Source organism: Triticum urartu, chromosome 4A (genome assembly GCF_056163025.1).
Source record: "Triticum urartu cultivar PI428250 chromosome 4A, HENAU_Tu73, whole genome shotgun sequence".
NCBI classification, from domain to species: Eukaryota; Viridiplantae; Streptophyta; class Magnoliopsida; order Poales; family Poaceae; genus Triticum; species Triticum urartu.
In genome coordinates, this window is record NC_141876.1 from 396441129 (window position 1) to 396513217 (window position 72089).

At 46.2% G+C, this 72089-nt stretch overlaps 2 protein-coding genes and 5 non-coding genes across 7 annotated transcripts; all 7 read right to left on the bottom strand.

Moving 5' to 3' along the window:
* Positions 1 to 30150: 30150 nt before the first annotated feature.
* PSB27 (photosystem II family protein) lies at positions 30151 to 30973 on the bottom strand. The gene has a single exon (XM_048715187.2). The coding sequence runs from the start codon at positions 30872 to 30874 to the stop codon at positions 30356 to 30358; it is 519 nt and encodes a 172-aa protein (XP_048571144.1). The 5' UTR covers positions 30875 to 30973; the 3' UTR covers positions 30151 to 30355.
* A 255-nt stretch (positions 30974 to 31228) lies between these two features.
* Positions 31229 to 35987, bottom strand: LOC125551819 (eukaryotic translation initiation factor 2 subunit beta). Its single transcript, XM_048715186.2, has 10 exons — positions 35851 to 35987; positions 35662 to 35764; positions 34758 to 34863; positions 34624 to 34679; positions 34295 to 34346; positions 34118 to 34218; positions 33600 to 33745; positions 33309 to 33451; positions 32643 to 32728; positions 31229 to 31511 (listed from the first exon to the last, which is right to left on the bottom strand). The coding sequence occupies exons 2-10, from the start codon at positions 35707 to 35709 to the stop codon at positions 31434 to 31436; spliced, it is 816 nt and encodes a 271-aa protein (XP_048571143.1). The 5' UTR covers positions 35710 to 35764; positions 35851 to 35987; the 3' UTR covers positions 31229 to 31433.
* On the bottom strand, positions 31569 to 31638 carry LOC125555081 (small nucleolar RNA SNORD34). Its single transcript, XR_015602348.1, has one exon. It is a non-coding gene; the product is annotated as a small nucleolar RNA SNORD34 (small nucleolar RNA).
* On the bottom strand, positions 31703 to 31782 carry LOC125555079 (small nucleolar RNA SNORD34). Its single transcript, XR_007304529.1, has one exon. It is a non-coding gene; the product is annotated as a small nucleolar RNA SNORD34 (small nucleolar RNA).
* On the bottom strand, positions 31972 to 32055 carry LOC125555077 (small nucleolar RNA SNORD34). Its single transcript, XR_007304527.1, has one exon. It is a non-coding gene; the product is annotated as a small nucleolar RNA SNORD34 (small nucleolar RNA).
* Positions 32134 to 32215, bottom strand: LOC125555075 (small nucleolar RNA SNORD34). Its single transcript, XR_007304525.1, has one exon. It is a non-coding gene; the product is annotated as a small nucleolar RNA SNORD34 (small nucleolar RNA).
* LOC125555073 (small nucleolar RNA SNORD34) lies at positions 32482 to 32563 on the bottom strand. Its single transcript, XR_007304523.1, has one exon. It is a non-coding gene; the product is annotated as a small nucleolar RNA SNORD34 (small nucleolar RNA).
* Positions 35988 to 72089: the final 36102 nt, after the last annotated feature.

Genomic DNA, 72089 nt, shown 5'->3' on the forward strand with positions numbered 1-72089 from the left:
TGCCCGGGCCAAGGAGCAAGCGAGAGTGAGCAATGCAGCCGCTGATAAAGCGGTTGCAGATTTGAAGGCCGAACAGGCCACCCGGCGCCAGGTCGAGGAGCGGGTATCTGTAGTAGAGCAAGAGCTCAAGGACGTTGCCCGCAAGTGCAAGTCCCTTGAGGAGGAGAATAAAGCCAAAGCAACCGAGCTCACCAAGGCCCTTGAGGAGGCCAAAGAGGCGCGGACCGAATCTAGGGCGGCTTGCAAGGAGGTCCGGCAGGCCGGACATATAGCGGCTGGTAAGCCCTTTCTTTTACAGACTAAGTTTGGCAATCAGAGATATGCCTTGCTTAATCGACTGTGGAGTTCTCCAGACGCTTTTTGCGGATCTTCCGAAGAGTGTCGCCGATGCCGCGCAATTCTTCCAGGCTCAGGAGGGGCATGTGACGAAAAAGTTGTTTTGGTCACAGTTCGCGGCGCGGGAGTGCCCGGCGCTGCTGAACGACCAAATGGCGCAATGGGCCGAGTTGCATAAGATGTTTGGAGCGGCCATGAAGGACGTCATAGTTCAGCTATGGCCAGCCGAACCCATTCCGAGCAGCTATTTCGGCCTGGCGCGGCGACTTGTCAATGCAGTGCCCCGAATTGACGCAATCAAGCGGTCGGTGTGCATAGAAGGTGCACGGATGGCCTTCGCCCGCGTCAAGATGCACTGGGCAAAGATGAAGGCTGCCGAAGTGGCTATCGAGGGCCCTCCCGGAGGCAAGAACCACCGCACGCCGGAGCGCTACTTATAGGACGTTCTAGAGGGTGCCCGCTTGATAGAGGGTCAATGCTCAAAGGACATTATGTTCGAATAAATGTACCCGAATTGTCCGGACGTTTTTATTATATATCAAGGCTTTGTAATATATTTGTGCCTCTGTCTGAAAGTTCTTCCCTCCTGTGTGGTCGTTTTTGTATTCCTGAGAGTTTTCTAGTCGTCGGCTTCGGCCCCCACGTAGATACTACGGGGGTGTTCGGAATAGCACATGATCACACTTGACCCAACGTCTTGGTCCGTGAAGGAGGTGTTAGTGCAGCGAACCAGGCAATCAGACTATGTGGCTTTATCACTCTCACTTAGCCATAGGAGCTTGATGGTGGGGCTAGAGGATAGCCCCTGGTATGTACGCGGCTATCCAGATGTAGATGCCTTACATATGTGACCGGAAAATGGTCCTTCTTATAATACGGAAACAATAGCTGACTAGCTCTCGCCGCATCATAACAGTCAGTTTTTGGCTTTCTCTACTGAGGTGCTTGACCGGACGAACCAGAAATACGATCGCAGTAGCTCTCCCTTTACTACTCTAGCCGAACAAACGGAATGTAAGGTAGCAAACACAGGAGCCGGGGAACCCAACTATTGACCAAAGATATGATTCGGAACCGATGCATATAATGCCAAGCTCGGGACGCCGAATTGTTCTATAAAACTATTCGGGCTTTTGTTTGGCTACACATGTGTGGCTATATAGAGCCCCTGTCAATTTGTGCCGAGGTGTGTGATGAGACAACTGAGGAGACGGCATATAGGCTATGAATAAAGGTGATACCAAATAAAAATTGTTTTCACTGGAATCTGATTGATACGTCAAAACGTGATCTTACAGAGGGCACCATAATCACCAAGGCCATTTTATAAGCCAGGGGTCTAAGAAGAAGGGGAAAAGCTCTACACAAGTTCTTGAATAAAGTTTTGGTCTACTAAATCCTTTGGACCTCCTGCGGCACGTATGTGCCGCTTTCGCCTTGGAGAGAGAGATTCCTTGAGAGGAATGGTCTTCGGCTATTTGTACGAAACCGGGCTGGAAAAGAGTCCTTGTAAGTCCGTAGGATGAATAGGTTTTAATTCACCTATGGTAAAAGATAAAAAATAATTAAGGAAAAGGGGAAGGCCATATAGGGTCGAACCGTACTATGGGCCTGTCCGTATTGTGCCTGCGCTGATGCCCAAGGTATTTTGAGTGCATAATTATGCACGCGCGGTATGAATTTCGGGGATGTGTGTGGCGATCAACGGAGGCTAAACTGCTAGTCCAGCTCTGGAATTACCGAGATGTCAGCATGCGGAACTGACCGGTCTTGTTTAATAAAGTCTGACGGCTTGATGGCTGATGAGGTGTGCGGCTTGAGAGGGCCGCTCTGTACTTCGGCCATGATGGTCGCGGTATGCTCCTTAGTACGAAGGGAGCGTTCCGTGTTTCCATTGATTGTAATGATGCCACGTGGACCGGGCATCTTGAGCTTTAGATAAGCGTAGTGCAGGACCGTATTAAAACGGGCGAAAGCGGTTCGTCCGAGCAGTGCGTGATATCCACTGCGGAAGGGGACGATATCGAAGATCAAGTCTTCCCTTCGGAAGTTGTCTGGCGAACCGAAGATGACTTCCAATGTTATTGAGCCCGTGCAGCGGGCCTCTACACCAGGTATTACTCCTTTAAAGGTAGTTCTAGTGGGCTTGAATCTTGACGGATCAATGCCCATTTTGCGGACAGTTTCCTGATAAAGCAGGTTGAGACTGCTGCCGCCGTCCATGAGGACTCGTGTAAGGTGGAATCCATCGATGATTGGATCGAGGACCAGAGCTGCCAAACCTCCATGACGGATACTGGTTGGGTGGTCCTTTCGATCGAAGGTGATCGGACAAGCCGACCATGGGTTGAATTTTGGGGCGACCGGCTCGACGGTGTAAACGTCCCTTAAAGCGTGATTGCGCTCCCACTTGGGGATATGTGTGACATATATCATATTCACCATTTTTACCTTGGGGGGGGGGGATTTCTTCTGTCCCCCCGTGTTCGGTGGGCGAGGCTCTTCGTCGTCGTACTCGTCGGGTGGCCCTTTCCCTTTATGTTTGGCGTTAAGCTTGCCGGCTTGTTTAAAGACCCAATAGTTTCTGTTGGTATGATTGGCAGGCTTATCGGCAGTGCCATGAATCTGGCAAGGTCGATCAAGTATTATGTCCAAACTAGATGGACCATCTCTGTTTCCTTTGAATGGCTTCTTCCATTGACCGGATTTAGAGCCGCTGAATCCAGTGTTGACCGTTGTGTCTTTGGTACTTTTGTTATTGATTCGACGCTTGTGCTTGTTGTGTCGTGGTTTGCCATTGCCGTCCCTGTCTTCAGAGGTGCCGGGGTCGCTGGTGCTATTGCTTCTGCGGGCTAGCCAGCTGTCTTCTCCCACGCAAAAGCGGGTCATTAGTGCGGTAAGGCTGCCATGGACTTAGGCTTTTCTTGACCGAGGTGTCGGGCGAGCCATTCGTTGCGGACGCTGTGTTTAAAGGCCGCGAGGGCTTCGGTGTCTGGACAGTCAACAATTTGGTTATTTTTAATTAAGAACCTTGTCCAGAGTTTCCGCGCTGACTCTCCGGGTTGCTGGACTATGTGACTGAGGTCATCGTCGTCGGGGGGCCGTACATAGGTACCTTGGAAGTTGTCTCTAAAGGCATCTTCCAAATCTTCCCAGCTGCCAATAGAATTTTCTAGGAGGCTGTTTAACCAGTGTCGTGTCGGTCCCTTAAGTTTCAAGGGGAGGTATTTGATGGCATGTAGGTCATCACCGCGAGCCATGTGTATGTGGAGAAGAAAATCTTCAATCCAGACTGCGGGGTCCGTCGTGCCGTCGTATGAGTCGATGTTCACGGGTTTAAATCCTTCCGGGAACTGGTGCTCCATTACCTCATCGGTGAAGCATAGGGGGTGTGCGGCGCCCCTATATCGGGCAATGTTGCGACGCAGTTCAGATGAAGTCCATATGCGATTTTCGGGCCGAGTGAGGTTGTGCTTGTTGCGCCAAGCCTGACAGCCATCCTCTCGTGCTGGGGCACGTCCCCTTAATCCATAGATTGATCTGGTTTGACCGGATCTATTGTCCAGGTCATGTCAGAGGTCGTATGTGTATTATGGAGTCGTCGTTCCCCTGCTTTTATGGCGAGGTGGTGCGGGCTGGTGCTCGGTTTTAGTTGCCGCTCTGTCCCGGCCACGCGGTGGTCGGTTAGGTCTGTCAGCAGCGTGATGCGTTGGCGGTATGGGCTCCAGTGCCTCGTCGTTGAATTGGGGTAGCAGCTCACGCTTCGGGTAGCTGTTTGTTGGGCGTTCGAGGCCGTATTCCTCGGCTACCAAGACGTTAGTCCATCTGTCATTGAGTAAGTCCTGATCAGCTTGAAGTTGTTGCTGCTTCTTTTTCAGGCTTCTTGCAGCGGCGATTAGCCGGCGCTTAAAGCACTCCTATTCAAGGGGTTCCTCCGGCACGATGAAATCTTTGTCACCAAGGCTCACATCTTCTTCGGAGATCGGTAAGTAGTTACTATCCTCCGAGCCCTCGTTCTCGACAGGATCGTCGGGGTTTACCTGCCCATCCTCCCAATCATCCTGCTCGGATGTTGGCTCTACAGGGGCTTCAGGGTCTTTGGCATTCTCCGGAGTATTATTGTCTTCGGTGTCGGTATTGTCGTCTTTGTCGGACGCGATTTTGAGCGGGGCCGCTGACGTCGACGCTTCGGAGGGGCTTCGGCAGGCTTTTCCTCAATCGGATCCTCCTTGCCATCATCGCCATCCTCTTTGGGTGTGTCCACCATGTACACGTCGTATGTGGAGGTGGTCGTCCATCGTCCGGTAAACGGAGGGTTTTGGCCTTGTTCGTCTCCGGCATCATCGTCTATACCGTTGATGTCTTAGGAGGCGTAGTCCAGCATGTCAGTTAGATCTTCGACAGTGGCTATGAAGTGGATGGTGGGTGGGACGTAAAATTCCCCGCTCTTAGCTCCTAGTCTGGGTTGGGCATAATTCGTAAGCGATCCTTCCGTATTGGCGAGTGATCGCATTAAGTCCAAAGCCTCGTTTAAAGGCAAGGGTTGGACAGAGAAACGAGAGTCCATGGGGCTGTCCGGAGTTGGAGCCTCCTGGCGGCACCCGCTTGACACGGACCTCGAGACTTCGGACTTAGAGTCAGGCGGGATGTCCAGCGCTTCAGTGGTAAGGAGGGTTCGGTTTGTCTTTGGGTTTGCCGATGACGCCATCTCCTTCGGATCTCCGGTAGCAAGCTCCATAATTGTAGAGAGTCCTGCCGGATCTAAACTCCCGTCTTCGGACCTGACGGTCTGCTCTGGATTTAAGGCCAGAGCGGCAATTGGGGCCACAAACCCTTCAAAGATCAAATATCCTTGGATACCGACGACATAGTTTAGTTTCCTGAAATTGATCTGATGACCCGGGGCATACCTGTCGATTTGCCCGAGGTGGCCAATCGAGTTGGCACGCAGCATGAAGCCACCGAATACGAAAATTTGGGTTCAAGAGATCACAATGCCTCCGGAAGAAATGAGAGGATGGAATGGAATGAACGGAGGAGTAAACAATATCTTCTACCCCAAATGAGCTTGAAAGCAGCTTTAGGAGAAGGGTCGAACGTAGTTGTTGGAAAACCAACAATGAAAAGGGTAAGCTTGTTGTGGGCTTATGGAAGACATCTCAAAATTATGAGGTGAAATTCTGCCACAAACGGAAACAATGGATTGGATTGATATCAACAAGGAGACGGGAAACTTGTTCACCGGAAGGATAAAAGAAGAACTTGGGTCCTTTAAGAGCACCATAAATAGCAACAATCCTTACGGAAGGCTTTAGGTGAAACATGACACAAGATAACTCCGATGAAGAGATTGATGGGTTTAATTATCTCATTCCCGACAACTTTTTGAATCATGAAACATGAATGGAAATTTTCAACAATGACATAACACCACCTCAAAATATAAGCGTGAAAGAATTGCACTCCGGATTGCAAGATGAAGAATGCTTGAGCTCCTCTGAAAAGAATCTTGATGAACACTTTGAGAAGGAATTAAATCCTTGGTGAACCATCATGTAGAGCCTTTGTGAGAACTCCGGTAATAAAAGGATGATTGAAAGAAAGAGAAGTTGAAAACAAAAGGTGAAGCCTTGCAATGATTTAGATGGATCTTCATGGCGATATAATTTAGAGATCTTGGAACTCCGGGAAAGGAAAGATGAATAATTGAGATCAAGAATTTTGATGAACCTCTGGAATAAGGAATTGAATTTACTCGATGAAACAAGAATAAGAATTACATTATGCTTATCCTTCATCAATTTAGATTAATGATAAGTAACGGATTTGGCATACTACTTATTCTCGTAGAAAGGATTAAGATAGATATAGCGCAAACTTGAGAAGGTCTTCAATGATCCACCGGTAGGCTTGGAAAGAACGAATGAATTGATATGATAACGAATGAAGAGAATCTTGGAAGAACCACCGTAAGAATTGAAAAATGAAAGTGGCAAGGACACAAATCACCGGAAAGAATTGGAAAACGAAAGATGATACTTGAGGGGATTTGATACATGAGGACGAATAGATCTCGAACTTATTAGAGAATATTTGAGTGATGCACTGGTAAGATTTGGAGAACGAGAGCTGAAGGATGAGAATGAATAAGTCTTCTGAAAAGATGTGCTCCGGAGAATCAAATTGAAAAGAATCTTGAATTGCTCCGGATAGGTGAAAATAATTCTCACAATCAATAACAATTATGAGAGGATGGCAACAAGCTAGAATGACGAATCTTTGAGAGAAAAGATAAGATTTGGAGGAAAACTCTTCTTCGGTCTTCAAATGTTGATAATGATGATGAGAAGCACCACCAAGAATTGTTGAAATACTCTGGGATTAAAATTGGAAAGGTTGAACCAACGATGAAAAGAATTTTACCGATCTTGTACGAAGACATATGACTGATGATAATTCATTCTTACGCCAAACTTGGAGAAGAATTTAAGAGTAACTCCGGGAAAATAGAAGAGTCTGGTAAGATCCTGGGAAAAGACCTGTGGGTTAAGGCCCATTCAAAAGAAACACCGTTGAAAAGATTTAAAAGAGATATTGCGCCGGTCTCATTAAATGGCTTGAATGAGATAGCAATCTCGAAATAGGTTGAACGAATGCAGAGTGGAAACACGAATCTTCAAGATATCTTCAACACTCCAGAACAATTGAATAGTGAGAAATGAATGAATATGAGGAGCACCGGCATGAGAAGGTATTAGAAACGAGGAAAAAGGATATGATCAACAAAGCTTGAATTGAAACCACCGGAGAAGGGAAGAAACAAAGAATGATAACTTGAAGCTCTGTTAGGATCTTCAAGAGAATCACCGGATAAGAATATTGACGGAAAAGGATGGAGAGACTTCACAAGAATAAAAGGATACTTGATTAAGACATCGGATTCCTTGAAGAAAAGGGGTGGGTGGGCGGGAAAAACAAAGGCAACTTGGAGATGGATGAAACAAACAACATTGAGAAGACTTGAGTTGATCTTGCGGATGTTGAAAATGAACGGATCCGCTTGACGAGAGACACACCGATTGAAAAGGATTGACATGACAATCTCGATTATCATGAAGGATTGGTATTCACATAGGAACATGAGAACACCTGTAACACCCTCGATGCGGCTATATCTCCCACGTGTCGAAGCATGACTTAGAGGCATAACCGCATTGAAAGCAATGTCGCAAGTGAGGTAATCTTCACACAACCCATGTAATACATAAGGGAAAAGAATACATAGTTGGCTTACAATCGCCACTTCACACAATACATGAATAAATCATTACATCATCCAAATACAATCAAGGTCCGACTACGGAACCAAAATAAAAGAAGAACCCCAAATGGGACAAGGTCCCCGATCAACCCCAACTGGGCTCCACTACTGATCAACTAGAACGAAACAACACAAAGGACAAGATCTTCATCGAGCTCCTCCTTGAGCTTGGTAGCGTCACCTGCTCGGTAACATCGGTACCTGCAAACTGGTTTTGGAAGTATCTGTGAGTCACAGGGACTCAGCAATCTCACACCCTCGCAATCAAGACTATTTAAGCTTATGGGTAAGGTAAAGGTATGATGTGGAGCTGCAGCAAGTGACTAGCATATATGGTGGCTAACATACGCAAATGAGAGCGAGAAGAGAAGGCAAAGCACGGTCGAGAAACTATGATCAAGAAGTGATCCTAGAACAATCTACGTCAAACATAACTCCAACACCGTGTTCACTTCCAGGACTCCGCCGAAAAGAGACCATCACGGTAACACACACGGTTGATGTATTTTAATTAAGGTCAACTTCAGGTTTTCTACAACCGGACATTAACAAATTCCCATCTGCCCATAACCGTGGGCACGGCTTTTGAAAGGTCAAATCCCTGCAGGGGTGTCCCAACTTAGCCCATCACAAGCTCTCACGGTCAACGAAGGATATTCCTTCTAGCGGGAAGACCCGATCAGACTCGGAATCCCGGTTACAAGACATTTCGACAATGGTAAAACAAGACCAGCAAAGCCACCCGAATGTGCCGACAAATCCTGATAGGAGCTGCACATATCTCATTCTCAGGGCACACCGGATTGTCCAAACTTCCGGTAGGCCAGCCCAGAGTTGCCCCTGGTGGCCACCGGCGGCTGACAAGGTGGACCAACACTCAGAGGAGCACTGGCCCGGGGGGGTTAAAATAATGATGACCCTCGAGAGCGTGACTCCCAAGGGAAAAGAAAAGGCTAGGTGGCGAATGGTAAAACCAAGGTTGGGCCTTGCTGGAGGAGTTTTATTCAAAGCGAACTGTCAAGGGGTTCCCATTATAACCCAACCACGTAAGGAACGCAAAATCCGGGAACATGACACCGATATGACGGAAACTAGGGCGGCAAGAGTGGAACAAAACACCAGGCATAAGGCCGAGCCTTCCACCCTTTACCAAGTATATAGATGCATTACTTAAATAAGAGATATTATGATATCCCAACAAGTAAACATGTTCCACCAAGGAACAACATCTTCATGTTCCAACAAGGAACAAACTTCAATCTTCACCTACAACTAACAACACTATAAGAGAGGCTGAGCAAAGCGGTAACATAGCCAAACAACAGTTTGCTAGGACAAGGTGGGTTAGAGGCTTGGTCAACAATATGGGAGGCATGATAAGCAAGTGGTAGGTATCGCAGCATAGGCATAGCAAAAGAGCGAGCAACTAGCAAGCAAAGATAGAAGTGATTTCGAGGGTATGGTCATCTTGCCTGAAATCCCGCAAGGAAGAATAACGAGTCCATGAAGAAGACAAACGGACATAGTCGAACGGTTCCTCACAACGCGGCGTTAACGGAACCAACCCAAAGAAGCAACACCGGAAAGAAGCAAACAACATAGTAAACAATCAACACATCAACATGGCATGATGCACAATCGAGTATGATGCATGTCCGGTTTAATGAAGCATGGCATGGCAAAGTGCACAAACAATCCTACAAATTAAGTGGAGCTCATTATGCAACGGAGTTGCATATTGAAGAAAACACCACATGACTTATTTAGTTCTCTCTCGTTTATGTACCCAACAAGATTAAATGTTGTTAGCATGGCAAGAGATGAAGCATAAAGAAACTATCTATCTAGGCAAGTTTAAATGAGGCCGGAAATAACAAACAACAATTTCGGAAAAAACCTCATGTGCATATTTTATGGTTTGGTACTATTCTGCCCTAATCACAATTTTAGAGTTGTTAAACATGCAAAGTGAATGCACCATGTTAAACTAGGCATTTTTCTACCCCAAATACATATAAAGATTATTAAATTTGGAGCTACAGTTAAATAGTTATGAATTAAAGCATTTTAACATGACATAGGAGCAAATTTAATCAAACAACATTTTAAATATGGATGAAAGTTGTTATGAAAACACACGACCTACTGCATAGAGGAGCAGAGTGCTGACCAATGCGCTGCTACTGTATGTTTGTGAAAAACAAGGGCGTGGCTCGACTTGAACAAAACCAGAGGCCAGACCTTCTTCTTCCTGGGTAACAGAGGAACTCGGTGATGACGCCGGCGAGCAAGACTGCGACCTTCGCGACCACAGGCCAGCGGCGGGGGTGCGGAAATAGGTGAGCGTGCGCGTGTTCATGAAGGGAGCGGAGGAAGGACGCCGGAGCTCGAGCTTCGAGCTGGGACTCGTCTCGGCTGCGGCGCACAATCAGGCGAGGCGGGAGCTACAACGGCAGGTGAAGGAGGGCAACGGGGCTCGCGAGCGAGAGATGGCGTGTGCTGCGAGCGTGGGCGTGCGCGAGTACAGGAGCTTGCGCCAGGCCGAGCCTGGCTTGGCCATGGCTACAGCCATGGCTGCTGGCTGGAATAGAGGTGTGCGGGACTCGTGCGCGTGCTGTGGATGCAGTAAGCGAGCGGCGGCAGGTGCGTGAGGCGAGGCGACGCGGACGTGCGCGGAGGTGTGGCAGCGAAGGTGCAGCAATGGGGCGGCCTGTGTGCAGAGGACGCAGAAACAGAGGTTCGGCTTGGTTCAAAATGGCTATGGTACGTCGGGAGTGGAGCTTTTGCTCATGTGGATGACACCTAGGGGAAATGAATGATGGGAGAAAGGCATGGGGAGGAGCATAGCATCACCTTGGGGGTGCTGCTGGAGTCATTCAAGATCAAGTGGCCATGGACGGCGGGAAGGCGCCCTGATCGTGGCGAGGGTGCTCGGGTCCATGAAGCAGGGGAAGAAGACGTCGAGGAGGAGCTCGATCCGGGCTCGAATGGACGCTTGCAAGGTCGAGGAAGAAGAGGGAGACGCGGGCATCGCTCCCCGAGGAAGAAGATGACGGCGTCGAGCTTGATCGCGCCGGAGTAGAGCTCGGGCATGACGTTGGTGACGGCTATGGCGTGGAGTGGCTTACCTTGCGGCGGCTAGACGAGGAGGAGGGAGGAATGGAAAGAGAAGAGACCCTAGGGTACCGGGGAAAGATTTATAGGAGGTAGGGAGGCTGTCCCGGTCGTCAAATCAAGCCGGCTGCCGACGTGGATGTCCTGGATGCGCTGCCGTACACGAGAGAAGAAGATGAACAGGGCGCTGGTGCTGGTGGGCTGAAAGCGAACAGGTAAGTGGCTTCGGTGGGCTGCGGGATCTGCTACTGGGCTGCTCTTCCTTTCTCTCCTCATTTCTTTTCCTTAATCCTTTAGACAGAAATAACAAGAGCAGAAATGCACAGGGACATGAGGAAGGAAGTAGGCTGATAAAGAAATATATATATATATATATATATAAGATCCTGGATTTTTGCACAGTTTGAATAAAATGGTTTGGACATTTTTAAGGATATAAAAATAATTCAAGTTTGAATTAAATTCAAACTTGAGCCATTTTTTTAACCCAACCAAAACAATTCCAAAGGATCTGAAATTTGGCAGAGAGGGTGTAGGCATCATTTAGGATTTATAGGGATAGGTTTGTACATTTTTTTGAATAGGGAAAATGCCACAAGAAAAATAAATGGAATAAAGAAGAATGGAGATGTTTGGATGGGATAGAAACTTGGGTGAATCCACGTTGAAGTTGAGCAAATAGTAAAAGAGAAAGGATCAAGGACAAGAAGAAGGAGTTGTAATGCACATGAACAAGTAAAAGTAAACAAGCACAACAATCATATGGAGACGAATGCATGATGCATAATAATAATAATAATAATAATAATAATAATAATAATAATAATAATAATAATAATAAAACATCACAAGCAAGCAAGCAATCATATGCATGAAGATGGAAAGCACAAGGTGAGAATAAAAGATAACACAAGCATGATGATGCAACAATTTATTATGACAATCATGGCAAGATGCAACACGCAAGCAAATGACAAGACAGCAACAACGAATAACTGGAGGACACCTGGCACAACGGTCTCGGGGCGTTACAACACTCCACCACTATGAGAGGATCTCGTCCCGAGATCTAGAATGGTACCGGAGGGAAGGAAGAGAAAGAGAAGAGGTAAAACTAAGTTGCTTCTTTGACCAATGAGTGAAATCAAGAACCTTGAAAAGGTTAAACCATTTTGAGGAAAAAAATACAACGGAGATGAACGAAGTGAAAACACTCCGTTAGAAAAGAGGAACAAGGAAGAACCCATTCGGCAGCACTCCGGTTAAAAGAAAAGGAATTGAATAAGAACTTGATAAGATGAGAAGAAGTTGAGCAGAGGACACAACACTCCGGTTAAGAGGATAAGCATGAAAGAACAATGTCCTGACAAGAACAAGAAGAAAGGTTGAAGAGAGCAACAACACAATTCCTCCGGAAGAAAGAAATAGAAGATAGATCATTGAGATAAAAAGAATGTAGAAGAAAATGCCAACTTCTGCTACAAAAGAGCTTGAAAAGGTATCCTTAGGAGAAGGGTCAAATGGAGTTGTTGGAAAACCAACAACGAAAAGGATAAGCTTGATATGGTCTTATGGAATACATCTCAAATTATGAGGTGACAACCTGCCACTCACGGGAAAAAGAATTGGATTGGTATGAACAAGGAGACAAGAAACTTATTTCACCGGGAGGATAGCTGAAGAACTTGCGTCATTTATAAGCACCATAAATAGCAACAAACCTTAGGGAAGGCTTTAGGTGAAATATAACCCAAGATACTCCAATGAAGAGATTGATGGATTTAAGATACCTCATTCTTGACAACATGTGAATCATGAAACATGAACTCAAGTTATGAAGAATGACATAGCACCACCTCAAATGATACGGTAGAAGGAATTACACTTCGGGATGCAAGATGAAGAATGCTTGAGCTCCTTTGAAAAGAATCTTGATGAACACTTCTAGAAGGAATTAAATCTTTGATGAACCATCATGTAGAACCTCCATGAAGAACTTCGGTAAACGAAAGAATGACAAAAGAAAGAGAAGTTGAGAATATAAGGTGAAGCCTTGCGATGATATAGATGGAGCTTCGCGACGATATAATGCAGAAAAACTTGGAACTCCGGAAAAGAAAAGATGAAACAACTGAAATCAAGAATTTTGATGAACCTCCGGAATAAGGAATTAAATCACTTGGATGAAACAATAATAAGAATTACATTATGCTTATCCTTCACCAATTCAAATTGATGACAAGCAATGGATTTTGGCATACTACTTATTCTCGTAGAAAGGATTAAGATAGATATAGCACAAACTTGGGAAGATCTTCAACGAACCACCGTAAGAATTGAGACAACGAATAAATTGAGATGATAAATGAAGAAGAAGAATCTTGAACGAACCACCGTAAGAATTGAAAAAGAACGAATAAAAGATAACGAATCACCAGGAAGAATTTGCAAATGAACAAAGATGCTCGAGAGAAACTAGATACATGAGAACGAAGGGATCACGAACTGATTAGAGATCACTTGAACGAAGCACCGGTAAGATTTGGAGAACCATAGCTGAAAGCTGAGAATGAATAAACCTGAAATGATGGACTCCGGATAATCAAACCAAGAAGACTCTTGAATTGCTTCCGATAGGTGAAAAGAATTTTGACAATCAAAAAAAATTATCAGAGGATGGGCTCGAACTAGAATCACGAATCTCTGAGAGAACGGATAAGATATGGAGGTAAAACTCTTCTTCGTTCTTCAAAATATGAGAATGACGACGAGAAACACCACCAATAATTGTAGAGGTACTCCGGGATGATAAATGGAAAGGTTGAGCCAACGATGAAAAGAATTTTGAAAAATCTTGGAGAAAGACATTTGACTGATGACAATTCATTCTTACGTCAAACTTCGAAAAATTTAAGAATAACTCCGGTAAAATTAGAAGAGTCAGGTAAGATCCTGGGAAAAGACCTGTGGGTTAGGGCCCACTCAAAAGAAAACATCGTTGAACGATTTAAAAGATAGATTGCGCCGATTTTAATTGAATGGCTTGAATGAGATAGCAATCTCGAAATAGCTTGAACGGATTGAGAATGGAAACGCGAATCTTTGAGATATCTTCAACACTCCGGAACAATTGAATAGCGAGAAGTAGATGATTAAGAGGTGCACCGGCATGAGAAAGCATTTGAAATAAGGAAAAGAATATGATCAAACACCGAAAGCTTGATTTGAATCCACCAGAGAAGAAAACGAGTGAAGAGTGACGAACTTGAAGCTTCGTTGGCATCTTCCTCAGAATCAACGGATAAGAACATTGACGGAAAAGAATGGAGAGGCTTCTCATCAATAACAAGATAGTTGATTAAGAAATCTGAGTCCTTGAAGAAACAAGGGTGGGAGGGTGGGAAAAACAAAGGCAACTTGGAGACGGATGAAACAAACACCGTTGAGAAGAAGTGATAATTGATCTTGCAGAAGTTGAAATGATCGGATCCACTTGAAGAGAAACACGCCGGTTTAAAAGAAATTGGCATGACAATCTCGATTATCATGAAGTATTAGTATTCACATAGAAATATGAGAACACCATTTAGGAAAGGTATGGAATCAACATTTGACTTTGAAGCAACTCGAATACCACAACTCAAAACAAAACAAAGTTTTGGCTTGCAGAATAAGCCGGAACAAACATATGATAGAGATTTCGTCTGAAGTTTTCGTGGTGGGGTCTACACGGGCTCGATCGTACAGCACCATCATGTACAAGGCAGTGCACATGACATACGAAGCGTCCCCGAGTCGGCATAGCCAAGGACTCTTTAAGACACAATGAGACCACTGTAAAACCAACCGTGGATAGGCGGACCACTAGACGTCGAACCCCAATTTCATATCATACATCTGTTGGAAAGATATCCTAAGAGCTACTTGAATTCCCACTTATAAACTCCCGAAACTTTCCGGTTATGCAATCAGGTGTTGGGGATACAGGGGAAGCATAATATCTCACCCAAAACTAGCAAATCCTACATCCAGCTGTATCCATCCTTCAACACATAACCAAGAAACCTTCGGAAATCGTCTACCTCAACCTTCGAAAAGCATCCGTTATACGAGTTATGGCAATACTCCCGAACTCCTGCCCTAGTACTGGGTGGCGTCGAGGTTATCTCACCAACAACTGCATAAAAGAGATTTTCGATGTCGGCGAAACTAATCTCAGGTATTCCAGAAATGCAACGATAAAATTGTGACGACAACACCTCGGAGCTCAACTCCCCGGGACACTGCCACAACCCCTAAATGTCAGGAGGCACCAAGAACAATGTTCTCGTCACAAAACCATCGGAACGATTCCAAGATACCCGCATGATCCTAAAAAAAATTAGTGAAATTTGAGAAGAGAAGAGTCAAAACTCTACGTCAGGATGTCTCACCAGAGCGACAAAAGGACTCGGGAGTAAAAAGAATTCCTAACTCTCCGATATATATAATCCTAAATGACTCAAAACATTTTTTCTAGACTCAACAACGCCAGCTATTCGATCAAGCAGGGGGCTCCTAAGGTCGGGGAAAGCTCTGATACCAACTTGTAACGCCCTCCATGCGGCTATATCTCCCACGTGTCGAAGCACGACTTAGAGGCATAACCGCATTGAAAGCAATGTCGCAAGTGAGGTAATCTTCACATAACCCATGTAATACATAAGGGAAAAGAATACATAGTTGGCTTGCAATCATCACTTCACACAATACATGAATAAATCATTACATCATCCAAATACAATCAAGGTCCGACTACGGAACCAAAATAAAAGAAGAACCCCAAATGCGACAAGGTCCCCGATCAACCCCAACTGGGCTCCACTACTGATCAACTAGAACGAAACAACACAAAGGACAAGATCTTCATCGAGCTCCTCCTTAAGCTTGGTAGCGTCACCTGCTCGGTAACATCGGTACCTGCAAACTGGTTTTGGAAGTATCTGTGAGTCACGGGGACTCAGCAATCTCACACCCTCGCGATCAAGACTATTTAAGCTTATGGGTAAGGTAAAGGTATGATGTGCAGCTGCAGCAAGCGACTAGCATATATGGTGGCTAACATACGCAAATGAGAGCGAGAAGAGAAGGCAAAGCACGGTCGAGAAACTATGATCAAGAAGTGATCCTAGAACAATCTACGTCAAACATAACTCCAATACCGTGTTCACTTCCCGGACTCCGCCGGAAAGAGACCATCACGGTAACACACACGGTTGATGTATTTTAATTAAGGTCAACTTCAGGTTTTCTACAACCGGACATTAACAAATTCGCATCTGCCCATAACCGCGGGCACGGCTTTCGAAAGTTCAAATCCCCGCAGGGGTGTCCCAACTTAGCCCATCACAAGCTCTCACGGTCAACGAAGGATATTCCTTCTAGCGGGAAGACCTGATCAGACTCGGAATCCCGGTTACAAGACATTTCGACAATGGTAAAACAAGACCAGCAAAGCCACCCAGATGTGCCGACAAATCCCGATAGGAGCTGCACATATCTCTTTCTCAGGGCACACCGGATGAGCCAGACGTCGGGTGGGCCAGCCCAGAGTTGCCCCTGGTGGCCACCGGCGGCTGACAAGGTGGACCAACACTCAGAGGAGCACTGGCCCGGGGGGTAAAATAATGATGACCCTCGAGAGCGCGACTCCCAAGGGAAAAGAAAAGGCTAGGTGGCGAATGGTAAAACCAAGGTTGGGCCTTGCTGGAGTAGTTTTATTCAAAGCGAACTGTCAAGGGGTTCCCATTATAACCCAACCGCGTAAGGAACGCAAAATCCGGGAACATAACACCGATATGACGGAAACTAGGGCGGCAAGAGTGGAACAAAACACCAGGCATAAGGCCGAGCCTTCCACCCTTTACCAAGTATATAGATGCATTACTTAAATAAGAGATATTATGATATCCCAACAAGTAAACATGTTCCACCAAGGAACAACATCTTCATGTTCCAACAAGAAACAAACTTCAATCTTCACCTGCAACTAACAACGCTATAAGAGGGGCTGAGCAAAGCGGTAACATAGCCAAGCAACGGTTTGCTAGGACAAGGTGGGTTAGAGGCTTGGTTCAACAATATGGGAGGCATGATAAGCAAGTGGTAGGTATCGCAGCATAGGAATAGCAAAAGAGCGAGCAACTAGCAAGCAACGATAGAAGTGATTTCGAGGGTATGGTCATCTTGCCTGAAATCCCGCAAGGAAGAATAACGAGTCCATGAAGAAGACAAACGGACATAGTCGAACGGTTCCTCACAACGCGGCGTTAACGGAACCAACCCAAAGAAGCAACACCGGAAAGAAGCAAACAACATAGTAAACAACCAACACATCAACATGGCATGATGCACAATCGAGTATGATGCATGTCCGGTTTAATGAAGCATGGCATGGCAAAGTGCACAAACAATCCTACAAATTAAGTGGAGCTCATTATGCAACGGAGTTGCATATTGAAGAAAACACCACATGACTTATTTAGTTCTCTCTCGTTTATGTACCCAACAAGATTAAATATTGTTAGCATGGCAAGAGATGAAGCATAAAGAAACTATCTATCTAGGCAAGTTTAAATGAGGCCGGAAATAACAAACAACAATTCCGGAAAAACCTCATGTGCATATTTTACGGTTTGGTACTGTTCTGCCCTAATCACAATTTTAGAGTTGTTAAACATGCAAAGTGAATGCACCATGTTAAACTAGGCATTTTTCTACCCCAAATACATATAAAGATTATTAAATTTGGAGCTACGGTTAAATAGTTATGAATTAAAGCATTTTAACATGACATAGGAGCAAATTTAATCAAACAACATTTTAAATGTGGATGAAAGTTGCATATTATGAAAATACACGAAATTCTAAGCATGGTGCATATATGACATATTTTTATTTGGATGTATTTAATTGTTTATAATTCAAAATGATGGCATTACTGAAAATATGAATGCACTGGAAAAAGCTAAAATACCCAGACTGGAAAAAAATGCACGGGCCGGATTGCAGCAATCTACAGCGGCCCAGGAGGACTTGGCCTGAAAGCGCTGAGTGTGCAAAATAACAAGGAAATAGTGCAAGAAAAAAAGAGGGCGGCTGGGACTCGAACACACGACCTACTGCATAGAGGAGCAGAGTGCTGAACAATGCGCTGCTGCTGTATGTTTGTGAAAAACAAGGGCGTGGCTCGACTTGAACAAAACCAGAGGCCAGACCTTCTTCTTCCTGGGTAACAGAGGAACTCGGTGACGACGCCGCCGAGCAAGACAGCGACCTTCGCAACCACAGGCCAACAGCGGGGGTGCGGAAATAGGTGAGGGTGCGCGTGTTCATGAAGGGAGCGGAGGAAGGACGCCGGAGCTCGAGCTTCAAGCTGGGACTTGTCTCAGCTGCGGCGCACAATCAGGCGAGGCGGGAGCTACAACGGTAGGTGAAGGAGGGCAACGGGGCTCGCGAGCGAGAGATGGCGTGTGCTGCGAGCGTGGGCGTGCGTGAGTACAGGAGCTTGCGCCAGGCCGAGCCTGGCTTGGCCATGGCTACAGCCATGGCTGCCGGCTGGAATAGAGGTGTGCGGGACTCGTGCGTGTGCTGTGGATGCAGTAAGCGAGCGGCGGCAGGTGCGTGAGGCGAGGCGATGCGGACGTGCACGGAGGTGTGGCAGCGAAGGTGCAGCAATGGGGCGGCCTGTGTGCAGAGGACGCAGAAACAGAGGTTCGGCTTGGTTCAAAATGGCTATGGTACGTCGGGAGTGGAGCTTTTGCTTGTGTGGATGACACCTAGGGGAAACGAATGATGGGAGAAAGGCATGAGGAGGAGCAGAGCGTCACCTTGGGGGTGCTGCTGGAGTCATTCAAGATCAAGTGGCCATGGACGGCGGGAAGGCGCCCTGATCGTGGCGAGGGTGCTCGGGTCCATGAAGCAGGGGAAGAAGACGTCGAGGAGGAGCTCGATCCGGGCTCGAATGGACGCTTGCGAGGTCGAGGAAGAAGAGGGAGACGCGGGCGTCGCTCCCCGAGGAAGAAGACGACGGTGTCGAGCTTGATCGCGCCGGAGTAGAGCTCGGGCATGACGTTGGCGACGGCTATGGCGTGGAGTGGCTTACCTTGCGGCGGCTAGACGAGGAGGAGGGAGGAATGGAAAGAGAAGAGACCATAGGGTACCGGGGAAAGATTTATAGGAGGTAGGGAGGCTGTCCCGGTCGTCAAATCAAGCCGGCTGCCGACGTGGATGTCCTGGATGCGCTGCCGTACACGAGAGAAGAAGATGAACAGGGCGCTGGTGCTGGTGGGCTGAAAGCGAACAGGTAAGTGGCTTCGGTGGGCTGCGGGATCTGCTGCTGGGCCGGCTCTACTGGGCTGCTCTTCCTTTCTCTCCTCATTTCTTTTCCTTAATCCTTTAGACAGAAATAACAAGAGCAGAAATGCACAGGGACATGAGGAAGGAAGTAGGCTGATAAAGAAATATATATATATATATATATATATATATATATATATAAGATCCTGGATTTTTGCACAGTTTGAATAAAATGGTTTGGAAATTTTTAAGGATATAAAAATAATTCAAGTTTGAATTAAATTCAAACTTGAGCCATATTTTTAACCCAACCAAAACAATTCCAAAGGATCTGAAATTTGGCAGAGAGGGTGTAGGCATCATTTAGGATTTATAGGGATAGGTTTGTACATTTTTTCGAATAGGGAAAATGCCACAAGAAAAATAAATGGAATAAAGAAGAATGGAGATGTTTGGATGGGATAGAAACTTGGGTGAATCCACGTTGAAGTTGAGCAAATAGTAAAAGAGAAAGGATCAAGGACAAGAAGAAGGAGTTGTAATGCACATGAACAAGTAAAAGTAAACAAGCACAACAATCATATGGAGACGAATGCATGATGCATAATAATAATAATAATAATAATAATAATAATAATAATAATAATAATAATAATAATAATAATAATAAAACAAACATCACAAGCAAGCAAGCAATCATATGCATGAAGATGGAAAGCACAAGGTGAGAATAAAAGATAACACAAGCATGATGATGCAACAATTTATTATGACAATCATGGCAAGATGCAACACGCAAGCAAATGACAAGACAACAACAACGAATAACTGGAAGACACCTGGCGCAACGGTCTCGGGGCGTTACAACACCGCTTAGGAAAAATGTATGGAATCACACTTGACTTCGAGGCAACTCGAATACCACAACTCAAAACAAAACAAAAGGATTGGCTTGCAGAATAAACCTGAACAAACATATGATAGAGATTTCGTCCGAAGTTTTCGTAGTGGGGCCTACACGGGCTCGATCGTACAGCACCATCATGTACAAGGCAGTGCACATGACATACGAAGCGTCCCCGAGTCGGCATAGCCAAGGACTCTTTAAGACACAACGAGAACACTGTAAAACCAACCGTGGATAGGCGGACCACTAGACGTCGAACCCCAATTTCATATCATACATCTGTCGGAAAGATATCCTAGGACCTACTTGAATTCCCACTTATAAACTCCTGAAACTTTCCGGTTATGCAATCAGGTGTTGGGGATACAGGGGAAGCATAATATTTCACCCAAATCTAGTAAATCCTACATCCAGCTGTATCCATCCTTCAACACATAACCAAGAAACCTTCGGAAATCGTTTACCTCAACCTTCGAAAAGCATCTGTTATACGAGTTATGGCAATACTCCCGAACTCCCACCCCAGTACTGGGTGGCATCGAGGTTATCTCACCAACAACTGCATAAAAGAGATTTTCGATGTTGGCAAACTCAGGTATTCCAGAACTGTAACGATAAAATTGTGACAACAACACCTCAGAGCTCAACTACCCGGGACACTGCCACAACCCCTAAATGTCAGGAGGCACCAAGAACAATGTTCTCGTCACAAAACCATCGGAACGATTCCAAGATACCCGCGTGATCCTAAAAAAAATTTAGTGAAATTTGAGAAGAGAAGAGTCAAAACTCTACGTCAGGATGTCTCACCAGAGCGACGAAGGGACTGAGGAGTAAAAAGAATTCCTAACTCTCCGATATATATAATCCTAAATGACTCAAAACATTTTTCTAGACTCAACAACGCAAACGATTTGATCAAGCAGGGGGGCTCCTAAGGTCGGGGAAGGCTCTGATTACCAACTTGTAACGCCCTCGATGCGGCTATATCTCCCACGTGTCGAAGCACGACTTAGAGGCATAACCGCATTGAAAGCAAATGTCGCAAGTGAGGTAATCTTCACACAACCCATGTAATACATAAGGGAAAGAGATACATAGTTGGCTTACAATCGCCACTTCACACAATTACATGAATAAAGCATTACATCATCCAGATACACACAAGGTCCGACTACGGAACCAAAATAAAAGAAGACTACCCCAAATGCTACACAGATCCCCGATCGTCCCGACTGGGCTCCACTACTGATCAACTAGAACGAAACAACACAAAGGACAAGATCTTCATCGAGCTCCTCCTTGAGCTTGGTTGCGTCACCTGCTCGGTAACATCGGCACCTGCAAGCTGGTTTTGGAAGTATCTGTGAGTCATGGGGACTCAGCAATCTCGCACCCTCGCGATCAAGACTATTTAAGCTTATAGGTAAGGGTAAAAGGTATGAGGAGGAGCTGCAGCAAGCGACTAGCATGTGTGGTGGCTAACCTATTCACAAAAGAGAGTGAGAAGAGAAGGCAAAGCACGGTCGAGAAATCTATGATCAAGAAGTGATCCTAGAACAACCTACGTCAAGCATAACTCCAACACCGTGTTCACTTCCCGGACTCCGCCAAGAAGAGACCATCACGGTTACACACGCGGTTGATGTATTTTAATTAAGATCAACTTCAGGTTTTCTACAACCGGACATTAACAAATTCGCATCTGCCCATAACCGCGGGCACGGCTTTCGAAAGTTCAAATCCCTGCAGGGGTGTCCCAACTTAGCCCATCACAAGCTCTCACGGTCAACGAAGGATATTCCTTCTAGCGGGAAGACCTGATCAGACTCGGAATCCCGGTTACAAGACATTTCGACAATGGTAAAACAAGACCAGCAAAGCCACCCAGATGTGCCGACAAATCCCGATAGGAGCTGCACATATCTCGTTCTCAGGGCACACCGGATGAGCCAGACGTCGGGTGGGCCAGCCCAGAGTTGCCCCTGGTAGCTCCGGACATCGCTCAGGTTGGACCAACATTCAGAGGAGCACTGGCCCAGGGGTTTAAAATAAAGATGACCCTTGAGTCTGCAGAACCCAAGGGAAAGAAAATGCTAGGTGGAGAATGGTAAAACCAATGTTGGGCCATGCTGGAGGAGTTTTATTCAAGGCGAACTATCAAGGGGATCCCATTATAACCCAACCGCGTAAGGAACACAAAATCCGGGAACATAACACCGATATGACGGAAACTAGGGCGGCAAGAGTGGAACAAAACACCAGGCATAAGGCCGAGCCTTCCACCCTTTACCAAGTATATAGATGCATTAATTAAATAAGAGATATTGTGATATCCCAACAAAATAACCATGTTCCAAACATGGAACAAGCTCCAATCTTCACTTGCAACTAACAACGCTATAAGAGGGGCTGAGCAAAGCTGTAACATAGCCAAACAACGGTTTGCTAGGACAAGGTGGGTTAGAGGCTTGGTTCAACAATATGGGAGGCATGATAAGCAAGTGGTAGGTATCGCAGCATAGGCATAGCAAAAGAGCGAGCAACTAGCAAGAAAAGATAGAAGTGATTTCGAGGGTATGGTCATCTTGCCTGAGATCCCGCAAGGAAGAAGAACGAGTCCATGAAGAAGACAAACGGACGTAGTCGAACGGGTCCTCACAAACGCGACGTTATCGGAACCAACCCGAAGAAGCAACACCGGAAAGAAGCACACAACATAGTAAACAACCACCACATAAACATAGCATGATGCACAACCAAGTATGATGCATGTCTGGTTTAAATATGCATGGCATGGCAAAGGGCACAAACAAAACTACAAGTTAAGTGGAGCTCAATATGCAACGAGTTGCATATTGACGGAACACCACAACAATTATTTAGTTCTCTCTCGGTTGGATACTCGACAATATTAAATGTTGGTTAACATGGCAAGAGGTGAAGCATAACAAAACTATACCATTTAAGCAATTTAAATGGGGCCGGATATAACGAATAACAAATCCGGTAAATCCCCATATGCATTTAGTAATTAAAGCAAACAACAATTTTAAATGTTTAAATGTTGTTATCATGATGCGGATGACATATGCAAGTTTATGCAAGTGTATGAAAATGTTGATAAGAGCATTTTATGAAGCATTAGTCATCGTGGTGGAAACGAAAAGGGTGCCACGGCAACAAATCCCAAAATGATGCCACGGCACCATATCGGTTCCGGTAGCTCCCGGAGATACCGGTGCAAAGGAAGCAAGGGTGCGGATGTTCGGAACATGCTAGAGATGGTGGGGTGATCCTGGATTCCGGGTGTCCCATGAGTTGGCGGCAAGGAAAAGAGTGACAATTTGGACACGGTGCAAACACGAGCATCTCAAACATCGCAAGCATTCGTTCACGGACGTCGTCTCGGGGTTATACCTTCGAAGCGTGCAAACGAGACGGTTCGGGTTCTGTTGAGGATATCACTACTGGGCGTAAACCGGCCTATCTGGGCCGGGTTAACTTCTTCAGTAGTTAACTATGTTGAAACCCAAGAAGGCAGATGAGGGCTCAAGGCCCATAGCCGGTTCAAGGCCTGTAGCCGTAAACCGGCGTTGGTATGTAACTTGTATTGTAAGTTAGGAATAAGTAGAGACCAAACCGGACACATCTATGAGCCGGTATTGGGAATCCGTGAACCGACAGGCGTCACCCGTGTATATAAGCGGACGACCCGGCGGCGGTTCAAGGAGGACAGACAACAACTCGAGACATAGGCGAAGCTTGTTTGCTCCCTAGTCATCGAAACCCCATCAATCCCATCACAACTAGACGTAGGCTTTTACCTTCATCGAAGGGGCCGAACTACTATAAACTCTCTTGCATCCCTGTGTCCGCTTTAACCCCTTCAAGCTAACCCGTCGCGATGGCTCCACGACTAAGTCCTTTCTCTAGGACATCTGCCGTGACAAAACCACGACAGTTGGCGCCCACCGTGGGGCTATCGCACGATGGTTTCAAGTTCTTGGAGGGCCGCTTTGAAGGACTCGAGGGCTACGCTGTGGGCCGGATGACTAAGAGTCGTCGCGGCAAGCTCTACATCGATGATGCAGGCTGGGGCCCTGAGGCCGGCTCAGTTGAGTACGGGTACCGGGTCCCCTTTGGCGGCATACACGTTTTCATCGGCAAGATCGGTGAACCGGGCCCTGAGCCGGACATCTGCACCGACCTCGTCGAAACGGCTCAGCGTGCGCGGTCCGCCCGGGTTAAACCGGCCGTGAAGCGTGCCTTCGTGGGAGTTATCCATGGAGGAAGTTATGAGGATGGATCGGAATCTCGCGGCAAGACCGTCGTTTATTCCGGCGACGAGTCATCAACCGGAGAAACCGAATCTCTATATCAGCTACAAGATGGCCGGATTGGGGGCTGTTCCGACGGCGACAGTATTCCGGACCCCTCTGATCTACCCAACCGAGTTGGAATATTCATGGACGGCACACAAGCAGCGCTTCATTCTTCGACCGCCGCGCCAATAACCTCCGGTTCAGCAGCGACGACAGCTGCCGGGGCAGGAAGCTCTGCACGCCCGCCGGCTCAAGTTCTATCAGATCTATTTGATGCATTGGCTGCGCTTATGGTAGAAGCTAATCCGGCAGATCAGGAAGTCCACAACGCAGAGATTGCAAAGGTGAAGGAACAGATCACCCAGGCCAAGGCGGACCTGGCAGCTGAGAATGCCAGGATGATCACAGAGCGGGCCGCTTTAGACGCACAAGCCTACAGGCTCATGTTGGACCAGAACGCGTCGCATGAAGTCATGAGGAGGAAGTACCGATCCCGTTTGCCTTCGGTTTTCGAGGCCAGAGACCTTTTCAACACCCCAGGAGCAGGAACCAGTAATCCGCTGGAGGGGAACCGGGCGGAAGCTCCTGGGACCGGTGCGCCGGTTCAGCCCCGTTCGATGAATCCGCCTCGTCAAAACACTGTTATACCTCAGGCTATTTCAACACCTACGGGTCACTACTCCAACCCAATGGACAATCTCGTTGCCGCTGCTGCACGGCTGGAGGCCATGCCAATTGAAGGTGACTCGCCGCAGGCGGTAGAGACACGACGGGTCAAGGAGCTTCTTAGGACAGCTTTGGTCCAACAGGAAGCGTACTCCTACAGCCGCGACCGGATCCACTCGACCCCTCGTCCAAGCCGGAGCTATAGCAGGCGTATGGACGAACCAGCAGTGTCAAGCAATGAACGACGTGGAGCACCCCGCGGCAACAACCCGGCGGGTGGTGCTGATAACGCTCAGGAAGTGGTGGACCGGGCCCGAGCGCGCAGGGAGGCCGAGTTAGCCGCACAGTATCAGGCTCGGCAGCTTACGCCGGTTCGCCCAACTATTTCGGTCGAACCCGGTGTTACTTCTAGCTCTTTGGGGGTGCCTTGCCTTGTCCCCGCTTTACGCAATGTGCGCCTGCCCAAGGATTTCAAGGGCCCGCGTAAGGTACCAAATTACACGGCGGATCAACCCCCAGAGACATGGGTGGAGAGCTATGAGATGGCCATGGAGATGCTTGAGGTGGATGATGCGGCATGTGCGAAATACTTCACCATGATGCTTGAAGGAACGGCCCGCACCTGGTTAAAAAGCTTATCGGCCAACTCTATCAGTTCATGGGCCCAATTACGAGCCTGGTTTATCAGTAATTTCAAGGATACATGTAAGCAGCCTATGTCGATAGTGAACTTAGCTGCCTGTGTCCAGGAGGAAGGAGAATCAACGACTCATTGGGTGCGCCGGGTCTCACAAGTGTTGCATTCATCAGACCGCATCAACGCTGACACCGCAGTCTTAACCCTAGAAGGCAACTGCCGGTTTGGGCCCCTAAAGCTGAAGTTGGGACGGATGAAGCGCCATTGCACTGACATGGGGACCCTCATGGCTGCTTTGGTAAAGTATGCTGATTCTGATAGTACCAAAGATTCCGAATCTGATGATGACAAGGCAGGGAAGGGAAAGAGGAACAGCAACTCCAAAGGTCAGCAGCATCACTTGGCAGGCAATGGTGGCGGAGGCAAGCGTAAAGCGGATGGTAACATGGACTTTGTGGCTAACACCAACGCACAGGACAAGGGCCAGCGACGCAGGGGTAAACCGCCAAATCGCAATGGAGCACCCAACCCTAACCCGGACCGCCTAAATTATCTACTGAGCCAGCCCTGTCCAAGACATGGAACGAAGGAGGTGCCAGCAAACCACCTTTGGAAGGATTGCTTCATTATGCAGGAGTTCAAGAATTCTAATGCTTTCCGGTATGATCACGGCTCCAGCGGTGGCTCAGGATCCGGGCCGGGTTATGGTGGAGGAAATTCCGGTTCAGAATTTAATGGTAATCCGGGCGGACATAATAATCAAAATAATCAGAACAACCAGGGTGGTTACAACCAACAGCAGCAACAGTCAGGTTACCAGAGCAACCCAAAGCAGTTGAATAGTGGGCATTACCATGTCTTCACCACTAGCTTGGACAAGCGAGACCGGAAGGTTCAGAGACGGGCAGTCAACTCTGTTGAACCGGCCGTGCCCCGTTATCTACGCTGGTCTGAACAGCCAATCATATGGAGTAGAGAGGATCACCCTCCCCAGGTTGATAATCCGGGTCAGTTGGCTCTGGTGGTGGCACCTCAGGTGGGAGGTTACAAGTTCACCAAGGTGCTCATGGATGGAGGGAGCAGTATTAATATCTTGTACTATGAGACCTTCCGTCGTATGGGACTAACAGATAAAAATCTCAAACTGTCCAATACGGTGTTCCATGGTGTGGTACCTGGCAAGTCAGCATATCCTGTTGGTAAGATAGCTCTGGAAGTGGCCTTTGAAGATGATCATGATTCCAGGTCGGAGACATTGACGTTTGAAGTGGTGAAAATCCAAAGTCCATATCACGCCCTGTTTGGGCGACCGGCCTACGCCAAGTTTATGGCACGGCCCTGTTATTTGTATTTGCAGCTCAAAATGCCAGGTCACAAGGGGACAATAACGGTTCACGGAAGCCGTAAAATCGCTTTGGAGTGCGAGGAAGGAGATGCGGCCTACGCAGAGTCGGTTTGTGCCACCGAGGAGCTGAAGTATTATAAGGACAATGTTGATCCGGCGGACATGACTCCATTAAAGAAGCCAACTACAGAGCATGATCCAGCCCTGAAGTTCAAATCGGCAGCAGAAACTAAGCTTGTTGACTTCGTACCTAGCGATTCGTCCAAGCAGTTCAGCATCAGTGCCAACTTGGATCCGAAATAGGAAAGCGCGCTCATCGAGTTCATCTGTGAGAATCGGGACATTTTTGCATGGAAGCCCTCTGACATGCCAGGTGTACCGAGGCAACTCGCTGAACACACCCTCAATGTGGATCCTAAATACAAACCGGTGAAACAGTTTCTCCGCCGGTTTAACGAAGAAAGACACAAGGCGATTGAAGAAGAGGTAGCCAGGCTCTTAGCAGCTGGCTTTATTGTTGAAGTTTTTCACCCTGAGTGGCTTGCCAATCCGGTGCTGGTCCTTAAGAAAAATGGCACCTGGCGCATGTGTGGACACAGTGCAAACACGAGCATCTCAAACATCGCAAGCATTTATTCACGGACGTCGTCTCGGGGTTATACCTTCGAAGCGTGCAAACGAGACGGTTCGGGTTCGATGGGACGTAGTGGTACTTTCGGTCCTCGGCGACGAAAGAGGTACAGACGTTCTCAAGGCACTTGTCAGTCCGGACTTGGTGTAGTTGTACATGGCAAATGCAGTGGTACTCGAAGGCTTGTCAAAACCCAAGCGACAGTAGTCGTACACGACGCGTTGTGGAAGTAGTTGTACTCGCGGACTCCGGCGGCGGTAGTCGTTCAGGGTATTGGCGGTTCGTCGTGTAGCCGTACATGTTCGACGTGGTACACGGTTCGAAGTCGTGCATGTCCCGTAGATGTTCAGGGTCACCGTGAGGAACTTGTCGAATCCAGGGTCTCAGTCGTCGGTAGTGGTACACGTTTCGAAGGTGAACTTGACGAACTCGAATCCTTTTGGGGTTGTCGTGGTACTTGGGGTCTTCGAACCCGCCGGTCTCGTTCTTGCGACAATAGTTGAACTTGAAGTTATTGGTTCAAGGGTCTTCGGCGATGGTAGTCGTTCCAGGCATCGGGCGTCAAGGAACTTGGCAACAACCGGGGTTTTTGACGATCCGGCGAGACAACATGGTCCGGGGCAGTCCTGATCTCCAAAGTAGCACAAGGAGAGATGCACGGTCGTGGTCATCTTTGGCCCTAGGGTTCCATGATGGCGTTGTGGTGGTCTTGTAGCAGTAGCCAGGGCATCTGGGAGGAGATGGTCGTGGAGAGGCGATCAGGGGCGTGAGGAAATGGTCCTGGTCCCGACAAGAGAGGCAGCGGGCGCGAGGCCCTTGCCGGACGGAGCTGGAGCAAGAGAAGGGGTCAACGCCCGGCAACGAGGTGTTCCTTCTCGACACGAAGCAGAGCAGCGGTGATGGCTGTCAGCGCCGAGGCAACAACAGGCGGCGGTAGCGAACAAGCGGGGCCAGGCGAAAGTCCGGCAGGGTGTGAGGGCGCGGAGGACCGGCGGATTGGCGTCCATGGGGCCCTGCTGTCCAAGAGAGAGAGCACGAACTCAGGGAAGGGGACGGGATGGAGAAGAAAGGAAACGGGGCAGAGGAAGCGGCCTGGTGATGCAGAGGAGGCCGACGAGGGAAGGTGACGGCGCAGGCGACTGGAGATGGTGGTGGCGCGGGAGGCCGGGCGCGGCGCCATGGAGGACGGCGGCGCTGAGGCGGGACGACGCGCGCGCTGAGGCGGGACGACGCGCGCAGAGGCAGGCGCGAACCATGGGGATCGGGCGCGCGGGACTCTCAAGGCGAGGAGGAGGCCATGGCAGGAGGTCGTAGGTGGAGTGGCAGGAGGCGCGGCGGCGTGGCTCGCTGGTGTTAAAGATCGAGTGGGAGGAGGAAGATGGGGATCGAGAAGGAAAGCGGGGTCGAGCGCGATGCGCTTCTCTCCTGGCGGCGCGAGGTGCGAGGGAGGGATCGTGAGGGAGAGGTTACGAGGGGAGAGGCTGGGCCTAGGGTTAGGTGGGAAACGGGCAGGCTTGGCTATGGGCTTAGAGGTAAATGGGCCGGCCTGGCTCCCTCTTCTCACTCCTCTTCCCATTTTAAAACAAAACAGAAAAGATGAAGAAAAGAAAGAGAAGGTAGCGGTGGAATCTAGGCATGGGGATAATTTTTACGGACTCGTAAAAATGTGCACGGTCCATGAAAAATAGGAGACACATGATTGAAAGATGTCATTCAAACTCATTTGAATTTAATTCAAATGGGTTTGAACTAGGGTTTGGTTATAGAAGTGTACAAAAATGTTGAGGTTTTAGGAGGAGCCTCGATAAAAGAGATGAGAGATATTAGCAAGGTTTGAAGGTCAAACTCGAAGAGGAATAGACATGGGAATTATTTTGCACGTGTGTTACGATGATTCCAAATTAATGGAATATTTATAATAGCTCCCTAAATATTAGGAGAATAAAGTTATAAAGATAAGTCACTATTCCCTTGATTTAAATGGATCGAAGATCCACACAAATTATTTAGTTGAGATGCAAAAGATTTATGCCATGATGACATGACGCAATGCAAAAAAAGGGAGCAAGCAAAAATGAAACACACGGAGAAACCCGGAACCTATGGAAGTCTTTTCGAGCATCGGTCTTGGGGCGTCACACCTGGTCAGGGGTGCAGTAGGGATGGCGGCGGCTCTGACAGGACGCAGGATGGCGGCGGCAACGACTACACCCGGTTCTACAGTCTCCTCGGCATGTAGAAGACGGACGGCGGCAGCGGCGTAGGCTAGGCGTAGTTTGATTTCTGTTTTATTTACAAATTTGAATGAAATCGTCGAGTTTTTGCCATGTTTATACAAATTTGAATCAAATCGCCGAGTTTGTCGCCGATTTAGTGACGACCTAGGGCGGCGACTAGGAACACAATTGCCTCCACGTCTAGATTAAACGTCGGTTCGGTTCCACACGACGCTTTTTCGAGTCCTGGGGCCGAACGGCTGCCTGGACTGTGCTGGGCACCGTGGAGGCACATTGGAACAAGGAAGACGGTGATACACAAAATCAAGGATGCCCCCAACAATATTCTCACAATGTCGAGCATTCAGCCGATTCAGACAAGTCGTACAAACAATTGATAAACTCGAGGCTCAAAATCGGAGCGCTTATGACCCACGGGACAAGCAACGCGACGTTCTCATCCTATCCTGCCTGTTTGACGCACGCACGCACGCACGCACGTACATTTTGCTAGTACTCTTCAGCGGCCGCGCTTGAGCGACTTCTCGACGGCGTCCATCTCCTCGAGGATGCGGATGCGGCGCTTGTTGGGGATGGGCGCGGTGGGGCCGAAGCTGATGTAGTGGCCGGACACGGCGTTGAGCGCCGAGTACATGTCCCGGAACGACTGCCGCCCCAGCAGCGCCTTCTCGCGCCGGTACTTGGCCACCCACGAGTTGGACATCTCCCGGAGCTCCGTCACCGCGTCCGCCACCTTGGGGTCCGTCTTGTCCATGCTGATCGTCGACCGCACCTTCCCGATCACCTCCGTCGTCTCCGCCAGGTACTCGTCGTCCGACGCCGCACGCGCGCGCTGCGGCCACAGGGCCAGCAGCAGCGCCGCTCCCACGCCCGTGCCCGCGATCACGTCCCGCCTGCTGCTGGCTGCCGTCGCGTGGAGCGCCGCCGCCGTCGTGTTGGAGCGAGCCGCGGGGAGCGGCTTGGCGACGGCCGCCGCTGCTGATGGGGCGGTGAGCATGGCGGGGACGGGAGACCTCATCTCTTTCTTTCTTTCTGCTCACTGCGCTTGCGCGGGGATGATTGGAGGTTGTGGAAAGGGAGGCAGCGAGCTTTGGTTGAGTCGTTTGATAGCTTAGGTCAGGAAGAGGCGACACGTCGGCTTATCCTCTTATCATGACTTGTTTACATGTAAGGCTGTGTTTCAGTTGCAAGGATTTTCCTTTTCTCGTCGACGGGGCTGCGTGGTTGGATTTCGGAACAACACGTCATTCCAGCGCCCAAATGGCTACCGTACCATACCACCACATCTCTCTTAATACGATGTTTCTGGGTCCTTTGAGCGAAATAACATGTCAGACAGGTAGATTCATCTCATGCAGATAACTACAACTAGTAGTACCAAAGGCAAAGGAGCCGGCAATAGGCCCCAAACTTAGATCCTCTGAGATAAATAGAAATTCACACCAGCAGCATTCATAGTACAGGAAGTAACAAAATCCACAAAGCGGTCTAGGCACAGTGAAAACAGGACAATAAAGATTGTTGTAAATCGGCAAATTGTTGGATTACGTTGATAGAGCATCCGCACACTACCAAACTTAAGTTCCAGCCTTCCGACGCCCAACTTGCGCCACGAATCCAGCCTTGATAGGAGCAACTGACCTTGACGAACCACACTGATCAAGAAAAATAAATCGATGGGTTAGCGTATGGTTAAAACATGTGGGTACAAGAAAATCCTAAATTGCAGCAGGTTCATCAACCAATGTAGGCAATAAGGTTTGCAACTCATCATCGGTAAGTCTTTAGCTAGAGGCAGCAGGCAAAAAACAGGAGAGCCAAAAGAGCCATGATAATATAATAATGCACAAGCCTCAGATGCAGCAATTATCATCACATACTATTTGTCAAACAATGTAGGCAAGAACTTCACTCATCATCAGCACTACCCCAGAAGTGCAAACTGACATCTGAACTCTAGACCAAACAAAATATACACTGGTTCTCACAAGATTGGTCAAACGATATAGGGAATAAGGTGTGCAGCTCATCATAGGTAGAAAAGCCACAAGCCAAGTAACTGAATGTAAATAATAAAAATATATAGAAAAAAACATTGAATTTTTAGTGCATTTTTTCATCCTCAGTCCTTGAGGAAGCTTCTCATAAGATTGATCAAACAATGTAGGCAATAAGGTTTGCGACTCATCATAGGTGGAAAGCCCACAAGACAAGTAACCGAATGTAAATAACAAAAATATAGAGAAAAAATAATCAAAGGATTTTTAGTGCATTTTTTCATCCTCAGACGTTACAGAAGCTTCTCATAAGATTGATCAAACAATGTAGGCAATAAAGTTTGCAACTCATCATAGGTAGGCAGCCAAGGACGACTACTTTAAGCAATAAAAAACGCAAATAACACCATGTTTAGCTAAAAAGAATAAACACAAACAGAAGAACTATCGTACTGAAAAACCTCAGATGTTGCAATTATTATCACAAAATATTTCTCATACAATGCAAGGCTAAATGTCTCTGCAACTAATCATCAGCAAAAATCAAGAGGTGCAAAAACTGTAAACAGATTTTTGATTATACAGCATAAAAGACTAGATTGAAGCTGGGTCTAATAAAAGGCACCGTTCCATCCTCAGAGGTTGCAGAAGTTCTCATAAGATTGATCAAACAATGTAGGCAATACTGTTTGCAACTCATCATAGGCAGAAACAAGAAATCCAGGAACCACTAGTAACTAATAATGTAAATGCGAATAGAACGACAAGTGGGGGGTGTAACAGTCTTACTTGTTCACAACGAAGGAAGAACAACCGATTCTCCTTGGAAAGGATGGTATCTGGGCTCTTGCATCCATTACATATGACATATTCATCTGAAACAAGTGAACATGGCGGCAGCAAAAGTTAGTCCATTGAGCTTACAGGAAATCAAAAGCAGCTGAGAGATTAGAAAATAGAAAATTGGTGTCGGCTCTCCGCATCATCACATGGGAAAATAAGGAGCTACTCTTCCACGTCGAGAAGCTCTGGGTTATGATTGGATGATCATGCCACAAGAAAAATATAAAGCTCATTCACAGCAAGTGACCATCATACTTCTTAGGCCATAGCTATGTCTTTCTTACTGGGGCCATGAGAGAAACTTTGAAGGATTAGTTGGCATCATGGTGCCTTTTATTTTCAGATAAAACTGCCAACCTATACATTCAAAGCAGAACATTGATTTTCACTACAGTTGGAATAATTCCCTTGATTCCACAGGGTAAAATGGGCACGCACAACAATAACTAACCTTACAAATCGAAAACAAAAACAACCTAATAATTTTTTAGCAACACAGCTGCAGGCTGAAATATTTAGTTCAACATTATGCTTACACGTAAAAAGCCAGGACTCATAAACTTAAGCCAAAAAGGAGCAGGAACAAGGTCATGTGATAATAAGGAAACTTACTGATATATCTCCTGAGTATAGCTTCAAAGTTCTTCGGGGCAAATCTTCCTTTGATAACCAACCTTTGTTGCCCATCAAGGGACCCACTTGTTCCCATCTCAGCAAGTAAAAACATCATCACATGTTCAGGTTGCCTATGCATTCTGAAAAGTAGAAATATCACTTCAGTAACAGAAAACAAAGTAACTGTTCATGATAGCCTTACAATTTTCAAATAAAATTTAAAAATATTAAAATAAAACAAAGTAACAGAAAACAAGATCAATTAGAGCAAAAACAAAGAAGAATTACGTTTTGCACAAGTCCATGAAGTTCACAAAAACTGTCTTCTTTGTGCCTTCCCTAAGAACTTGAGGAGGCCGCATAACTGTTCTTCGTCTATCACCAGCAAGATCTGGATTATTCTCACGCAGGATATTGAAGACTCTGCCAAGCAGCTGTAACCAAACAGCCTTGACGATTAGGTTTCACCAAAAAGAATGCAATCAAAATAGAAGGAACAACTGAGCACTATCCAATATGCTAGCCATGCACCGATAGCATATTAGTAATAAAAAATAAACAGCCTGATGATTAGGCTTCACCAAAAAGAATGCAATCAAAAATAAACAACAAAGAACTACATCAAGAAGCACACAGAAAAAACTTAAGAACGCTTCTCAATATGCACTGTAAAGCAACTGAAATGAAAGGGTCAAATGAATGATCTTTAGTATTAGTTTGTTCACAGAACTCTTGTCTGTCATTTGTCAACATTCAATAAATAGGATAGTGAAATGTTAATTGAACAGACATGGAAGAACAATTACCTCATCATATTTGTAATCTCTATCAGTTCCTTCCCATGGGTACTGGGTTGCTCCACCCAGCACAATCCCCTCTCCTTGTTCATCCTCTCCAACTTGATCATCTGAAGATTACATACATGCTCAGACGCAGCAGCAAATGTAATGAAGATAATTAAAATACTAACAAGCAATATTTACCAAGAGTGTCTTCACCATCTCCAGCCTCAACAAGTGATGGATCAAGTTCCACCTGAAATTTGAACATCGGTGAGTTAGAGCAAATAGCAAGACGGAACTGATAGTCTAAACAGTACTTTCAACCGAGTGATGAAAGCCTGAGGCTTGGGCATTGTAGTGGCTTATTCCATTGGCATCTTATTATGTTTGGCATGCACGAGGAGAAACGTGACAACATAATTTAATGTCATATACAAAATAGAATAGTAGACATCCCACAACTTTCTCAAACAGCATTAAAAATAAGCAAAACACGGCACAGAGCCACAAACTGAGCCAAATGAACTCACAAGTTTCTTCTTTTTCTTTTTCAATCCCACGAAGCTTGCCTCGCCAGACTCAGTGACTAAAAACAATGCAGAAAACTTTCAGCAACAACGGACAGCAGATAATGAGATCATTTTTTTTGCATCAATACACGGACCTGACAAGCCCTCCGTCTTCTCTGCCAGCTTATCAACCTCATCAACAGGATCTTGGATGACGACCTTCTTCTTCTTCTTCTTCTTGGTTGGATCAAAAGGTGCAATCTGCAAAACATCATAAACATTATCAATAAGCATGCACAAGACAAGGGAAATACAAGCATGGAATGACAAATACATAAAACATTAACTAGGGAATACAACTATTTGGAACCAAACTAAACATAATAATAAACAGTGAAGTGCGTCTTCTTCCCACCTCTTCATTCAAAAAAAAAATAGTGAAGCAATCCAGTAATTTCAGTACAAGGCAACATTATGGTGATATATAATTTAAAATGTTAGCATTACACTTTTGTTGCCTATGATAATCGTTGGCAGGGATTCATAACAACACCACTATCTCCAACATAAATTGTTTAGCTGGTCTGATACAAAACTCTAGCGCATCTGATACAAAAGCCTACTTACAGGCATACGCAAACATTAAGAGTTCAATTGTCCTATAAAATCACGGACTGCTGTTCAATGCTACACGAGCTTCAAATCCTATGCTTAATTGTTAAAGTCTCGTACGTTAAGCAAATCAGAATACACGGGAGTTAAATAATTTGGTTTTGAATTCCTGCCCGAAGAGCGAACCAGGGCAGCCCCGCATCTGACTGCACATCACACGACAACCATTGGCTTAGCAGCTTAAATCGCTCTTGCAGATTAGACATCTTCAACCAAAGCATACAAATCAAACAGATCGCCCCCGTCGTCTCGGATTCACAAACAAAACAAACAACAAACACGAAATTATATCCGTCCCCTTGCTTTGGCAGCCTATTCACCGTCCAAACCAGAGACGAATCCGCCGAAGCAGACGTGCAGAGCGAGAAGGAGAAGAGAGCGTTTCACCTCGGTGGCCTCCTCCTTCCTCTCCATCATCTGCTCCTCGTCCGCCATGGTGACGCTGGCCTTCTTCACCCCCTCCTCTGCTGGCGGCGCTACGGCTCTAAACCTAGAAAAGAGAACGCAGGAGCCGGATCAGATCGGGTTCGTTGGGGGAGAGACGGATTTTCGGGTGAAAGGGTTTCCAGCTCTTACAGCGAGAGGGAGAGGCGACGGCGGCGGGGCTCCGGGTAGGGTTTCAATCGTCGAGAGCTCTTAACTTTCTTTCTCTCTCTCACTTGTTTGCCAGGCGTTTATCTCTTAGACGGGAAACCATGGGCCGTATTTATAGACTCTCGCCTGACTTGGGGGCAACGAAAAACCTAGATGCGGCCTTGGCCTTTTTTATTAAAGGCCTTTTCTTTTTCAAGAGACAATATGCTTCAAAGAAAAAGAATTAATCGGATTAATACCGCTGTAATTTTAGTGATTCCCAAAAATACCACTACATTTTTTGACCTAAGTATTTTAAAAAAATAGATCTTTATTCATTAAGAATAACCATTACATCGTTTATGAGGATTGATACCATATCCCTATTTGGCTCCTCGAACCATTCAAAAATGAAAGAAATTCTAGCCAGTTTGGCAAGTTCATAAATGACTTTATTTGCTTCTCTATTGTAGTGCTCAAATCTAGAAATAGAAAAATCACAAGCTAACCAGAAACAATCATTAAAAAATGTCGTTGCTGCTCCCGACGATCGTCCTCCTTCCTTCATGGTGTCGATCGCCTCCGTATTATCGAGTTAATAATAATGCGGTTGCATCCTGTCTTTTGCGTCAGCGATAGGCCGAATTTTAGGGCTATATCTTCAGCCATTAGTACAACCACACGCCGGTCAATCTTACCATTTTTCCAGGGATGAACCTACCTTTATCGTCTCTTAGGACCGCCCCCATCATACCCCTAAGTAAGTCATGGTCAAAAGAAGTAGCAACTTTAAGTTTCACAAACCCCGTCGGGAGACAAGACCATCCCCCTCTCTTCATGGAGACCTTCAACGAGGAGGTAGTAACAAAAATGGTTGTAAGAGCATGTATCGCCATGAAAAATTGTTGTGCGTTTTGAGTTGTCTCATTATGAACTAATTTACACATTTCCCACCACAGATACCAAGCTGATACGGCAATCATTTCACGCACATTTTGATTGTCCATAATACATAACTCCTAATTTGGCATTGAAAGTAAATATTCCAAAACTGCCTCACTCGCATAATCTACTTCACAAGCTTTGTCAATAATATCACCCATCCCTAGCCTCCTCCATTCTTCTTTTGCCTTGTTGCATAGAAACAACAAAAACTTTGTGTCTTCTGGTCTATACGAGCAGACAGGGCAATTGGGCAAAACTTTCACATGTCTATTAGCTAACTTAACACGACACGGAAGAATGCCATGAAGCGTACTCCAAATAAATATTTTAACCTTTGTTGGGCAAGAGAGTTTCCAAATCCTACCCCAAGTAGGATTAATTGTGGTATGTCACACCCCATTGGTATGTCGCTACTTGTTTGCATATTGATGATCCCATTCCACGAAGTAAGCAGACCGAACCGAAAACGTACAATTTTTTGTGGAATTCCAAGCTAGAAATCTAGCATATCATGTTGCGAGATAGGGATAGTGATTACTCACTGAACATCAATAGGCCATAGGGTCTGTCTGAGAAGGTCTTCATCCCAAATATTAAGAACGGGGTCAATCAAATCTGCTATCTTATATAGCAACTGACCTCCCTTAGGAGTAACAATTATACGGTTTGCACAACTTAGAATCCAGGCATCCTCCCAGATATTAATATTTTAGTCATTCCCCATTCGCTAAATGTGACCACATTTCAGGATACTCACACCCGCCATGATACTTTATCAAGTGAAGGAAGAGCCTTTCTTAAAATTAGTGTTCAACAAGTCACTGTTAGGATAGTATTTGATTTCCAAAATGGTAGCACATAGAGAATCCAGATTCTCGATAAGACGCCAAGCCTGTTTAGCGAGCATAGCCAAATCTTCTATATCTAAATAGCTAGCCCCCACTAACTATTTCTCTTAACATGCAAGCATGCCACATCATCCCATAGCATGCATGAGAAAAGGCCCACCTCCACTATCATATGTTTCTCAACATGCAAGCATGTCACTTCATCATTAAACATGCATGAAAAAAAGACTCATCTCAACATGCAAACATCCAAGAGAATTTTCATCTACTATGCTATTTAGATTTAATAAAAAAAGTTACAATTATATAGTAATCAAACATAATAAATTATATGTAATTTCAGTTTTAACTTTTTATATTATTACTTCAGTTATTCATTATTCATACAACGAATCACATTGAAATATGTTGCAAAATATTCCCGCAACAACGTGCGTGGTATCATCTAGTTGAAATAGTGGATCTCCCGAAAGCCCATTCCTCCTTGATTCTTGGGTACACACAATATCCACCAAGCCATCCAATGCATCCTCCTCGGGTTGTCCTCATCTCCCCACCAGAAATGCGCCATCGCGTCAATAATTTCTTTGCAAAAAATAGGAATTTTAAAGGCCGAAATTGCGTAGGTGGGTATGGCTTGAACAACCGCTTTAAGCAAAATCTCCTTTCCTCCAGCCAATAGAAGTTTTTCCCTCCAACCACTGATTCTCTTAACGATAGGATCAATTAAGCACTGGAAAGAATCTGTTTTATCTAAAACCACATTTTTTACGGTCCTAATTTTTTGTCATTTAGAGCATCAGTTGTAATATTAAGAATTGTACATATTTGTTCTCTAGTCCACACTTGTCTTAGGACTAAAAAAGATGTTGGATTTATCAACACTGATCATCTGCCCTCGAGGCTGCGCAATTCGAATCTAGAACTGATTTCAGCGCTTCTGCACTTTGCAAATTTGCTTTCATAAGGATTAAAGAATCATCAACAAAGAGAAGGTTCGTAAGAGGTGGAGCATCTCTGCATATCTTTACTCCTGAAATATTTTCATTTTCTTCCGCATGCGTTAATAGGGCACTGAAACCCTCCATGCATAACAATAAAAGGTAAGGAGTTAGCGGGTCTCCCTGCCTCAAACCCCTAGTAGGTTTAAAACTTTCACTTTCCTCTGCATTACACTGAATTCGGTATTCAACAAAGGAAACACGCTTCATAATAAAATTTACCCACACCTCACGGAATCCAAGTTTGAGCATAATCTCCTTGAGAAAAGGTCATTCAACCCGATCATAAGCTTTATGCATATCCAGTTTAATTGCGCACAAACTTCTCTGCCTGCTCTCGTTTTCTTAATGGTGTGAAAGCATGCATATGCCACCAATACATTATCTGTAATCAATCTTCCACGCATGAAAGCACTCTAAGTTGGACTAATAATTGCTGGGAAATGTAGTAGAAAACAAAAAAAATTGCGCCTACGCACACCTAAGATCAATATGAAGATGCATAACAGGTTGGGATCATGATCGTTACCATAACCGAGTTGCAGCGAAATCCCTGGATGGATCAAGTCTACTGTGCTCGGGTGTCATCCCTGGATCAGTAATGCTGACACCACACAGTACATCGAAGGATTTATAGCAGAGTGGCAATCACACACTTATTACATCGTTGTCTCAAAGAGAACTTATTACAATAAATATGGCTTAAGGCCATCTAATAACGATAATAGCGGAAGACTTGGAAGATAAATGGGTCCATCAACTCCAACGGCATCACTGAGTATAGAACCACGACCTAAAAGCACCTTACTCGTCGTCTGAAAAGTCTGCAACATGAGAAGTTGCAGCCCGAAAACGGGTCAGCACATGGAATATGCTGGCAAAGTAACACATAGAGAGTAATGGAATGAAACAGCTATACTACATGCATATATGGCTGGTGGAAAGCTCTATGGTTACAGTTTTTGCGTAAAGCCAGTTTTTCCCTACTGCAAAGGAATAAATTTATTTAACTATCATGGTAGTTGTTAAACATCGAGAATGGTTGACAGCATTCCGATCCCAATTAAGTGAACAATTAAAACCCAACAACATTAATTAGAAGTAACATGTTGAGATTCACATGATATTCAAGTACTAGATACTCAAGATGTCCATAACCGGGGACACGGCTAATCATGATTAGTTTGTACACTCTGCAGAGGTTTGCGCACTTTTCCCCACAAGACTCGATCGCCTCCGTTTTATTTCTCGCACTACATGGTGTTTGAGAAGACGGATGACCGAGACATAGCCTTTCAGAAGCGCTAGCACCTTACGATCGGGTAGACCGGTACACCTACATCCCCTACATCTGCTAGTCTACCACTGTAAGAGTTCGCACGACTTAGTCAACTATGCCAGAGCCCATAATGGCTTGTGGCTGCACACGGAAGTTACTAGCATGAATGATCTTATGATCCCTTTGAGCCTGGGTGGCGGCCCAAAATAAAACAGGCAAGTCCTGATAGACATCAGGTGCCTCAATCCACCCAGATGTGTGTTTAAGTTGCCACCTTAGATAAACCATTAAAATTATCAACTCACATCTGTCATGGATATCACTCACCCAATCCACGTCTACTAGCATAGCATGGCATAATAAGCAAACGTAGAAGTAACTCCCAAAGGTTTCATAATAATACAGGTGATAGGTACTACCTCATCTACTTCCCATCCCACAATTCAATTAGATCCTAATCATGCAATGTGAGAGGATTGATCTAATGCAATAAAACATGGGTTGTAGAAAAGGTATGATCAAAGTGTTACTTGCCTTGCCGATGATCCGCGAGACCTAGGGTTTCGAAGTAACAGGCGGCGCAATCCGGGTGATCTATCGCAGACAAACAACAAGCACACAATAAGTACTCATCTAATGCACAGGTAAAACTCGAACAAGACAATGAACCAGATAGTTCAACTTAAGAACTCCGGTTGCAAAGAAAGAACGAACCGAACAAAGAAACGGAAAACAAACGGCGGAAGAAAACAACTCGGTTCTAGCAAGTTGAAACTAGGTCAAATTTTACCGGGGCAAAAACTTGTTTAAGTTGATTAGACGGAACGGCGGTTTCGAAACGAAACTCCAGGCGCTTGAATCACCTGATTCCGATAAACGAGCGAGGAGATAAACTAGAACGAAGATCGGATCTGAGATTGCGATCGCGGAATAAATCCGACGAGAAGAAAAAGAAGAACGGTTAAACGAACGGACGTTCGTTAACCTAGAAGAATCCGGTGATCACGTTCGTTAGGACGAACGGTCCGGCGAACGGTCCAAAGACAACTAAATCGGAAAAGAAAACGAATCCGATCTAGGGTTTCGGAGAAGAAAACCGAAACGAAAAACCGATCTAGAAAATGAATCAGAAGAGAAGAAAAGAATCGGAACGATTAGAAGAAAATGATCCGAGGAAAAGAGACGCGGGGCAACCTCCGGTGAGGTCCCCGGCGAGGGGCTCCGGCGGCGTGGCGTAGGGCGGCGGCGTGGGCAAGGTGCGGCGGCGACGCTAGGGCGCGGGCGGCGGCGCGGGTGTGGGGTGGCGTGGCGGCGGTGTAGGGCGCGGGGTGGGGTGCGGTGGAGGGCTTGGGGCTTGGGGCTTGGGGTTTGATTTGATGGGTTTAGAGGGGGGGGTGTTGGGGTATTTATATAGGTGAGGGGGGGGGGTTTACTTGGGGTAGGGGGCAAGAAAAAGAGAGGAAAAAGGAAAACGAAACAAAGGAAAGGGGGCTAGCCTAGAGTCCAACCGGACTCGGCTAGGGCGAGGCGAGGCGGCGGCCTGCGCCTGGCGCACGCGCGCAGGGAGGCTGGGGCGGTGGCCGGCTGGCTGGGCCTTTGGCCCGGCTGGCCTGGCGGGAGGCTCCTTTTTTTTAACTGGTTTTCGCGCGCAGAAAACAAAAGAAAAAGAAACTAAACGAACTCCGAAAAACCTAAAGTAAATTTTCCCCGACTCCTAAAAATGAGTTGAACAAAATGAACTTTACTCCGGACCAAAAATGCAATTTTCGAAAACGCGCATTTTTCCCTATCCAAAAAAATGCAAACAAAACTCCGGCAAACAAAAATTGATTTATCCATTAGATCTTCATTTTCCTAAATTTTGGGAAAGTCATATTATTCCCTCTCTCATTTTTGATATAGGAAAATAATTGAAGATGAAATAAATAAATCAAATGATCCTCTTTTCAAATTCGAGAAAACTCTCAAATATGAAAATAACGAATCTCCAACTCTCTCCGGAGGTCCTTGAGTTGCGTGAAATTTCTAGGATCAACCAAAATGCAAGAAAATATGATATGCATGATGATCTAGTGTATAACATTCCAAATTGAAAATTTGGGATGTTACAAACCTACCCCCTTAAGATGAATCTCGCCCTCGAGATTCGGGTTGGCTAGAAAATAGGTGAGGGTGGTCCTTGAGCAAATCTTCTTCTCTTTCCCAGGTGGCTTCATCCTCTGAGTGGTGGTTCCACTGAACTTTGCAAAATTTGATAACCTTGCTGCGAGTAACTCTGCTGGCAAACTCGAGAATCTTGACTGGTTTCTCCTCATACGTTAAGTCGTCCTTCAACTGAATCGCTTCGAGTGGCACGGTATCTCTTAGCGGTACCTCCGCCATCTTGGCGTGACATTTCTTCAGCTGAGAAACATGGAATACATCATGAACTCCTGACAGTCCCTCTGGTAATTCCAACTTATAAGCGACTTCTCCCATACGTTGCAAAATCTTATACGGTCCAACGAAATGCGGTGCTAACTTTCCCTTAACTCCAAAGCGCTTAACTCCTCGAAGTGGGGATACTCGAAGATAAACTCTGTCTCCGGTTTCGTAAACTGTCTCCTTGCGTTTAGAATCTGCGTAGCTCTTCTGCCTGGACTGGGCTACCTTGAGCCTATCGCGAATCAACTTAACTTTCCGTTCAGACTCCTTAATCAAATCTGGTCCAAAGAATTGACGGTCTCCAACTTCGTCCCATGACAACGGTGTCCTGCACCTCCTTCCGTATAAAGCTTCGAAAGGTGCCATCTTCAAACTGGTTTGGTAACTGTTGTTATAGGAAAACTCCGCATACGGCAAGTTATCGTCCCAGCTAGATCCATAATCTAGTGCACAAGCTCTCAGCATATCTTCCAAAATCTGATTGACTCTCTCGGTCTGTCCATCTGTCTGCGGATGAAAAGCTGTGCTGAACTCTAGTCTGGTTCCTAAAGTTTCATGCAACTGATTCCAAAACTTTGAGGTAAACTGGGTTCCTCTATCTGATACGATACTCCTCGGAACTCCATGCAAACAAATGATCCTAGTCATGTATATCTTCGCCAACTTAGCACTGGTGTAAGTGGTCTTAACTGGAATAAAATGTGCTACCTTTGTCAAACGATCAACTACTACCCATATCGAGTCATAGCCTGCTTTCGTCCTAGGTAGTCCTGTGATAAAATCCATGCCTATCTTATCCCACTTCCACTCGGGTATCGGCAATGGTTGTAACAATCCTGCTGGCTTCTGATGCTCTGCCTTTACTCTCTGACATACGTCACAAACTGCTACACATGCTGCAATATCCTTCTTCATTCCGGTCCACCAGAATGTTTCCTTTAAATCCAAATACATCTTGGTATTCCCTGGGTGAATCGAATACGGTGAATCATGTGCCTTTTGCAAAATTAGCTTCCTGATCTCCGGGTCATTGGGCACATAAACACGGTCCTCAAACCATAAGGTATCGTGCTCATCCTCACGAAATCCCTTTGCTTTTCCTTCGCTCAATTTCTCTTTTATAGCAGCAATCTCCTTGTCAGATTTCTGAGCTTCTCTGACCTTATCCATCAATGTTGACTGAATCTCCAATGCTGCTACATAGCCTATCGGAACTATTTCCAAACATAGCTCACGAAGGTTTTCTGCTAACTCCTTTGGTACTTCTCCCGTCACTAGGGTGTTGACATGGCTCTTACGTCTCAATGCGTCAGCTACCACATTAGCTTTTCCGGGATGGTAATGCAATCTCATATCATAATCCTTGATGAGCTCCAACCATCTCCTTTGTCTGAGGTTCAACTCCTTTTGCGTGAAAATGTACTTCAAACTCTTGTGATCCGTGTACACCTCACAATGATTTCCAATGAGGAAATGTCTCCACGTCTTCAATGCATGCACTACAGCTGCTAACTCCAAATCATGCGTGGCATAATTCAACTCATGAGGCTTCAGTTGTCGTGAAGCATACGAAACAACTCTCCCTTCCTGCATAAGTACTGCTCCAAGTCCTCGACGTGAAGCGTCGCAATACACCTCATAATCCTTGGTCTGATCTGGCAAAATCAATACTGGTGAGGTAACCAAGTGTTTCTTTAACTCCTGGAAACTAGCCTCACACTCCTCAGTCCATTTGAACTTAGTATCCTTCTTCAACAACTCCGTCATAGGCTTCGCAATCTTTGAGAAATTCTCAATGAATCTCCGGTAGTATCCTGCGAGTCCAAGAAAACTCCGGATCTCTCCAACGGTCGTTGGTGCTTCCCATTCGGTTACGGTCTCAACCTTAGTGGGGTCAACTGCTATACCTTCTCCGGATATAACGTGTCCGAGGAATCCAACTTCCTTCAACCAAAACTCACATTTGCTGAATTTGGCGTATAACTGATGTTCCCTTAGTTTCTCCAAAACCAAACGTAAATGTTCCTTATGCTCCTCTTCATTCTTTGAATAAACCAGGATGTCATCAATGAACACTATGATGAACTTATCCAAAAACTCCATAAACACTTTGTTCATCAGGTTCATGAAATAGGCAGGTGCGTTAGTCAATCCAAATGACATAACGGTATACTCATACAGTCCATATCTCGTGGTGAATGCTGTCTTAGGTATGTCCTGCTCTCGAATCTTCAACTGATGGTACCCTGATCGCAAATCGATCTTGGAAAACACTTTAGCTCCTTGCAACCGATCAAACAGATCGTTGATCATTGGTAGTGGGTACTTGTTCTTGATGGTTACTTCATTCAACCCCCGATAATCTACAACCATCCTTAATGATCCATCCTTCTTTTCCACTAGAAGTACGGGTGATCCCCAAGGTGAAGAACTTGGGCGAATGTAACCTTTATCCAATAACTCCTTAATTTGATTCTTAATTTCCACCAAATCCTTTGCTGGCATCCGGTACGGTCGCTTAGATATTGGGCCTGTACCTGGCAATAACTCAATCAAAAACTCAATGTCTCTATCCGATGGCATGCCTGGTAATTCCTCAGGAAATACATTAGGAAAATCCTTCACCACTGGTACTTCCTCTTGCACAACTCCTGTTAGGCAGTTTACTTGTGTCCTGTTTGGCACATACCGGGATACATACTTGATCCTTCTTCCTTCTGGTGTGGTAAGAAAAATTGACTTACTAGCACACTCAATATTCCCTTCATACTTTGATAACCAATCCATGCCTAATATCACATCCAATCCTTGAGATTCCAATACTATTAGGTCTGAGGGAAACACATAGTTACCAATCCTTAATGGTAACCGATCACACCATCGTCTAGCCGTAAACTCCGCTCCTGGTGAGCTTACTAACATGGGTGACCTAAGGGCTTGGGTTGGCAGGTTATATTTATCCACAAATGCCCTTGATATGTATGAATGCGATGCACCAGTGTCGAAAAGAACGAGTGCGGTAAATGACTTAACCAAAAACTTACCGATTACTGCATCGGGCTGATCTTCAACCTCCTCCACATTAACGTGGTTCACCTGTCCCCTGTTGAAAGGGTTCGGCTTCTTCCCAGAGCTTCCATTGCCATTTCCATTCTGGCCTTCGGGACATTCATTGGCATAATGTCCGGTCTTGGAACACTTGAAACAGGTGACTTGACTCAGGTCTCTCTTGGTTGGGGTTGATGGGATGGTCCGATTCTGGCCGTTGCTTCCTCCATTTCCATTACCATTCTTGTGGCCATTATGGTTGTGCGAGCTACCTCCTCCATGGGTATGCTGAAACTGAAATCCCGGTTTAGGGGCAAAACGGGGCTTCTGCTGGGCTCCAGAGTTATACTTCCCCTGTCCATACTTCCTCTTACGGTTCTCAATCTGCTGTTGCTTCCCTTCAATCATGATGGCACGATCTACCAACTCCTGGTAGTTGTTGAAACTTGCTACCATCAACTGCATGCTTAGCTCATCATTCAATCCTTCCAGAAACTTCTCCTGATTAGCTGCATCCATAGCAACGTCATCTGGGGCATAACGTGCTAACTTGCTGAAGTCATCAACGTATTGGCCCACTGTCCTTCCTCCTTGGCGTAAGTTGCGAAACTCACGCTTCTTTATGGCCATAGCTCCTGCTGAAACATGGGCGGTGCGGAAAGCTTGCTGAAACTGATCCCATGTGACAGTGTCAACTGGGTAAGTGGCTGTGAAATTCTCCCACCATGCTGCCGCAGGTCCGTCAAGCTGATGTGCGGCAAACTTCACTTTCTCACCATCTGTGCATCCTGCAGTGGTCAACTCCCTTCCTATCTTGCGGAGCCAATCGTCTGCTACTATTGGCTCGGTGCTACTGGAAAACACCGGCGGATTTAGCCTAAGAAAACGGGCTAAGTGGTCAACAGGTGGTGGTGGTGGGTTGTTGTTGTTCTGTTGGTTCTGGACTAACATCTACATCAATTGATTCTGCTGCTGGATCAACTGAGTGAGCTCCGGTGGAAATCCATTATCACGTCTCGGAGGCATCTGAGGGTTTAGAAAAGACGAGAATTAAGAATAGAGTGAGGTCTAAAGGGAAAACACTACCCATATGCACATGAGCAAATGCACACAAAATCACTTCAATCAATCAAACAAGGGCTTACAGACGATCCAACTATCGCAGAAGTGCTCGACTATAATGTTTACATGGGGGAAATACTACTACTATTTGGTGGTCATCTAGAAATTTGAACCGATGGAAGACTCCATGATATCTGCTCCAGCTTCGTCTTCAAAGTCGGGTTCACTTGGATCCGAATCGGTGTCGTCGATGATGATGTAGTTGTCCGGACATGCGATGTACTCGTCATCCTCCTGGGATGCTAACTTCCTCTTGAGTTCTTCAATCTCCTGCTTAAGATCGCCATTGTGTCTCGCTAGAGCTACGATCTCGTCCATGTAGTCCTTGCGTGTAGACTTCAGTTCTCCTTCTAGCTCGATGATCCTTGCCTTTGCATTCTTCAACTCTATCATATCATTGCACATCTGGTTCTCGTGGCGTCGAATGTGCTGGTTTAACTCCTGGATGAAAGATGCAATGGATCTATCCTTCTTGGTGCTGACTAACTCCCATTGTTCATCTCGGCGTCCGCAAATCTGGTAGATAGTGTCCTTGAGGTCTTCTTGGTAAACTTCTCCAATGCGTCCTATGGTGATATGAGCTACCATGCTCTTTTCCAGACTCCAGGTTGGTGCATTGAAAAAACTATCTATAGGCTTCGTGATTGGCGCGAATGTCCTTCCCGGAACGTGAGCTTGAATCTTCCAGCGCTCCTCTTCAGGCAGAGTGGCGTTGAAGGTTCCCGTGAAGCTTGGTAATCCAATATTCAGGTACTTGGTGACTTCCTTCAGGTGAAATCCAAATGGTGTGCCTTCATCCGGTTGAGCGTACTTAATCTTCGCGTTTGGCATCCTAAAAGAGTAGAAAAGATGAGGAGTTAGAAAATGAGAAGAGAATGGTGATCTATGGCTTTAACTTAGTGGTCGTGTCCTACAGTCAGCGTGTGCTCTGATACCATCTCTGTGGCGACCCGACCCAAATGGATCAAGTCTACTGTGCTCGGGTGTCATCCCTGGATCAGTAATGCTGACACCACACAGTACATCGAAGGATTTATAGCAGAGTGACAATCACACACTTATTACATCGTTGTCTCAAAGAGAACTTATTACAATAAATATGGCTTAAGGCCATCTAATAACGATAATAGCGGAAGACTTGGAAGATAAATGGGTCCATCAACTCCAACGGCATCACTGAGTATAGAACCACGACCTAAAAGCACCTTACTCGTCGTCTGAAAAGTCTGCAACATGAGAAGTTGCAGCCCGAAAACGGGTCAGCACATGGAATATGCTGGCAAAGTAACACATAGAGAGTAATGGAATGAAACAGCTATACTACATGCATATATGGCTGGTGGAAAGCTCTATGGTTACAGTTTTTGCGTAAAGCCAGTTTTTCCCTACTGCAAAGGAATAAATTTATTTAACTATCATGGTAGTTGTTAAACATCGAGAATGGTTGACAGCATTCCGATCCCAATTAAGTGAACAATTAAAACCCAACAACATTAATTAGAAGTAACATGTTGAGATTCACATGATATTCAAGTACTAGATACTCAAGATGTCCATAACCGGGGACACGGCTAATCATGATTAGTTTGTACACTCTGCAGAGGTTTGCACACTTTTCCCCACAAGACTCGATCGCCTCTGTTTTATTTCTCGCACTACATGGTGTTTGAGAAGACGGATGACCGAGACATAGCCTTTCAGAAGCGCTAGCACCTTACGATCGGGTAGACCGGTACACCTACATCCCCTACATCTGCTAGTCTACCACTGTAAGAGTTCGCACGACTTAGTCAACTATGCCAGAGCCCATAATGGCTTGTGGCTGCACACGGAAGTTACTAGCATGAATGATCTTATGATCCCTTTGAGCCTGGGTGGCGGCCCAAAATAAAACAGGCAAGTCCTGATAGACATCAGGTGCCTCAATCCACCCAGATGTGTGTTTAAGTTGCCACCTTAGATAAACCATTAAAATTATCAACTCACATCTGTCATGGATATCACTCACCCAATCCACGTCTACTAGCATAGCATGGCATAATAAGCAAACGTAGAAGTAACTCCCAAAGGTTTCATAATAATACAGGTGATAGGTACTACCTCATCTACTTCCCATCCCACAATTTAATTAGATCCTAATCATGCAATGTGAGAGGATTGATCTAATGCAATAAAACATGGGTTGTAGAAAAGGTATGATCAAAGTGTTACTTGCCTTGCCGATGATCCGCGAGGCCTAGGGTTTCGAAGTAACAGGCGGCGCAATCCGGGTGATCTATCGCAGACAAACAACAAGCACACAATAAGTACTCATCTAATGCACAGGTAAAACTCGAACAAGACAACGAACCAGATAGTTCAACTTAAGAACTCCGGTTGCAAAGAAAGAACGAACCGAACAAAGAAACGGAAAACAAACGGCGGAAGAAAACAACTCGGTTCTAGCAAGTTGAAACTAGGTCAAATTTTACCGGGGCAAAAACTTGTTTAAGTTGATTAGACGGAACGACGGTTTTGAAACGAAACTCCAGGCGCTTGAATCACCTGATTCCGATAAACGAGCGAGGAGATAAACTAGAACGAAGATCGGATCTGAGATCGCGATCGCGGAATAAATCCGACGAGAAGAAAAAGAAGAACGGTTAAACGAACGGACGTTCGTTAACCTAGAAGAATCCGGTGATCACGTTCGTTAGGACGAACGGTCTGGCGAACGGTCCAAAGACAACTAAATCGAAAAAGAAAACGAATCCGATCTAGGGTTTCGGAGAAGAAAACCGAAACGAAAAACCGATCTAGAAAACGAATCAGAAGAGAAGAAAAGAATCGGAACGATTAGAAGAAAACGATCCGAGGAAAAGAGACGCGGGGAAACCTCCGGTGAGGTCTCCGGCGAGGGGCTCCGGCGGCGTGGCGTAGGGCGGCGGCGTGGGCAAGGTGCGGCGGCAGCGCTAGGGCGCGGGCGGCGGCGCGGGTGTGGGGTGGCGTGGCGGCGGTGTAGGGCGCGGGGTGGGGTGCGGTGGAGGGCTTGGGGCTTGGGGCTTGGGGTTTGATTTGATGGGTTTAGAGGGGGGGTGTTGGGGTATTTATATAGGTGAGGGGGGGGGGGGGGTTTACTTGGGGTAGGGGGCAAGAAAAAGAGAGGAAAAAGGAAAACGAAACAAAGGAAAGGGGGCTAGCCTAGAGTCCAACCGGACTCGGCTAGGGCGAGGCGAGGCGGCGGGCTGTGCCTGGCGCACACGCGCAGGGAGGCTGGGGCGGTGGCCGGCTGGCTGGGCCTTTGGCCCGGCTGGCCTGGCGGGAGGCTCCTTTTTTTAACTGGTTTTCGCGCGCAGAAAACAAAAGAAAAAGAAACTAAACGAACTCCGAAAAACCTAAAGTAAATTTTCCCCGACTCCTAAAAATGAGTCGAACAAAATGAACTTTACTCCGGACCAAAAATGCAATTTTCGAAAACGCGCATTTTTCCCTATCCAAAAAATGCAAGCAAAACTCCGGCAAACAAAAATTGATTTATCCATTAGATATTCATTTTCCTAAATTTTGGGAAAGTCATATTATTCCCTCTCTCATTTTTGATATAGGAAAATAATTGAAGATGAAATAAATAAATCAAATGATCCTCTTTTCAAATTCGAGAAAACTCTCAAATATGAAAATAACGAAATCTCCAACTCTCTCCGAAGGTCCTTGAGTTGCGTGAAATTTCTAGGATCAACCAAAATGCAAGAAAATATGATATGCATGATGATCTAGTGTATAACATTCCAAATTGAAAATTTGGGATGTTATAACTATCAGCGTCCGTCTTCCTCTTGAAGATCCATTTAATCTCAATGGCTCGCCGATCAATGGGCAAGTCAATCAAAGTCCATACTTTGTTCTCATACATGGATCTCATCTCAGATTTCATGGCCTCAAGCCATTTCGCGGAATATGGGCTCATCATCGCTTCCTCATAGTTCGTAGGCTCGTCATGGTCAAGTAACATGACCTCCAGAACATGATTACCGTACCACTCTGGTGCGGATCTCACTCTGGTTTACCTACAAGGTTGGGTAGCAACTTGATTTGAAGTTACATGATCATCATCATTAGCTTCCTCACTAATTGGTGTAGTAGTCACAGGAACATATTTCTGTGATGAACTACTTTCCAATAAGGGAGACAGTTACCTCATCAAGTTCTACTTTCCTCCCACTCACTTCTTTCGAGAGAAACTCCTTCTCTAGAAAGGATCCATTCTCATCAATGAATAACTTGCCTTCGGATCTGTGATAGAAGGTGTACCCAACATTTTCTTTTGGGTATCCTATGAAGATTTACTTCTCCGATTTGGGTTCGAGCTTATCATGTTGAAACTTTTTCACATAAGCATTGCAGTCCCAAACTTTAAGAAACGACAGCTTAGGTTTCTCGCCAAATCACAGTTCATACGGTGTCGTCTCAACGGATTTAGATGGTGACCTTTTGATGCGGAGCATCCTACGGGCACCACCATGTCAAGAGTCCATTTGGCAAGTGACACGTGCGACATCTACTTCACATACACAAAGGTGAATCATCTCCTTTACACGTGCTCACTTGACCCCTTCGAGGATGGTATACTACTTGCCACTTCTCCCGTGTGCATGCATAGGTATTGTCGGAACGCCGCGGACGACGTGGAGGAGTGCAAGCACCAAGGAACACCTACACCATCCGCGAGGGAAGCGTGGAAACGAAGATGCAAGAAGAAGAGCTGTCGAAGAAGCTCCAGCCACTGGACGACCAGTCGGGTCCGGCGTCCGGCGCCTGAAGATCCACCGGACGACCGGTCCAGACCGGACGACCGGTGTCCCAACACCCGAGCCAAACGAGCGGACGTCCGATGCCACCGGACGACCGGCGACCGGACGACCGGTCCAGACCAGAAATCCGCTACACCAGCATCCGAGCCAGAACGAGCGGACAACCGGCCCCTACTGGACGTCCGGCCGCCCACGAGCCACCGGACGACTGGTCCCCAACGGACGTCCAGTACCTGGCTATGTCCAGTTGCAAGCTGAGGCCCATGTACCCCTTCACTTCACCCCCATTTGCACTAAGACTATAAATAGACCTCTCCCTCCTCCTAGTTAGGGTTAGCGTTGTGATAGCTCATTTGAGAGATAGAGCTACGCTCATCCATATCGGATCTACTCCTTGAGAGAGACCGCGGCCCCTCTTCGGAGAAGATCCACCTTGGATTCAAGACCTCCTTGTGGAGAAGATCCCCTTGTGGATTCAAGACCTCCTCACGGAGAAGAACCGATTACCTCTTGTATCGTCCGTTGTTGACTTTGGATCTTGTATCTCTCTTTGTGTTTCGAGGATCTAGCACATGTGTGATCATACTTGTTGGTTTGAGTGTTCTCTTGTGTTCCCCTCGTGATTTTCCCCTCGTTTCCCTCCTCGTGTTCTTCGCGTTCTTCGCGGGATCCGCTCCTTTCGTGAAAGATCGGGCCACTAGGGTTCTACCCTACATCATCTTGGATCAGAGCGAGCTTGTCTCTTGATAACATCATCTTGGTATCATGAGTCAGGTTGATCACGATTTCGGAGCCTCCCCCACCGTTTTCTAGCCTTCGTTTGCTTGATTTCGTCCTAAATTCGAAAATCCCCACCAAAAATAGCCCCATTTTTTTGTGATTTGTTGGTTTGATGATATTTTGTTGATTTTGATCCATGGACTTGCTTGGTTTCGAGTGGATCTAGCATTTTTCCCAAGTTTTCCCACTTTCCATCCACGAAATCTCATCAATTTTGACCTCAAAATCCCCAATTTCCGCCCAAAATCGCGTCCCGAAACTCGCATCTCGCATTGACCCAGACCCACCGGACGACCGTCACTTTACCGGACGTCCGGAGCCGCAGGAACCACCGGACGTCCGACCTTACCGGACGACCAGAACCCCCTAACCCGAGAAGAATCAGCGGATTTCCGACCCGACCGGACGTCCGGCGACCGGACATCCGTCCATTTCCGGACGTCCGCTGCGTGTAAAAACTGACTTCGGCTGATTTTTGTTTCGGCCATAACTAATTCATCCGAACTCCGATTTTGACGTTCTTTAGCTCGTTTTGAAGCTCTTGGCATCCTCCTTCACACAAAAATACCACCAACATCATTTGACTCCATCAAATTTTCTGAAATTTGGCAAGTTTGCCTAGGCCCTCCACCATACCATCCGCTACACCACCTCCGACTTCCGCAACCTAACCCATTTTGATCCCCAGCGCATATGTGGTTGCTTGAGGAGTGACTTGAGTCTCCTAAGGTGTCTAGGATACTTAGGGACGGTTGCTTATTCATCAACCACCACCACCACCTCCGCATAGGCTTGACCACTATACACTTCCGCCACCCCAACTTAACCCAATTTTGTTTGTGTTGTGAGTTGTGTCTCCTAAGGTGTTTCGGCTACTTAGGGACCGTGCTTCCAACTCCGACACCGTGTATAGTACACCACCTTACCCTTCATTTCCGCATTGCCTACTCGCAAAACCCATCATTGCATTTCCGCAACCACCACCACATCCCGCTACCACCATTTGACATTTGAGATTTTGAGTTCGTGGTTTTTCTGTTTCCTAAGGTGTTTCGGCTACTTAGCGACGAAGCTCCATCATCTTGGTATCTCCATCAAGATCACCGCCACTCATCATCGCCAAGGACGGTAACCTCCATATCATCTTGGTATCGTGGTACCCCTCCATTGTACATTCCCCTTGCAATTGCATTGTTAACACCTAGCCCATTTTGCGTTACTTGCCTATCGAGACTAGCCATTTGAGTATTGCCGGCAATGTTACGTGTGCACATTAGTGATCCACCCTTCCATTGCATACATACCATATCATATTGGTATCATCATATCATCCCTTGTGCCTCAAGATTGTTCCCGCATATACACAATTGCTATCTTGGTTTGTGCATTTCGCAAAGTGGATATAAAAAAAGAATAAGCTTTTAAGCAAAAGAGAAAGAGCAAAGAAGCTTGTAAGCAATAGCCATAGCATCCACCACATTGCATAAGATTGTCATATCCGATCATCTTGGATCAAACACCAGGAACCATACATACATAGCATACTTGGGATAGAAAGTTTATCCATTTTGCATCTTATAGGTTGTGCACAAGTGTCGTATCCGCCTAGTGAGCAATCGTGCTAGCGTCTCTCTTGAGTTGTGCAACACGAGCGTTTTCCGTGGATTCCACATTTTGTGCTCATCCTTGGTTGCACGACCCCATTTATCTATCCGTGTGTGTGTTTCCGTGTGCCACATATTGCTATTGGTCTACTTGTTACACTTGCAAATTTGTGAATCTCTTTCAACATTATTGACTCTTGCTAACATTTTGCATTAAATTTTTGTGCCACTATCCTCACCGAGCTCCACCATAAGCCTTACTTGTGTAGGTGTGAGAAACCGACAAGAATTGGTACCAATTGTGCTATTTCCTTGTCCACATTGGAGTGATCATTTCGGTCAAGGTACATTTGGTATTCGTTCTTATCTTTCTCCACTCATATTGGCTCGAATCTTGTGATGGATAGGCAAGGCATTTCATCTCCGGTCTTCCACAACAACGACGGCGTGTACAACTACATCAACAAAAAGCTTTCCGCACAAAAGGAGGAGCAAGATGCAATGATGGAGGAGATTCGGACCTTGTTGATCAATCGTTCTTCCCCTTCATCATCCTCAAGGCGGCGACGTTCAAGTCACAAGTCTTCGGAGCGCAAAAATGATGCAAGCGCAAGTTGTCCTCATCCACATCTCCATGGCGACCACCATCATGTTTGTGATCCACCTCGTCATGAAGGGGAAGTCACCTCCAAGCAACATGTGCACGACGACGACGAACGACATCTACATCGAGCTCAAGCACGACAACGACAACATCATCATGAAGATGCTCGAGATGCGCCTACCTACAAGTCGCAACAAGCCCTACTTCACGCCAAGTCCAAACTTCATGACCACAAGAGAAGACCGCGAGACAAGCACCACCAAGATGGAGCTACGGCTACACCAACCACTTTGGCATCTTCGCCAAGCGACTTCAAGGCATCTTCGCCTTCGGATATATGGCATCTTCGCTAACAAGCACCTCAAGACTACGCTGAAGAGAAGCTCCCCAAGCTCAAGTCCGCGACTTCCACGAGCTACTACGACCTCGACATCGACCACACGATTCCTTTCTATGGGACTCAAGAACCCGAGGAGTATCTCGAGTGGGAGTGTTTGATGGACGACTACCTCGAGCTACATCAAGTCCCTCCCAAAGATCACGTGAAGTGCGCCACAAGGAACTTCCATGACTACGCGTCCACATGGTGGCGTCACACACCTTCGGAGAGCTACGCCATGAGTTGGCCCAAGACGAAGAGAGCTTTGCGGCGAGAGTTTGTGCCTCCAACCTACATGGAACAACTTCAACGCTAATTGGAGAAAACCATCCAAGGATCCAAGTCCATCAACGAGTACTTCAAGGAGATGAAGATTGCCTTGCGACGAGCCGGCGTGGACGACCCCATTTCGATGAAGTTCCACTTCATGATGGGATTGCACAACGACATCTACAAGACGATCTTCCTCGAGAACTACAAGTCCCTCGACGACAACTACATTGGTGCTCTCAAGGCGAAACAAGAACTCATGAAGGCCAAGGCTTCTCGACCCCAAGCTCACTTCGCGTAGACCAAGCTCCATGAGAACGAGCATGAGGATAGTACCACCAAGATGTCCAAGCCCGACGAGCTCCAAGACGATGCTCCCAAGGTCGACTTCACCGACATTCCTGTTTGTGGCATTGATGATGCCGAGTCCTCCATGACTCTTTTTCAAGACGGTGCGGCGACGAGTACGACTGCGGAGACCCTCAAGGACCAAGCTTTGGAGGCGAGCGACAAGGTGGCGAGCAAGGATGATGCTTCCATCTTAGGAGGCGAGAGTGATGATGTGCCATCTTCGGCCTTCATACACGGTGACGACAACGAGATGGTTGAGCATGGGATTTTCCCTTCGACCACGGCGATGTATGATGACTTGAGTGACTTGTGCCACCATATTGAGAGTGAGAGTGACTTCACCACTAGCCCCATAGATGTGTTACCCCAATTCCCATGTGAGGAGAGCCACAACCCCCACCACTTGAGTGAGATGAGTGACTCCACCATACGTGAGATTGAGTGCACCTATTTTGTGGGAGTGAGTGAACCACCACATAGAGAGAGTGAGATAGTTGATAGGTCATGTGAGGCCACTTTTAACACTAACGACTTGACCTCTACCTCTATTGTGTCTTCTCATTTGGTGCTAGGTCCCTTATATGATGACGCGCCGATTCTCGACGACTTCGTCCTACCTTTGGACAAGACGATGACCATGGTGGAATATGATGCACCCCCACATGGTTCCATCACAATGATGATCTTGACCACCATTCGGTCTTACCCACCTCACCTACACCACGTGAGTGGAATGACAAAGGTAACATAGGTGAAGGTGATGCTCTTGTCCCACTAGTGGACTATCATGACATTGATTGCTTGCATGATGTTGATCAACCTATTTCCATGCTTCATGCTAGTGTGACTTCCCCATGCGATGATTTACCCATTTATGATGAGTATGATGATTGCCATGTGGAATCTATTAGTTGTGATGCCATGTTACATAGGATTTCTTGTGCTAATTCTCTCGGTCACATCATGTTTGCCAATCCGCTTGACTTGTCATATGCTATGCATGGGATCGACCACATGTCATATTTGCAATCTCTTCATAGTGACTATGCATATGCCATTAAGATTAACCCAATTTGCACTTATGGCATAGATGACAAGCCTATGGTTATTGGCATTTGTTTCTCTTGTGATGATATTGACATGCTATCTTTGCATCATTTATCTCATATGCCATGCCATGACCACCTAGCTTAGGATATGCATTGTTTTGGATGTTGTCCATTTTCTCCATATGATGTTTCCAACATTGCTCATGAGGAGACCCCCATAGTTTCCTCATACATTTTTGGAGATTTTGATCACTCCCATCCATTGCATGATCCCAATACTTATGTGCACAATATGCTTCCCATGAATAAACATGCTATTGATGTGCCATATACTTGTATGCTCAATTTGCATCCCCATCATGTTATACACAATAACTATTCTTTCATGATGGATGACATGTTCTTATACCATGCATCAAATTTCTTTGACCGATGCTTATCTTGTGCTAACTCACACGTGCACATACACATCATGATGGATGATGTGTACATTTACCATGCGCACAATTTCTTTGGTTTGTGTCTCTTTTGTGTAGGTACCCATGAATTCTTGTCAACCTCGCAATCCCATGAGTTGACAAAACGAGCTCTAGAGAGCAATGATGACTTGGGATCCCATGGATTGCATTTCCCGCCGCTCTCTTCACGCGAAGTCTTCGTGCATTTATTCTACATGTCCCTCACATGGTTATGGATTATTGTCCATTACATATTCTATGCCCATCTTGCCATGTTCACTTTGCATGATATGCTCATTCCCATGACTTTGCCATGCATTTGTGACCCATGCTTTGCATTACACAAGATGATTGATTCTCATACTTGTATGTGTATTTGCAAGCTTGGTGGAGATATCACTTGTTCATTGCCATATTTGCTTTGTGCCCCATGCCTATGATTATACTATGATCTTGCTTTGTGTTCGTGCTTGCGATATGTCATGTGCATTGTCTATGTCTATTATTTGCTCACATGACATGATTGCCATGATTTCCTCTAGTATGTTGCATCTTCGCACTACTAGCTTGCACGACTCGATTACTATGCTTGACTTGATTGCCTCACACATGATGAACAATTGCTCTTTCTATTGTGTTGAGTGCCACATGATATTCACTACACCCAATTCACATTATGCTTGGATTGTCTTGCACTTGACACATGTGTTTAGACACTTCATTTTATTTGGTGTTGTGAATGATTCCTATGCCTACCATAGACCTTTCATTGAGCAATTTGTGAATGCTTGCTATGAACTTGAGGTAGATGCTTCTTCACTTGTCCAACATATTTGCATCAATACCTTACATTTACATGCTTGTCCCCATGATATCCTTGATTATGCTCAATTTATGTACTTACATGCCATGTCACAATCCTTTGTCACACCATATGCTATGCTTGATGACAACACTTGTTGGGTGAATCACCTCTTGAATGCTTGGTTTTGCACTAATGCTAACCGCATTTGTTTTTCCAAGTGTTTGTTCTCCTTGCTCCTTTTGAAGGAATCACGAGACGGTGCGACATTGGAGAGTGCCCATTTCAAGCTTCAAGATCACGAGAACTTGGTGATCGACCACTCCTACACGGCGACACCATCTCTTTCCCATGGTGATTTGGATTTCGATCCGAGGTCGGATCTTTCCCAAGGGAGGGGAGATGATGCGGAGCATCCTACGAGCACCACCATGTCAAGAGTCCATTTGGCAAGTGACACGTGCGACATCTACTTCACATACACAAAGGTGAATCATCTCCTTTACACGTGCTCACTTGACCCCTTCGAGGATGGTATACTACTTGACACTTCTCCCATGTGCATGCATATGTATTGTCGGAACGCTGCGGACGACGTGGAGGAGTGAAAGCGCCAAGGAACACCTACACCATCCGCGAGGGAAGCGTGGAAATGAAGACGCAATAAGAAGAGCTATCGAAGAAGCTCCAGCCACCGGACGACCGGTCGGGTCCGGATGTCCGGCGCCTGAAGATCCACCGGACGACCGGTCCAGACCGGACGACTGGTGTCCCAGCACCCGAGCTAAACGAGCGGACGTCCGATGCCACCAGACGACCAGCGACCGGACGACCGGTCCAGACCGGAAATCCGCTACACCAGCATCCGAGCCAGAACGAGCGGACGACCGGCCCCTACCGGACGTCCGGCCGCCCACGAGCCACCGGACGACCGGTCCCCAACGGATGTCCGGTACCTGGCTGTGTCCAGTTGCGGGCTGAGCCCCATGTACCCCTTCACTTCACCCCCATTTGCACTAAGACTATAAATAGACCTCTCCCTCCTCCTAGTTAGGGTTAGCGTTGTGATAGCTCATTTGAGAGATAGAGCTACGCTCATCCATATCGGATCTACTCCTTGAGAGAGACCACAGCCCCTCTTCGGAGAAGATCCACCTTGGATTCAAGACTTCCTTGCGGAGAAGATCCCCTTGTGGATTCAAGACCTCCTCACGGAGAAGAACTGGTTACCTCTTGTATCGTCCGTTGTTGACTTTGGATCTTGTATCTCTCTTTGTGTTTCGAGGATCTAGCACATGTGTGATCATACTTGTTGGTTTGAGTGTTCTCTTGTGTTCCCCTCGTGATTTTCCCCTCGTTTCCCTCCTCGTGTTCTTCGCGGGATCCGCTCCTTTCATGAAAGATCGGGCCACTAGGGTTCTACCCTACATCACCTTTTTAACGTGAATGTAGCTGTCTCTAATGCATAACCCCGAAACGACAGTGGTAGATCGGTAAGAGACATCATAGATCGCACTATATATATATATCTAATAAAGTACGATTATGACGTTCGGACACACCATTACATTGTGGTGTTCCAGGTGGCGTGAGTAGTGAAACTATTTCACATTGTTTTAACTGAAGGCCAAACTCGTAACTCAAATATTTTACTTCTGCGATCATATCGTAGAAACTTTTATTTTTGTTACGATGATTCTCCACATCACTCTGAAATTCTTTGAACTTTTCAAATATTACAGACTTGTGTTTCATCAAGTAGATATACTCATATATGCTCAAATCATCTGTGAAGATCAGAAAATAATGATACCTGCCACGAGCCTCAATATTCATCGGACCACATACATCAGTATGTATGATTTCCAACAAATCTGTTGCTCGCTCCATTGTTCCGGAGAATGGAGTCTTAGTCATCTTGCCCATGAGGCATGGTTCGCAAGCATCAACTGATTCATAATCAAGTGATTCCAAAAACCCATCAGCATGGATTTTCTTCATGCGCTTTACACCAATATGACCTAAACGGTAGTGCCACAAATAATTTGCACTATCATTATTAACTTTGCATCTTTTGGCTTCAATATTATGAATATGTGTATCACCACGATCGAGATCCAACAAACCATTTTCATTGGGTGTATGACCATAGAAGGTTTTATTCATGTAAACAGAACAACAATTATTCTCTAACTTACATGAATAACCGTATTGCAATAAACATGATCCAATCATATTTATGCTCAACGCAAACACCAAATAACACTTATTTAGGTTCAACACTAATCCCAAAAGTATAGGGAGTGTGCGATGATGATCATATCAATATTGGAACCACTTCCAACACACATCGTCACTTCACCCTTAACTAGTCTCTGTTCATTCTGCAACTCCCGTTTCGAGTTACTACTCTTAGCAACTGAACTAGTATCAAATACGGAGGGGTTGCTATAAACACTAGTAAAGTACACATCAATAAAACGTATATCAAATATACCTATGTTCACTTTGCCATCCTTCTTATCCGCCAATTACTTGGGGTAGTTCTGCTTCTAGTGACCAGTCCCTTTGCAGTAGAAGTACTCAGTTTCAGGCTTAGGTCCAGACTTGGGTTTTTCACTTGAGCAGCAACTTGCTTGCCGTTCTTCTTGAAGTTCCCCTTTCTTCCCTTTGTCCCTTTACTTGAAACTAGTGGTTTTGTTTACCATCAACACTTGATGCTTTTCTTGATTTCTACCTTAGTTGATTTCGGCATCACGAAGAGCTTGGAATCGTTTCCGTTATCCCTTGCATATTATAGTTCATCACGAAGTTCTACTAACTTGGTGATGGTGACTAGATAATTCTGTCAATCACTATTTTATTTGGAAGATTAACTCCCACTTGATTCAAGCGATTGTAGTACCCAGACAATTTGAACACATGCTCACTGCTTGAGCTATTCTCCTCCATCTTTTAGCTATAGAACTTGTTGGAGACTTCATATCTCTCAACTCGGGTATTTGCTTGAAATGTTAACTTCAACTCCTGGAACATCCATATGATCCATGACGTTCAAAACGTCTTTGAAGTCCCGATTCTAAGATGTTAAGCATGGTGCACTAAACTATCAAGTAGTCATCATATTGAGCTAGCCAAACATTCATGACATCTGCATCTGCTCCTGCAATAGGTCTGTCACCTAGCGGTGCATTAAGGACATAATTCTTCTGTGCAGCAATGAGGATAAACCTCAGATCACGGATCCAATCCGCATCATTGCTACTAACATCTTTCAACTTAGTTTTCTCTAGGAACATATCAAAAATAAAACAGGGGAGCTAAACGCGAGCTATTGATCTACAGCATAGATATGCTAATACTACCAGGACTAAGTTCATGATAAATTTAAGTTCAATTAATCATATTACTTAAGAACTCCCACTTAGAAAGACATCCCTCTAATCTTCTAAGTGATCACATGATCCAAATCAACTAAACCATAACCGATCATCACGTGAAATGGAGTAGTTTCCAATGGTGAACATCACTATGTTGATCATATCTACTATATGATTCACGCTCAACCTTTCAGTCTCAGTGTTCCGAGGCCATATCTGCATATGCTAGGCTCGTCAAGTTTAACCTGAGTATTCTGCGTGTGCAAAACTGGCTTGCACCCGTTGTAGATGGACATAGAGCTTATCACACCCGATCATCACGTGGTGTCTGGGCATGACGAACTTTGGCAACGGTGCATACTCAGGGAGAACACTTTTATCTTGAAATTTAGTGAGAGATCATCTTATAATGCTACCGTCAATTAAAGCAAGACAAGATGCATAAAAGATAAACATCACATGCAATCAAAATATGTGACATGATATGGCCATCATCATCTTGTGCCTTTGATCTCCATCTCCAAAACATCGTCATGATTTCCATCGTCACCGGCATGACACCATGATCTCCATCATCTTGATCTATATCAATGTGTCGTCACATGGTCGTCTCGCCAACTATTGCTCTTACAACTATTGCTATCGCATAGCGATAATTGTAAAGCAATTATTTGGCGCTTGCATCTTATGCAATAAAGAGACAACCATAAGGCTTCTGCCAGTTGCCGATAACTTCAACAAAACATGATCATCTTATACAACAACTTATATCTCATCACATCTTGACCATATCACATCACCACATGCCCTGCAAAAACAAGTTAGACGTCCTCTACTTTGTTGTTGCAAGTTTTACGTGGCTGCTACGGGCTGAGTAAGAACCGTTCTTACCTACGCATTAAAACCACAATGATAGTTTGTCAAGTTGGTGCTGTTTTAACCTTCACAAGGACCGGGCGTAGCCACACTCGGTTCAACTAAAGTTGGAGAAACTGACACCCGCTAGTCACCTGTGTGCATAGCACGACGGTAAAACCAGTCTCGCGTAAGCGTACGCGTAATGTCGGTCCGGGCCGCTTCATCCAACAATACCGCCGAACCAAAGTATGACATGCTGGTAAGCAGTATGACTTATATCGCCCACAACTCACTTGTGTTCTACTCGTGCACAACATCAACGCATAAAACCTAGGCTCGGATGCCACTGATGGGGAACATAGTAATTTCAAAATTTTCCTACGCACATGCAAGATCATGGTGATTCATAGCAACGAGAGGGGAGAGTGTCATCTATGTACCCTCGTAGACCAAAAGCGGAAGCGTTAGCACAACGCGGTTGATGTAGTCGTACGTCTTCATAGCCCGACCAATCAAGCACCGAAACTACGGCACCTCTGAGTTCTAGCACATGTTCAGCTCGATGACGATCCCCAGACTCCGATCCAGCAAAGTGTCGGGGAAGAGTTCCGTCAGCACGACGGCGTGGTGACGATCTTGATGTTCTACCATCGCAGGGCTTCGCCTAAGCACCGCTACAATATTATCGAGGATTATGGTGGAGGGGGCACCGCACACGGCTAAGAGAACGATCACGAAGATCATCTTGTTGTGTCTTTGGGGTGCCCCCCTGTACCCGTTTATAAAGGAGCAAGGGAGGAGGAGGCCGGCCCTAGGAGGGGGCGCACCAAGTGTGGAGTCCTACTAGGACTCCCTAGTCCTAGTAGGATTCCACCTCCCATATGGAATAGGAAAAGAGGAAGGGAAAAGGAGAAGGAAGGAAGGGTGCGCCCCCCTTCCCTAGTCCAATTCGGACCAGACCAAGGGGAGGGGTGCGGCCACCCTTGAGGCCCTTTTCCTTCTTTCCCGTATGGCCCAATAAGGCCCAATACGTATTCCCGTAACTCTCCAGTACTTCGAAAAATACCCGAATCACTCGGAACCTTTCCGATGTCCGAATATAGTCGTCCAATATATCGATCTTTACGTCTCGACCATTTCGAGACTCCTCGTCATGTCCCCGATCTCATCTGAGACTCCTCCGAACTCCTTCGGTACATTAAAACTCATAAACTCATAATATAACTGTCATCGAAACCTTAAGCGTGCGGACCCTAAGGGTTCGAGAGCAATGTAGACATGACCGAGACACGTCTCTGGTGAATAACCAATAGCGGAACCTGGATGCTCATATTGGCTCCCACATATTCTACGAAGATCTTTATCGGTCAGACCGCATAACAACATACGTTGTTCCCTTTGTCATCGGTATGTTACTTGCCCGAGATTCGATCGTCGGTATCTCAATACCTAGTTCAATCTCGTTACCGGCAAGTCTCTTTACTCGTTCCGTAACACATCATACTGCAACTAACTCATTAGTTGCAATGCTTGCAAGGCTTAAGTGATGTGCATTACCGAGAGGGCCCAGAGATACCTCTCTGACAATCGGAGTGACAAATCCTAATCTCAAAATACGCCAACCCAACAAGTACCTTCGGAGACACCTGTAGAGCACCTTTATAATCACCCAGTTACGTTGTGACGTTTGGTGGCACACAAAGTGTTCCTCCGGTAAACGGGAGTTGCATAATCTCATAGTCATAGGAACATGTATAAGTCATGAAGAAAACAATAGCAACAAACTAAACGATCAAGTGCTATGCTAACGGAATGGGTCAAGTCAATCACATCATTCTCCTAATGATGTGATCCCGTTAATCAAATGACAACTCATGTCTATGGTTAGGAAACATAACCATCTTTGATTAACGAGCTAGTCAAGTAGAGGCATACTAGTGACACTCTGTTTGTCTATGTATTCACACATGTATTATGTTTCCGGTTAATACAATTCTAGCATGAATAATAAACATTTATCATGATATAAGGAAATAAATAATAGCTTTATTATTGCCTGTAGGGCATATTTCCTCCAGCTTCTTGTGGTGCGCCAAGGACATAGCCAATGGGGGACAGTGCATGGTCACGTGGGACAAGTTATGCACACCAAAGTGGGCAGGGGGCTTAGGTGTTCCGAACCTGAGTTGGCTCAACGTCGCTATGCAAGCACAATGGCCATGACTGCAGCGAATTGATGCCACCAGGCCATGGGCAGAATTCGACATCCAAGTCCCGGAGAAAGCAAGGGCGCTCTGTGCGGCGGCCATGTGCTCCATCGCCGGGAACGGAATGCACACCCTATTATGGTAAGACCGGTGGCTCGGTGGCTTCTGGCTGCAGGAGATCGCGCCACACGTCTACGCGTCAGTAAGTCGAACTGTCAGGTGTTCTAGGACGGTGCAGCAAGCCCCTACTGTGGGATGTGGGGTTCCGGCAAACCCTTAAGGTTCAAACACTGGGGGGGCGCGCGAAGTCTTTTCCTCTCACCGATCTACGCCCTAGCTCGCTAAGATCTCACGGACGAACTCGACGCACTCGCAACACAGAAAGACACAAGATTTATACTGGTTCGGGCCACCGTTGTGGTGTAATACCCTACTCCAGTATGGTGGTGGTGGATTGCCTCTTGGGCTGATGATGAACAATACAATGGGAAGAACATCCTCCTGAGGTTGATGTGTTCTTGTGCTAGGCTAACTTGTGTGGGTGAGAGTGATCTAAGATGTCCTCTCCCTGCCTATGGTGGTGGCTAGTCCTACTTATAGAGGCCCTGGTTCTCTTCCCAAATACTGAGCGGGAAGGGAGCCAACAATGGTGGGCAAATTTGAAGGGGGACAGTTAGTACAAGCTATCCTGACAAAAGGTGGTCTGCGCCTGCGAAAGGCTCTGGTGGTGACACCGTCTTGGGCTCCACAATGACCTCCGCCTTGCCATCCTTCTGGTCTTGGTCTTGTTGCACGAAAATGGAAACCTTTGCCTGATCCTCGGTACTCCTCGCCTGCGCTGGTTTCCTTAGCACCAAAGAGGAAACAAGGACGCTGCGCGCGCTGGCGCCCGCCTGGTGTCGATCGTCATGGCTCACGTCATGAGAGCCTCGTGAGGTTCACCTCGCCTTGGTATCTCCGCTCCTTGTGAGCCTGCCCGACTGGGCCACTCCAGAGGCGGTCTTGTGTCGTCCGCCTCGCGAGGCTTGGCCCCTCGCGAGGGTCTTGGATGCCTTATTGATGAAGATGGGTCGTACGACCTGCTAGCTTAGCCACGCCGCGGGCCGCAGGCAGGCAAGTCTGGGGACCCCCGTTCCCAGAACGCCGACAGTAGCCCCCGGGCCCAAGGTGCACTCGGGCTTGGCTTTGCGGCGAAGCCAAGGGCCAAGTACGGAGCACCGCAGGGCCCAAAAGCCTGCGACCTTGATTAACGCGTAGCGGTTGATTGGACGTGGGCATCTCCGCTTCCCCATGCTGCCTCGGCAACTGCTCGACCTAACGAAAGGCTGGCGCAGGCAGCACTTGCCTTCATTGCTTCTTCCTTGCCTTGCTCCAGATCCCCTTCCTTGCTCTCTGCCACCGCTATCTCCAGATCCGCTCCAATCTCATCCCGTAGCTGCGATCCATGGTGTCGTGCAAGGCCAAGGCTTCCTCAGCACCGGTGTAACACCCTCGATGCGATTATATCTCCCACGTGTCGAGGCACGACTTAGAGGCATAATCGCATTGAAGGCATATGTCGCAAGTGAGGTAATCTTCACACAACCCATGTAATATAATAAGGGAAAGAGAGACATAGTAGGCTTACAATCGCCACTTCACCCAATTACATGAATAAACATTACATCAATCAAATACACTCATGGTCCGACTACGGAACCAAAATAAAAGAAGAACCCCAAATGCGACAAAGGTCCACGATCGACCCCAACTGGGCTCCACTACTGATCAACTAGAACGAAACAACACAAAGGACAAGATCTTCATCGAGCTCCTCCTGAGCTTGGTTGCGTCATCTACACGGACTCATCGGCACCTGCAAGCTGGTTTTGGAAGTATCTGTGAGCCACGGGGACTCAGCAATCTCGCACCCTCGCGATCAAGACTATTTAAGCTTATGGGTAAGGTAAAGGTATGAGGTGGAGCTGCAGCAAGCGACTAGCATATATGGTGGCTAACATACGCAAAAGAGAGCGAGAAGAGAAGGCAAAGCACGGTCGATAAAAGTATGATCAAGAAGTGATTCTATAACAACCTACGTCAAGCATAACTCCAACAACCGTGTTCACTTCCCGGACCCCGCCGGAAAGAGACCATCACGGTTACACACGCGGTTGATTCATTTTAATTAAGGTCGAACTTCAGGTTTTCTACAACCGGACGTTAACAAATTCCCATCTGCCCATAACCGCGGGCACGGCTTTCGAAAGTTTAATCCCTGCAGGGGAGTCCCAACTTAGCCCATGACAAGCTCTCACGGTCAACGAAGGAATAGACCTCCACCCGAGACATTCCGATCAGACTCGGTATCCCGGTACAACAAGACATTTCGACAGGGTAAAACTAAACCAGCAACACCGCCCGAATGTGCCGACAAATCCCGATAGGAGCTGCACATATCTCTTTCTCAGGGCACACTCAGATGAGACTAGCTACGAGTAAAACCAACCCTCAAGTTTCCCCGAGGTGGCCCCGCAGGCAGCTCAGTTCGGACCAACACTCAGAGGAGCACTGGCCCAGGGGGGGGGGTTAAAATAAAGATGACTCTTGGGCTGGCCGACCCAAGGGAAAGAAAAAGGCTAGGTGGCAAATGGTAAAACCAATGTTGGGCATTGCTGGAAGAGCTTTACTTAAGGCGAACTGTCAAGGGGTTCCCATTATAGCCCAACCGCGTAAGGGACGCAAAATCCGGGAACATAACACCGATATGACGGAAACTAGGGCGGCAAGAGTGGAACAAAACACCAGGCATAAGGCCGAGCCTTCCACCCTTTACCAAGTATATAGATGCATTAATTAAATAAGATATATATAGTGATATCCCAACAAGTAAATAAATGTTCCAACAAGGAACGGCTTCCAATCTTCACCTGCAACTAGCAACGCTATAAGAGGGGCTGAGCAAAGCGGTAACATAGCCAATCAACGGTTTGCTAGGACAAGGTGGGTTAGAGGTTTGACATGGCAATTGGGAGGCTGACAAGCAAATGGTAGGCATCGTAGCATTGGCATAGCAAAAGAGCGAGCAAACTAGCATAGCAAAGATAGTAGTGATTTCGAGGGTATGATCATCTTGCCTGAAATCCCGCAAGGAAGAAGAACGAGTCCATGAAGAAGACAAACGGACGTAGACGAACGGATCCTCACAACACGACGTTACCGGAAACAACCCGAAGAAGCGCACCGGAAAGAAGCAAACAACATAGTAAACAACTATCACACGATCATGGCATGATGCACAACAAGTATGATGCATGTCCGGTTTAATGAGGCATGGCAAAGTGCACAAGCAATCCTACAAATTAAGTGGAGCTCAATATGCATCGGGATGCATATTGACAAAACACCACATCAATTATTTAGTTCTCTCTCGTTTATGTACCCCAACAATATTAAATGTTGATCAACATGGCAAGAGGCGAAGCATAACAAAACTACCCATCTAGGCAAGTTTAAATGAGGCCGGAAGCAACGAACAACAATTCCGGAAAATCCTCATATGCATAATTTAAGGTTTGATACTGTTCTGCCCTAAACCAAATTTTAGAGTTATTAAACATGCAAGATGATGCCACCATGTTAAACTAGGCAAAATCCTACCCCAATTACATATAAAGTTTATTAAAATCGGAGCTACGGTTATTTAGTTATGAGTTAAATCATTTTAACATGGCATAGGAGCAAATTTAAACAAACAGCATTTTAATATTTCAAACATAGACGAAAGTTGGATATTATTAATCTACACAAAATTCTGAACAAGGTTCATATATAAATCATTTTAAACCGATGCACGAATTGTGAGTTATTATATGCATGAACATGAGGGTCTTTTCTGTAAAACTGTGTTCTCCGGAATAATAGATAAATTCGCTCAGGGAAAAAAAATGTCCTGGGCCGAAACAGAGGTTGGCCCGACAGGGGGAAGGGAAAAAAAGAGGGGCACTGGATCTGGCCTCACCATGGGCCTTGGCCGGCTTGGCAGAGGAGGCCAGCGACACTGGGCCTTGCGCGGCACAGGGGAGCGGCTGGGCCGGCGGAGAGGAATCCGACCCACGCGGGAGTCAACGCGAGCGAGCGGGCTCCTTCTGGATCGAAGCAGAGCCATGGCAATGGCGGCGGCTGGCGAACTTGGTGGCGGGGACGGAGGAGAGGGGCTCCGGTGAGGTCAGGAATGGATGGATCCGGCGAAGGGGATCCCAGATCCGGTGACGGAGGTGGCCGGCGGCACTCGGAGACGCGGAAAAACGGCGAAGTGGAGCTCGTCCATGGCGGCGGCATTTCCTGTGGCAACAGAGGGAGGGAGAGAGCTGGCGAGGAGAGGAAGGAGAACGGAAAGGGAGAGAGAGGGAGGCGAGGGCGGCACTGGCCTGCTGTCGAAGGGCTCGCCGGCGGCGAGGCTCCGGCGACCGACGAGTGCAGAGCGGCGGAGGAGCTTGGATCGGGGTCTCCCTCTCCCGATCTAGAGCTCGGGGAGCAGGGGCGACGCGGTGCGGGCCTCAGAGCCCAGATCGGGGCCCGGGCGGGCCTGGAGCGGGCCTGGCGGCGCGGGGTGATGTGGGCGCGGGGAGGCGACGTGGCAGCTTCCCGTTGGCTGCGGGCGCTGCTGGAGCGGCGGCTGGCCACACAGGGCACGCCAAGTGGCGAGATGGTGGTGGCTGGCGCCGGAAATTGAGGAGAGGAGGTGGGAGGCGGCGGCGCGGCCCTCAAGGTGGGAGGAGGCTGGCGGCGCGCGGATTTCGAGGAGGGGGGTTTGGCTGCTGCCAAAAATGGAAGGGAGGCTTCCTTTTATAGGTAGGGGCTAGGGTTTGAAGGGTTAGGAGGGGTTTTGGAGCGTTTCGGAGCCTCCGATCGCGATCTGACGGACCAGAACGGAGGGAGGGGTTTAGGTGGGCTGCAAGTGGGTTGCGAAAAGAGGTTGGGCTGAGATGAGAGGAGAGGAGTGCAGCCCGGCAACTGTTTTCGGAGACCGAAAACGTCCGACGTTTGACCGGCTATACTGCCGCTATAGTTATCCGTTGGGGCGTCAAACGGACTCCGAATGCGATGAAACTTGGCAGGCGGTCTACCTACACTATAATAAGACCACACGTCAACTCTCATCCCATTCCGAGAACATTTTCCGGCCACTAATAAAATAATATTTCGGACGTGCCGCGGGCGCGTGCAAGTGTGTCTGGGCTCAAAACGGACAACGGAGAGAACTCGGAGAACCCGGACGAATGCAAGTTTTAAAAACATGATGATGCAATGCACATGATGACATGATATGCAATGCATGACACGCAAGCAATGACAAGGCAACAATAGTGAATAACTGGACAACACCTGGCACATCGGTCTCGGGTCGTTACAACACTCCACCACTACGAGAGGATCTCGTCCCGAGATCTAGAATGGCACCAGAGGGAAAACGGAAAAGGAAGAGAAACGGTAAAACTAAGTTGCTTCTTACAACAAACGAGTGAAACCAAAGAACCTTGCGAGGTTGAACAAATTCGAGAAAAGAACACAACGAAGGTGAACGAAGTTGAAAACACTCCGTTAGAAAAGAGGGACAAAGAACATTGCGAAAACCTTGAGGTTGAAGGGAAGATATACATAGAAAACACTCCGGTTAAGGAAGGGGATCAAGGAAGACCAAATTCGGGCAGCACTCCGGTAGAAAAGGGATGAATTGAATAAGAACTTGATAAGGTGATATAACTTGAAAAGAAGGCACGACACTCCGGTTAAATGAATAAGCAAGAAAGGAACAAGGTCCTGACAAAAACAAAAGGAAAGGTTGAAGATAGCAACATCACAATGACTCCGGAACAAAAGAATAGAAGATGGATAATTGAAATAGGAGAATTGAGGAGAAAATGCCAACTTCTGCCACAAAAGAGCTTGAGAAGGCATCCTTATGAGAAGGGTCGAACGGAGTTGTTGGAAAAAACCCAACAACGAAAAGATAAGCTTGATATGGACTTATAGAAGATACCCCCAACATTATGAGGTGACAACTTGCCACTCACGGAATAGATTTGATTGGGTTTGAACAAGGAGACGAGAAACTTATTTCACCGGGAGGATAGATGAAGGACTAGGGTCATTTAAAAGCACCATAAATAGTGACAATCCTTAGGGAAGGCTTTAGGTGAAACATCACCCAAGATAATTCCAACGAAGAGGTTGATGAATTTAAAATACCTCATCCTTAATAACATGTGAATCATGAACTCAAATTATCAAGAATGACGTAAAACCACCTCCAAAGATACGGTAGAAACAAATTGCACTCCGGATTGCAAGAAGAAGAAAGCTTGAGCTTCTTAGAAAAGAATCTTGATGAACACTTCGAGAATGAATTAAATCATAGCTGAACCATCATGTAGAACCTCCGGAATAGGGAATTAATCATTTGGATGAAACAATAATAAGAATTACATTATGCTTAACCTTCACCAATTTAGATTGGTGACAAGCAACGGGTTTGGCATATTACTTATTCTCGTAGAAAAGATTAGGATAGATACGGCGCCAACTTGAGAAAATATCGAACTAACCACCGGTAGGGTTGAAACAACGAATAAATTGATATGGTGACCAAGGAAGAGAACTCTTAAACGGACCACCGTAAGAATTGAAAATGAACGAAGAAAAATGGATAAATCACCGGAAAGGAATTAGAGAACGAATGAAAATACTTGAGGGAAATTAGATCCACGAGAACAAAAGATCATGAGCTGATTAGAAAATATACTTGAATGATGCATCGGTATAATTGGAGAATGATAACTGGAAGCTGAGAATGAATAATCCCGAAATGATGGCCTCTGGATAAACAAACTTAGCAGAATCTTGAATTGCTCCGGATAGGTGAAAAGGATTCCCACAATCAAAACAATTATGAGAGGATGGCAACAAGCTAGAATCATGAATCTTGAAGAGAATGGAGCAAGATTAAAGAGAAACTCTTCTTCGATCTTCAAAATCTGAGAATTACAACGGGAAACACCACCAAGAATTGTTGAGGCACTCCGGGATGAAGAATGGAACGGTTGAGCCAACGATGAAAAGAATTTGAAAGATCTTGGAGAAATACATTTGACTGATGATAATTCATTCTTACGTCAAACTTCAAAAGAAATTTGAGGATAGCTCCGGAAAGACTGGAAGAGTCAGGTAAGATCCTGGGAAAAGACCTGTGGGTTATGGGCCCACTCAAAAGTAACACCGTTGAAACGATTTGCTTGAAAAGAGATATTGCACCGGTAGAATTAAATGACTTGAATGAGATAACAACCTCGAAAGAGCTTGAACGAATGCAGAGTGGAAACACGAATCTTCAAGATATCTTGAGCACTCCGGAACAATTAAATAGCGAGAAGTGAATGAATATGAGGTGCACCGGCATGAGAAGGTATTTGAAACGAGGAGAAAGATATGATCAATAATGCTTGCATTGGTTCCACCGGAGAAGAAAAAGAATGAAGAATGATGAACTTGAGGCTCCGTTAGGATCTTCATGAGAATCACCGAGTAAGAACATTGATTGAAAAGAAAGAAGTGACTTCACATGAATAAAAGGATACTTGATCAAGAAATTTGAGTCGTTAAAAAAAACAAGGGAGGGAGGGCGGGAAAAACAAAGTCAACTTGGAGATGGATGAAACAAACGACCGTTGAGAAGAAGTGATAAATGATCTTGTGAATGTTGAAAATGAACGGATCCACTTGGGGAGAGACACACCAGTTGAAAAGAAATTGAAATGAGAAACTCGATGATCGAAAAGGATTAGTATTCACATAGGAATATGAGAACACCATTTAAGGAAGTTATGGAATCAACATTTGACTTCGAAGCAACTCGAATACCACAACTCAAAACAAAACAAAGGATTGGCTTGCAGAATAAGCCAGAACAAACATATGATAGAGAATTCGTCCGAAGTTTTCGTGGTGGGGCCTACACGGGCTCGATCGTACATCACCATCATGTACAAGACAGTGCACATGACA

Bases quoted from the DNA above. Each gene is read 5' to 3' on its own strand.
- PSB27 (XM_048715187.2), bottom strand. From the start codon at position 30,874: ATGAGGTCTCCCGTCCCCGCCATGCTCACCGCCCCATCAGCAGCGGCG.
- LOC125551819 (XM_048715186.2), bottom strand. From the start codon at position 35,709: ATGGCGGACGAGGAGCAGATGATGGAGAGGAAGGAGGAGGCCACCGAG. The intron at 34,864-35,661 runs GTGAAACGCTCT...GATGTTTTGCAG, and splicing joins GGAAGGAGGAGGCCACCGAG to ATTGCACCTTTTGATCCAAC. The intron at 34,680-34,757 runs GTCCGTGTATTG...CATTGTTTTTAG, and splicing joins GAAGACGGAGGGCTTGTCAG to TCACTGAGTCTGGCGAGGCA.